The sequence below is a fragment of the Somniosus microcephalus genome, chromosome 5, assembly GCF_052327205.1.
Source record: "Somniosus microcephalus isolate GS21.2 chromosome 5, FLI_Smic_1.0, whole genome shotgun sequence".
In the NCBI taxonomy this organism is placed as follows: Eukaryota; Metazoa; Chordata; class Chondrichthyes; order Squaliformes; family Somniosidae; genus Somniosus; species Somniosus microcephalus.
Genome location: NC_140991.1, coordinates 5,509,783 through 5,581,871, shown reverse-complemented (window position 1 = coordinate 5,581,871; position 72,089 = coordinate 5,509,783). Strand labels below are relative to the sequence as shown.

Sequence of the window (72,089 nt, the reverse complement as noted above, 5' to 3'; positions counted from 1 at the left end):
CTGGTGTGATTAAATGGCTAAGTGTTGCTATTAATACAAATTGGCAAAGAGAGAGATAGGGAGAGAGATAGAGATACAGGAGGTAGACATAGAAAGATACACAGATAGACAGACAGACAGACAGACAGACAGATACATATAAAAGCAAAATGCTGCAGATATGTAGATTCGCCTGTTTCCGACTTGCCTCAGCTCATCCGCTGCTGAAACCCTCATCCATGTCTTTGTTACCTCCAGACTTGACTATTCCAACGCACTCCTGGCTGACCCCCCACATTCTACCCTGCGTAAACTTGAGGTCATCCAAAACTCGGCTGCCCGTGTCCTAACCCATTCGCCCATCACCCCTGTGCTCGCTGGCCTACATTGGCTCCCAGTTAAGCAACGCCTCGATTTCAAAATTCTCATCCTTGTTTTCAAATCCCTCCATGACCTCGCCCCTCCCTATCTCTGTAATCTCCTCCAGCCCTACAACCCCACCCCCCGAGATATCTGCGCTCCTCTAATTCTGCCCTCTTGAGCCATTCAGCCATTCAGCCTGCCATCCATTCATCCATTCAGGTCCACAGCGGACCTGATTGGAGCGAGGCAGCGGCAGTAAATTTAAATGGCAGTGAGGCTCGAGAGGCCCCACAGCGGACCTGATTGGAGCGAGGCAGCGGCGGTAAATTTAAACGGCAGCGAGGCTCAAGAGGCATACCAGTCCCCGAGCTCAGAGGGAGGGAAGTAAAAAGTAATCAAAGTGTGACGTCACCAGGAAGCAGGTAAGTGATTGGTTGGTGAGTATTTCTCTCTTTTTCCAAACTTTAACTCTGTGGTTTATAGTTTTTAAGTTCTCTGTGGTGTAGCGGGGACTGTTGGTAGACCAGGGCCCATAAGTACATCATTTAACTGTAGTGTAATTGATGGGATTGATTTGATTTAATTTAATTTGAATTAATTAAAGGGTAAGACATGGCAGGAGAGCTCTATTATGTCAGTGTATAATTGAGACACGGACTGCAGGAGTTGATGATAACAAGTCTTTACTGAATGGAGACAACCTGGAAACTGAAACTACAGAAGCCTGCTAGGGCCTTTTATACAGGGGTGGTCACTGCCGGTACTGCAGTCTGAGACCAGTTATTCCCTTAAAGGTACATACACAACAATTCCTCCCCTTTTAGATAAACAGTACATAACATTCATTTAACAACTAAATAATAACTAATTACGATTAGAATTACGGTTGCTAGATACATTGGTTGAAGTTAAGCAATTATAAGTTCAGTCTTTGAGGAGGCTTCCTGATTCTGTCTGGATAACGCCTCTTTGGGATATCAGGTTCTTCTGGCAAGGTTGCGTCGGGATCAATGTCGTTGTTTGGTTCGTCTGCTTCCAATATCACCGATTCTGCGGTAGATGCAATTGGTACTTCGGTTTCATCACCAGGTGTATCAGATCATGGTGTGGAGTTGATGTTTTCCACTGACTCTAGAATCTGGTCAGCATGGCGTCTTACAATGCTCTCTCCAATGTCCACGGTATACATTAGAGGTCCTTGCCGTGTACAGATCGTTCCTGGCTGCCATTTCTCTGTGCGGTAGTCCCGGGCCAAAACTGGTTGACCGATCTTAAAACTCCTGGTCGGCCTTTCATTCATATTCTGAAACTGCCTGTTCTCCACATCTCTTCCGACGTTTGGCTTAACCAAATCCAAGCGACATCGTAGTCTTCGATTGAAGAACATCATGGCTGGAGTTTGGTTGGTAACCGCATGTGTCGCATTCCGGTAGGCAAACAAGAAGTTATCACCTTGTGTTGTAGGGGTAACCTCTTGGCCAATCCATTAGTGGATGGATGATATGGGGCAGATGTGTAATGCTTAACACCATTGTTCTTTAAGAACCTCCGGAACTCTTCAGACACAAACTGTGGTCCATTGTCAGAGCAAATCTGTTCAGGCAGCCCATTCCTGGCGAATATGGTTTGTAAGACTGTGATAGTTTTTTCTGTGGTGGTTGAGGACATTTTTATTACCACTGGCCACTTTGAATGTGCATCCACCGCAATTAAAATCATCGAGTCCATAAAGGGACCAGCAAAATCAATGTGCACCCTTTGCCATGGAGATGAGGGCCACTCCCATGGATGTAGAGGGGCTTGTGGTAGGGCGTTTTGGACCTTCTGGCATCCTGTACAGCTCTTGGTCATCTCTTCGATTTCTCTTTCGATTCCCGGCCACCACACAAACACTCTGGCTAAGTTCTTCAGTTTTACCCCTCCCAGATGACCCTCATGAAGCTCATTGAGCACTCTATCCTTCAATTTGGGTGGAATTACTACTCTGGATCCACACATCAAGGTTCCTCTGCACACTGACAGCTGTTCTCTTCTTGGCGAGAATGCTGGCAGCAGTGGTTCGCCATGTGCTGGCCATCCCTTCACCGTTAAATCATAGACCCAGGAGAGTGTCGGGTCATTTCGTGTTTCCTTTTCTATGTTTGCATTCGTCACAGGGAGACATTCGACTATAGTCGAGTGGAATAACTCCACTGGATCCACTGCCAGTTCTTCTTCCACATTCGGCAACGGTAGGCGCGACAATCCATCAGCATTCCCATGCTGTTTAGTTCCTTTGTACTCGATATCATACTGGTGTGCCCCTAGGAAAGGGGACCACCTCTGTAGCCGTTGTGCCGTCATTATCGGTACGCCCTTCTGAGGGTTGAAAATGGAGACGAGAGGTTGATGATCAGTTAGTAGAGTAAATTTCTGACCGTGCAGGTAGTGATTGAACTTCTTCACCCCCCACACCAGGCTGAGGGCCTCTCTGTCAATCTGGGCGTAGTTACGCTCGGCTGAAGTTAACGAGCGTGACGCAAAAGCTATCGGCCTCTCTGAACCATCAAGGAATTTATGTGACAGTGCCGCCCCAACACTGTAGGGAGACGCATCACACGCCAGTCTTATCGGTAGTGATGGGTTGTAGTGAGCCAATACTTCTCTTGAAGTGATTAGGTTCTTACTCTTCTGAAAGGCCCGCTTACTTTCATCGCTCCATTTCCATGCTACTCCCGTTCGTAGTAGGGCGTTCAGTGGGTGCAGAATTGTGGACAAATTCGGCAAAAACTTATGGTAGTAATTCACCAATCCGAGGAATGACCTCAGCTGCGACACATTTTCAGGTGCTGGAGCCTTAACTACCGCTTCAATTTTGTCAGGGGACTTATGCAACCCCTCTTCATCAATCACGTGGCCACAATACGATATCTGTTTCTTAAAAAACTTGCACTTAGGGCGATTGGCTCGTAGCCCATGTTCACGTAGTCTAGTGAGCACCTGCTCTAGGTTGGCAAGGTGTTCACTGTCATCTTCACCTGTCACTAGGATGTCATCCAAGTAACACTGAGTCCCCGGAATCCCTTGCAGGACTTGTTCCATCGCTCTTTGCCATATCGCCGGAGCTGATGCTACTCCGAATACCAGTCGATTATACTGGTGAAGACCTTTGTGAGTGTTTATCGTGAGATACTTCTTAGAGGATTCTTCAACCTCCATCTGCAAATATGCTTGCGCTAGGTCAATTTTTGTAAAACGCTTCCCTCTAGATAGTGAGGCGAAAATATCTTCTACCCTTGGAAGAGGATATTGTACTGTGTGAAGGACTGGGTTCACCGTCACCTTGAAGTCCCCACAGATTTGTCGGGAAGAGGAGAGAGAGAGAGGGTGGAGCAAACAGGGCGCGGCCGGTGCTACGAAGCCGGGCAGCGTACAGACCCGAGAAGAGGGAGGAAAGTGTCCCATAGGGTCTGCTCTGACGACGGGAACAGTAATTAAAATAAAAGAAAAAGAAATTAGAAGCGCAGAGCCGCGAGGAGCTGCAGTTTGCCACAGGGACCGCGGAGAGTGGCGTTGGCAGCAGCGCGGGGGGAAGCGCGCGAAGACCATAGGACGTCGCCATCAAGGCATAAAAACGTCAGCAACAGCTTTGGCAGCAGCGGAAAAGACAGAAAGCGCGGGAGGCGCCATCTTAATCCAGCGGGGAAGAAGGAAAAACGTGGGAGACGCCATTTTGATCAATCGGGGAAGAAGGCAAAGCACGGGAGGCTCCATTTTGTTCAATCGGGGAAGAAGGCAAAGCGCGGGAGGCGCCATCTTAGATCTCCAAGATGCCGAAGACTGGCAATATCACTGCCTTCGATAATGAAATAGAAGACTGGACCACGTATGTGGAAAGAGTCGAAGTATATTGCAAGGCAAATGAAGTAGCCGATGAGAAAAAGGCATCGGTACTACTAAACTTAATGGGCGCAAGAACGTACGGCCTATTGCGGAACCTGATCACGCCAGTCAAACCGATGGAGAAGAGTTTTAACGAAATTGTTGATATCCTACAGGAACATCTAAATCCTACACCGCTGCTGATAGCAGAAAGATTTAAATTCCACAAGAGAAATCAGCATAAAGATGAGAGCAATGCTGATTACCTTATGGAACTACGCAAGCTATCAAAGCACTGCCAGTTCGGAGCAGGACTGGCAGATACCCTACGGGACAAATTTGTCTGTGGACTCCTGAGTGAAGGAACCCAGAAGATGTTACTCTCAGAGAAAGAGCTGACGCTAGATAAGGCTTTCAGCGTGGCAGTATCGTACGAAGCAGCAGCAAGGGGAGCTGCGGAAATACAGCAAAAGCCACAGGAATACGGCACCCATGAAATGACACAGGGATTTGAAAAATGTTATTGCTGCGGCAGAACAACCCATGACCAGAAGGACTACTGGTTCAAGGACAAAACATGCAGGCAATGCGGAAAGATGGGACACATTGCACGAGTCTGCAGGTCCGGGAAGAAGACTAACGACAACAAAAAGACTATTAAGGAAAAGTACAGGAAAGTACAAAAGATGACGGACAGTAGTTCCGAAGACCAGAAGAGCGATAGTGAATCCGGGAACAAGGGACTAAGCTGTCTCAAACTACACAACGTAATCGCAAAAGAGGATCACCGAACCATTTGGGTCACCCTTACGATAGCAGGGTCCCAAGTCAAAATGGAATTGGATACAGGATCAGCCCTGACCGTCATGAATCGACGAGACTACGAGCGGCTATTCTCACACATACCCTTGAAAGACACATCCATTGTCTTGAAGACATATACGGGGCAGAAAGTATACCCCAGAGGCAAAATAAGGGTGCCTGTCGAATACAATGGCAAGGAAATACAGAAATTGTATCTGTACATACTGCAAGATGGTGGACCACCGTTATTGGGATGTGAATGGATCAGAAAGATAAGTTTAGACTGGCACTCCATTCAGGCACTGACTGTGGCTGGTAAAAAGGATGACGACGTCACACCTGGACGATTGTCAAAAATCTTACCAACGCTAAAGAGGTATTTCATCAAGGACTGGGAACTCTTAAAGGCGTAACCGCCTCGATAAAAATAGAAGAGAATGCAATTCCCAAGTTTTTCAAAGCAAGACCAGTACCGTATGCAATTCGCCCAGCCGTCGAGGCAGAGCTGGAGGATCTGGAGAATGCAGGCGTGTTATCTAAGGTACACTGGAGCGAGTGGGCGACACCCATCATTCCTGTCATGAAGAAAACGTTAAACAATAAGTCTGAGGAGCCAAGGAAGGTTCGCATCAGTGGGGACTTCAAGGTGACTGTGAACACAGTCCTTCACACAGTACAGTATCCTCTTCCGAGAATAGAAGATATTTTCGCCTCACTATCTGGAGGGAAACGTTTTACAAAAGTTGACCTAACGCAAGCATATTTGCAGATGGAGGTTGAAGAATCCTCTAGGAAATATCTCACGATAAACACTCACAAAGGTCTTTACCAGTATAATCGACTGGTATTCGGAGTAGCATCAGCTCTGGCTATATGGCAAAGAGCGATGGAACAAGTCCTGCAAGGGATTCCGGGGACTCAGTGTTACTTGGACGACATCCTAGTGACAGGTGAAAATGACAGTGAACACCTTGCCAACCGAGAGCAGGTGCTCACTAGACTAAGAGAACATGGGCTACGAGCCAATCGCCCCAAGTGCGAGTTTTTTAAGAAACAAATATCGTATTGTGGCCACGTGATTGATGAAGAGGGGTTACATAAGTCCCCTGACAAAATTGAAGCGGTAGTTAAGGCTCCAGCGCCTGAAAATGTGTCGCAACTGAGGTAATTCCTCGGATTGGTGAATTACTACCATAAGTTTTTGCCGAATTTGTCCACAATTCTGCACCCACTGAACGCCCTGCTACAAACTGGAGTAGCATGGAAATGGAGCGATGAATGTAAGCCGGCCTTTCTGAAGTGTAAAGGCCTGATCACTTCAAGAGAAGTATTGGCTCACTACAACCCATCACTACCGATAAGACTGACATGTGATGCGTCTCCCTACGGCGTTGGAGTGGTACTGTCACATAAATTCCTTGATGGTTCAGAGAGGCCGATAGCTTTTGCGTCATGCTCGTTAACTTCAACCGAGCGTAACTACGCCCAGATTGACAGAGAGGCCCTCAGCCTGGTGTGGGGGGTGAAGAAGTTCAATCACTACCTGCACAGACAGAAATTTACTCTACTAACTGATCATCAACCTCTTGTCTCCATTTTCAACCCTCAGAAGGGCGTACCGATAATGACAGCACAACGGCTACAGAGGTGGTCCCTTTTCCTAGGGGCACACCAATATGACATCGAGTACAAAGGAACTAAACAGCATGGGAATGCTGATGGATTGTCGCGCCTACCGTTGCCGATGGTGGAAGAAGCACCTGCAGTGGATCCTGTGGAGATATTCCACTCGACCATAGTCCCTGTGACGAATGCAAACATAGAAAAGGAAACACAAAATGACCCGACACTCTCCAGGGTCTATGATTTAACGGTGAAGGGATGGCCAGCACATGGTGAACCACTGTTGCCAGCATTCTCACCGAGAAGAGAACAGCTGTCAGTGTGCCGAGGAACATTGATGTGTGGATCCAGAGTAGTAATTCCACCCAAATTGAAGGATAGAGTGCTCAATGAGCTTCATGAGGGTCATCTGGGAGGGGTAAAAATGAAGAACTTAGCCAGAGCGTTTGTGTGGTGGCCGGGAATCGATAGAGAAATCGAAGAGACGACCAAGAGCTGTACAGGATGCCAGAAGGTCCAAAACGCCCCACCACAAGCCCCTCTACATCCATGGGAGTGGCCCTCATCTCCATGGCAAAGGGTGTACATTGATTTTGCTGGTCCCTTTATGGACTCAATGTTTTTAATTGCGGTGGATGCACATTCAAAGTGGCCAGAGGTAATAAAAATGTCCTCAACCACCACAGAAAAAACTATCACAGTCTTACGAACCATACTCGCAAGTAATGGGCTGCCTGAACATATTTGCTCCGACAATGGACCACAGTTTGTGTCTGAAGAGTTCCGGAGGTTCTTAAAGAACAATGGTGTTAAGCATTACACATCCGCCCCATATCATCCAGCCACCAATGGATTGGTCGAGAGGTTCGTTCAAACATTCAAGAAGGCTATCAAGGCTATGTGTAATGAAGACATACCCCTACAACACAAGGTGGATAACTTTTTGTTTGCGACACATGCGGTTACCAACCAAACTCTAGCCATGATGTTCTTCAATCGAAGACTAAGATACCGCTTGGATTTGGTTAAGCCAAACATCAGAAGAGATGTGGAGAACAGGCAGTTTCAGAATATGAATGAAAGGCCAACCAGGAGTTTCAAGATAGGTCAACCAGTTTTGGCCCGGGACTACCGCACAGAGAAATCGCAGCCAGGAACGATCTGCACACGGCAAGGACCTCTAATGTATACCGTGGACGTTGGAGAGAGCATTGTAAGATGCCATGCTGACCAGATTCTAGAGTCACTGGAAAACGTCAAATCTACACCACGATCCTATACACCTGGTGATGAAACCGAAGTACCAATTGCAGCTACCTCAGAATCGGTGATATTGGAAGCAGACGAACCAAACAACGACGTTGATCCCGAATCAACTTTGCCAGAAGAACCTGATACCCCAAAGAGGCGTTATCTGGACAGAATCAGGAAGCCTCCTCAAAGACTGAATTTATAATTGATTAACTTTAGATAATGTATATAGCAACTGTAATTGTAAATATGTTATTTAATTATTCATCGAATGTTATGTACTGTTTAGCTAAAAGGGGAGGAATTGTAGTGTATGTACCTTGAAGAAGGAACTATATTCTGCAGCCCCTGTATACTGCAGTACCAGTAGTGACCACCCCTGTATATAAGCCTGTGAAGCAACTTTGTATAGTAGTTCCAGTTTTGTCTCCATTCAGTAAACACCTGTTATAACCAACTTCTGCAGTCCGTGTCTCAATTACACACGGCCATTACACATCCAAGTACTTTTTAAATGTGATGAGGGTCTCTGCCTCTACCACCCTTTCAGGCAGTGAGTTCCAGACCCCCGCCACCCTCTGGGTGAAAAAAATTCTCCTCAACTCCCCTCTAAACCTTCCACCAATTACTTTAAATCTTTGCCCCCGGGTTATTGACCCTTCTTCTAAGGGAAATAGCTCCTTCCTCTCCACTCTATCTCGGCCCCTCATAATTTTATACACCTCAATTAAATCTCCCCTCAGCCTCCTCTGTTCCAGAAAACAACCCCAGCCGATCCAATCTTTCCTCATAGCTAAAATTCCCCAGCCCAGGTAACATCCTCATAAATCTCTGCACGCTCTCTCTTCCTCTGTCATAGAAACATAGAAGATAGGAGCAGGAGTCGGCCATTCGGCCCCTCGAGCCTGCTCCACCATTTAATGAGATCATGGCTGATCATCCAAATTCAGTACCCTGTCCCTGCCTTCTCCCCATATCCCTTGATCCCTTTAGCCTCAAGAAATATATCCAACTCCTTCTTGAATATATTTAATGAATTGGCCTCAACTGCCCTGTGTGTCAGAGAATTCCACAGGTTCACCACTCTCTGGGTGAAGAAATTCCTCCTCATCTCTGTCCTAAATGGCTTACCCCTTATCCTTAGACTGTGACCCCTGGTTCTGGACTCCCCCACCATCGGGAACATTCTTCCTGCATCTAGTCTGTCCAGTCCTGTTAGAATTTTATAAGTTTCAATGAGATCCCCTCTCATTCTTCTAAACTCTAGCGAATATAAGCCTAATCGACCCAATCTCTCCTCATACGTCATTCCTGCCATCCCAGGTATCAGTCTGGTAAATCTTCGCTGCACTCTCTCCATGGCAAGAACATCCTTCCTCCGATAAGGTGACCAAAACTGCACACAATACTCAAGGTGTGGTCTCACCAAGGCCCTGTACAACTGCAGCAAGACATCCTTGCTCCTGTACTCAAACCCTCTCGCTACGAAGGCCAACATACCATTTGCCTTCTTAACCACCTGCTGCACCTGCATGCTTACCTTCAGCGACTGGTGCACAAGGACACCCAGGTCTCGTTGCACTTCCCCTTCTCCCAATCTATTGCCTTTGAGATAATAATCTGCCTTCCTGTTTTTGCCACCGAAGTGGATAACCTCACATTTATCCACATTATACTGCATTTGCCATGTTTCTGCCCAATCACCCAACCTGTCCAAATCATACTGGAGTTTCTCTGCATCCTCCTCACAGCACACACACCCACCCAGCTTTGTGTCATCTGCAAGCTTGGAGATATTACATCTAGTTCCCTCGTCAAGATCATTAATATATATTGTGACTAGCTGGGGTCCTAGCATCGATCCCTGCGGTACCCCACGAGTCACCGCCTGCCACTCGGAAAAGGACCCATTTATTCCGACTCTGCTTTCTGTCTGCCAACCGATTCTCTATCCAAGACAGTACCTTACCCCCAATCCCATATGCTTTAACTTTACACGCTAATCTCTTATGCGGGACCTTATCGAAAGCCTTCTGAAAGTCCAAATACACCACATCCACTGGTTCTCCCTTATCTATTCTACCAGTTACATCCTCAAAAAATTCCAGTAGATTAGTCAAGCATGATTTACCTTTTGTAAATCCATGTTGACTTTTTCCGATCCTGTCACTGTTTTCCAAGTGCTCTGCTATTACATCTTTTATAATGGACTCTAGCATTTTCTCCACTACCGATGTCAGGCTTACCGGTCTATAATTCTCCATTTTTTCTCTACCACCCATCTTAAATAGTGGGTTACATTAGCTACCCTCCAATCATGGGAACTGTTCCAGAGTCTATAGAATTTTGGAAGATGACCAGCAATGCATCTACTATTTCTAGGGCCACTTCCTTAAGTACCCTGGGATGTAGGTTATCAGGCCCTGGGGATTTATCGGCCTTCAATCCCATCAATTTCCCTATCACCATTTCCCTACAAATACTGATTTCATTCAATTCCTCCCTCTCATTAGACCCTATGTTCCCCGACATCTCTGGGAGGTTATTTGTGTCCTCCTTTGTGAAGACAGAACCATTATAAATTCCCCTGATTCTGACTGCAAGGGACCTACGCTTGGCTTCACCAATCTTTTTCTCTTCACATATCTATAGAAGCTTTTACAGTCAGTTTTTATGTTCTCTGCAAGCTTACTCTCATAATCTATTTTCCCCCTCTTAATTAATCCTTTTGTCCTCCTTTGCTGAATCCTAAACTGCTCCCAATCCTCAGGTTTGCTGCTTTTTCTGGCCAAATTATATGTACTCTCCTTGGATCTGATGCTATCCCTAATTTCCCTTGTTAGCTACGGTTGAGTCACCTTTTTTGTTTTATTTTTATGCCAAACAGGGATGAACAAGTTCTGTAGTTCATCCATGTGATCTTTAAATGTTTGCCATTGCCTATCCACCGTCAACCCTTTAAGCAACATTCCCCAATCCATCCTAGCCAACTCGCGCCTCATACCATTGTAGTTTCCTTTATTTAAATTCAGGACCCTAGTCTCTGAGTCAACTACTTCACTCTCCATTTTTAATGAAGAATTCTATCATATTATGATCGCTCCTCCCCAAGGGGCCTCGCACAACACGGTTGCTAATTAATCCTTTCTCATTACATAATACCCAGTCTAAGTCAGATATATAGGATCCACTGATTTAAGCCCTTGAAGAAGAAACTCATATAAAGTTACAGCAAGTCAGAGACTAGCCTGCCGAAAGTGGAGATTCACCGTTTAGTTGTTGCCACCTGTTTGGGCAGCTCTCTCTCTCTCTCTCTCTCTCTGTGACGGTGTTTCTCGCACTCTTCTCCCTTTGTCTCAGTAACAGGTCATTAGCCTGTGAGCTGAGACTTTACTCTCTGGGCCTGTGATTCCGCGATTGATTGGTACCCAGGAAAGTGCAATGCCGCACTGCCCACATCACACCAATTCTGTGAAGAGATTGTGTTTCACAAGTGAAGCATTTAATCCACTTGGAACTGTGTGGAGGAATTAAAAGCCAACACTGTTGGTGGACAGCATAACCTTCAGTGTTTGTTTTCTGAATTCACTCCCCTCCTAAAGGTGCCGATTTGTGCTAAGTATGGTTCACGAGTTCCCAATACTTCATCCAATTGGCCAATCTTGCGGCGTGAACCCAGGCAGTGTGTCAGCAGGCTCTTCAACCGTGAACAGAATTACGGATGAACCCGAGCCCGCCATCACCTGATGTTCACAGAGGAGCGTTTCTATAAAACATCACTGCAAAATGATCGAGCTGGAAAACTTACTGACTTTCCCCCTCTCTCCAATGAAGCCAATTACAGCATCTCTTCCACTGATCAGCTAACTCCGCAACACCCTGACTTGAACCGGATCCCTTCCTGCTCCATCTGGCCATTACCAAACCAGGCAGGCCAGCCACCCGCTCAACAACGGGACGCATTTTACAATGTTGTATAGAATTGATATTCCAGTAATAACTCGATTCGTGCTGGTTGAATAGACTTATTACCGCAATGTTAGTGTTTGTTCACTGCTAACATCCCAGTAATAACTCAATCTTTGATGTTGTAGTAGATTTATTGCTGCAATGTCAGTGTCTGTTTAGCACTAATACGGAGATACGTCTGAATCCCGATACAGCGATGACATCAGCAATAATGACACCTGTTCCACCTCCTCCTTCAATCTGTATTTGTTGTCGACAAATGGAAACAAACACTTGGCCAACAGGAGCCGAGGAATATTAGCACGGGGCCAACTGTTCTCTGAAGTGTGTCCAAAGCTCCTGGATATAAACTCGGCTCAAACCGAGACTCTCAGCTCCAGAGAAGATCCTGTGGAAGGTAAGGAACATTTCCTGATCTCTGTTACTGATTGTTGTGGAGTATTTTAAACCAACACTCGACACAAGGTTTTAGACCGATGGTCAAGTTGTCTTTATTGCACCGGTGGGGAAACTGTCTACTCTGTCTTAGCCAGACCTTTCCAAATTGGTACAGCAACTACACTCTTATACATTACAATACACATGTCATAATTCATTCCTGCCACCTGATTGGACCTTGGCCCGCATGCATCTTCACTGATTGGTTGCCTATGCCGCGTTACATTAAAGTACCGCCTTTATTATCGGCTGTTATCCCCCAAGCTGTTGTTGCACCGATGACCTTTGTTTATGCCAAATGGGTCTCCTCAACATTGTACTTCTGGTTCATTGCCCCCCTTTCCTGCCTCTCAAGACCTCTTTTACTGCCAACTCATTGTTTTACTGTCCTGACAGAACAGAACTTACATCCTCTTAGGCCTCTTATGGTTTCCACATCCGACTATGTTATCAACTTAGAAAAAGTTTACTACTGAGATTATTGTCTTCCTTACACTATTCAGTGAAACTGCCAGCGATGTCAGTTTAACTCTTTCCCCACTGCAATCCCCCCTTTTGGTACTTGGCCCTTGCCCGAGTTAAACCACATGAATAAGCATCGCTGTGCCTCCTGCCCCATGCGGTGATCAGGCGCTAGTTTGGGAGGCCCTGCATACCCATCATGTTTGGAGCAAACTTGTGTTTTCCAGCTCTTTCCTACTCGCTTTAGCTCTTTGTTTGGTCCATTTCTTTTTACAAGCGGTGTATGCTGCTATTCCCCATCCTATAGCCATTACTAACTGTACTATCACTAATATATGAGAAATGATGATGCGGATCCATGGGTGTATGTTGACATTCATTCCCCAATCCCACAGCTTCTCATACCATGGGACTTCCTGTAGCTCTACCTCTGTGTCCCTTTCTAATTTCCCACGATTCCTTTGCAACATTATGTATTGTTTCACCATCTTACTTAAATCCTCATTCATTTCTTGCAGATCCTCTTGCAGGCGAGGTATTGGGGCCCCTACCGGATCTTCATAATTAACCAACTCATCCTTTAGACTATCTGGCACATTTAATTTTATCTCCTCTCTTGAATGTACACAATCTGGTGTGTCCAATTGTCACAGGGATCTTTGGCGTAAAGCAGAAGTTAGGCATTGTGATTGCACATACAAGGTTACTATATTGGTACTCAGTCTCTGTGGTGACTATACAATACTCCCCTTCACCTCTATATCCCGAGCGGGTGTGATGATGATCAACATGTGATAATTCCAACACACACCCCTCTATCTTATTATAGCCGCACTCATCCTTACGGCCTTCTCCTACCGGATGTGGGCATATCGTAAGCGTGCCTTTCCCGTGGCATCCGTTTAGGGAGACTCCTCTCATAGTACCATTCTTCCTGATGGCATAGGTATCAATTGGATAGCATTGGAGATATGTCTCACCCCTCACTATGCCTATGTTTGTTACCTGGTACTGTGGGTATGGAGTCGTGTCTAGTCCCACACTGGTATCAGGAGTACCATGCCTATCATTGCTGTCACTTCTGCTTTACATTTTTGTATCACTGGATATACTCTGGTTATCCCTTTGAGGGTTCAAGCACTCCGGGGGCCTGGATTATGGCTCAGGCCATGGAGCTGTGTGCTGTTAATCCAGTCTGGTACCTCGCCTCGCTGTATCTGTGACAGTAGGGGCTAGATTTTCAGTTGCTTGCGCCAGCAGTTAGCGCCTTAAGAGAAGTGATTTTCGGGCGCTATGCGTGTAGCGCCCGGGCGCAGCGCAGTTTGCGCCCCGCCCCAAATTAAGTTGCCCGTTAGCGCCGGCGCAAAGTTTAGCGGCCGCCCGGATGCGCGCGCATAAAATGACATCACATCCTCGTGCAACGCCCTTTGGCCGCCCCGAATCCAAACTTCAGTCGGACCGCCCCATTGTGCGGCTGGCGTCCAGAGCGTTTGTAAAATGGAACGCAACAGACCCTGGGGAGCGCAAATTAAAGGGCACTCCTCATGCACTATAAACGGCAGTCTGCATGTGTTGTGTGGAAGGATCCAGTGTGTTGTTGTGAACGGTGTATTTATGTTTCCGGGCACCACCACCACCACCACCACCACCACCACCACCTCCTCCTCCTCCTCCTCCTCCTCCTCCTCCTCCTCCTTTCCCCCGCAGACTCTGCTTTTGAAAAGAAGACATACACCCTTCCCCTTTAAGAGCTCACTGGCACCAGAGTGTCTGCCGTGCGCTGCGCCCGAGCTCGGGCGTTGCGCTCTGCACCGCCGGCTTAGCGCCTAAAGATAGTAGTGGAACGCCTCTTTTAGCACTCCACCAACCTCTTAGGGCGAAGCCACTGAATTTTTGGCAACGGGGCGCTACTTTGGGGCGGGCGCTAACTTCGGGCGGGCGCTAAGGTTAGCGCCCCAAAACTGTCTATACTGAAAATCTAGCCCATTATGTTTTAACTGTCCGGTGATCCATTGGCCATAGGCATGGCACAAGCCTCTCCCTACCCCGTCTTTTGTCTGTTCCTCATCCCTATAGTTTAGTTTGTTAATAATGCTAGCATGGTCTTCTATAACTTTGATTCCCTCGAGTAATTTCCTTATCGTATGTTCTCCTAACTCTGATCCTTGTCGAACCAAACCAGTTTCCTTCTCTAAAATCTGTTGTATTACCCTTTGTAGTCGTTCCACATGGCTCTGGACTCCTTGTATATCTAGGGCATTAATGAATGATGTCCCCGTGTTTATATCGGTTCCTAAGCTCCTCTTAATCCTTTGGCGGAATGCAGCATGTCCCCTAAAACTATGGCCCCTGTCGCATCAGCAGCTTGGTTAATGACATTCTTCATCATATATGCTTACAATTCTCTAGTTTTAGTAAACCTTTCACAATATCCTGGCCATTGTAACATGGTTAAGTTCATTAGTACCGGTACAATTTTGTGTCTCCCGTTACCATACAATTGTTCTCCCTCGGTAAATAATACTAGTCCATTCATGGGTCCAGGTTTCAGATCTGGACATTGTAGCATCCTCGGTTCGCTTGTCTCTTCTTTCTGTGTATTGGGAGCCGTGGATGAGACTCCGAATGTGATTGTTCCATTAAAACATGGTGCTTCTTCATCATGTACTTGTCGTGTAATGTGGGATGTCCCTTTGCTTATTTCGTGTCCCAGCAGTAATCCCACCTTCATGGTGAAGTTTCCCTGTAAATTAAGCAGAAGCCTGGTCGTCACCAGAGGTTAGTTTATCTCCGGTGTTTATTCCATTATTCCTGTGGGATTTAAGATCAGAGGGGTTATTGTTGTACCGTTTTGATTCAGTCCAATGTTTCCATCTACCCTTTCCCCTCATATCTATACATGCACACGTATTGCTGGTCATGATAACCTCAAATGGTCCGGTCCATCTAGGTGAGAATCCCGATCTCTCTGGCAATATTTTAACAAATACCTGCTCGCCCACCTTGGGTAGGAGCTCCGAGGCCCCCTGCTTTTGTGTATTTTATATCTCTGATGTCTTGTTGTTCTTTAACTTCTTGTTTGCGCTCTTTCAATTGATTATCCAATGTTTGTACGTACTTCCTAATTTTATCTTTTAAGGGTCCTAGTCCCTCGCTACCAGATGCTACTCCTTCCGGCAGACACATTGCTCGTCCAGTCATCAGTTCAGATGGTGTCAGTCCGGTCACCCTGTGATCCTTTTTCCATATTCCATCTCTACCTTTGGCTGCGCCTCTCTTTATCCACTGCTCCTGCTCCTCCATTTCAGTCTCCTCTTGGATTCTTTTAATGTTCACTTCCTCTGCTGTTACTCTACCTGCTGCTACTGGTGTAGGCATCTCTGTGTCCGCTGCTGCTCTTGCTGCCTGATCAGCTAACATATTTCCTTTTTGTTGCTCGCTCACTATCTTGCGGTGTGCCTTTATTTTAATCACTGCTACCTCTTCTGCTCCTTTTACCACTTCTACTAGGTCTCTCACTACCTCCTCATGCTGTATTTGTCCTCCTCCGGAGGTTACATATCCTCTCCTATTCCACGCTATCATATAATCATGTACTACCCCAAACGCATGCCTACTGTCTGTGTATATATTTACTCATTTTCCTTTTGCCAATTTCGATGTTTCTGTGAGAGCCACTAGTGCTGCTACCTGCGCTGAGGTTCCTCCTTCAAGCCCTCCCTTTGCGACTGTTCCTCCGTTCTCGGATACTACTGCCCGACCGTGTGTGGCTCCCCATTTATATATCGGCGCGATCCGTCTACATAAAAGGTGTTTTGGGGATTTTCAAGGGGCGATTCTGATACGGTTCCTCTGACCTCTTCTTCGATTACTAACTGACACTCGTGTGCCTCACCCTCTGATAGCATTCCCTCTGCGGGGTTGACTCTATGTTCCCTTATAATCTGGACTGATCTGTCCTTGGGTATCAATACTGCTTCCCAAGCCGCCCTCCTTCTGTCTGATATAGCCTTCATTTTGCCTGTGTTTAGCAGGTCCACCACTGTGTGTTACGTGTGTAATATCAGCTGTCCTGACATAGTGATGGGCTCGCATATCGTACCGCCCATGTGGCGCAGTCGAGGGCCGCCATGCATCTCGCCATTCCTTTAGCCACGGGGGTTTGTTGGGTGGAGTAATAGGCAATTGGCCTCATATCTCCACCATACCCTTAGGTGACTACAGTGTTATAGAAGTTCCCGTCTATACTATAATATATATGGAATGGTTTGACTATATTTGGCAATCCTAGTGCGGGTGCGGACGTCAGGGCTGCTTTTAATTTGCATAAGCCTCGTCCTGCTCCGATTCCCATTCTATCTTATCAGTGGCGGGTCTCCCCCTTTAACTAACCGTTAAATCGGCTCCATTTTCCCTGCAAAGTCTGATATAAAACTCCTGCAGTAGTTAAATAGTCCCAACACTTTCCTCACTCCCCGGACGGTCACTGGCCTTGGCATACCTTTTATGGCTGCCTTTGGTTCCTGCGGGAGTGCCTTATACCCCTGGCTAATCTCGTGCCCTAGATACTTTACTTTGGACAGTCCAACCTGTGCCTTTTTGGGGTTCAATTTAAAGCCAGCTTTCTTAAGTGTCTGGAGGGTGGCTAGTAATGCTCCCATGTGTCCTTTGGCATCCTCTGGTGCAATCATTATGTCATCAACATATTGGAGTAGGGCGCTCTGGTACTTTGATAGGTCTAACTCGTCTAAGGCTTGACTCAGTACACGGTGGAATATACTTGGACTATTGTGGAACCCCTGTGGGACCCTGGTCCATGTATACTGTCTATCCCCAACAGTAAAGGCGAATTTCCCTTGTGATTCCTCTGCCAATGGTATAGATCAGAACCCGTTCGCTATATCCAAGACTGTAAATATTTTAAAGTCTGGTTTCAGACCATTAAATACCTTATTCAATGCGGTCTACACAAATTTACACCAACCAGAATTTCACTGTGGCCACAATAAAAGTCTGGTTTTAATAGGTTAATTAACCTCATAACTCCAATCCAGATCAATTTTTTTTAAACTAACCAGTACCACTTGAAAAAGAAAGAAACCATAGCTTCATTTTCTTCCAGGCACACTGGCGACTGTGACCTCAAGGCTGAAGCTTATCTTTTGTAAAACAATTAACAAACTTAAAACAACACACGCTTGTCCATCCTTCAAGACAAGTCTTCGAAGGGTTAAACAGCTTTTAGCTCTCTGTACAAAAGAGTGGGTGGAGCTAAAACAAACACGACAGACATTTTCTTTTCAAAGACAGAATACTTCCACACTTTTAACACACACTTTCACACAAACTGAGACTCCAGCATTCCTTTTAAGATTCCTTTCACTCAGCAAATCCTGTGTTTTACTTGTTTGGACAGAAGCTGATAGCATCTGTGTCGATAAAACTTTAATTTTTTCCTTGTTCCCTTTCTTAAATTACTGGTACTCGGGTACAATCTTGACACCCGTTTTTGGTCCAAATTCGAGTCCGTTGACTCAACTTAGAATATGCGCGAGCCACTAAAATGATGGCCTTTTTTTCCTTTAATTTTGTTTCCTTAACCCACCATTCTCTCTGTTTTACTGATGGGTCATTCTGTTGCCCATCGTATTCATCCATCTTGTCAATTAATCTTTTATTTTTGTCCGCTAAATAGCGTGTCAGAGACCCCACTCGAGTTGTTCACTTCCCATGGTTAATTGTTGTCAGCGGTACGTCCCTTACTTTACTCTCGCAGAGTGAGATGATACTTGCAACCGCAGTTGTCAGAGGTACGTCCCTTACTCTCGCAAAGTGAGACGGTACTTGCAACCGCAGTTGTCAGAGGTACGTCCCTAACTTACTCTCGCAGAGTGAGATGATACTTGCAACTGCAGTTGTCAGAGGTACGTCCCTTACTTACTCTCGCGGAGTGAGACAGTACTTGCAACTGCAGTTGTCAGAGGTACGTCCCTTACTCTCGCAGAGTGAGACGATACTTGCAACTGCAGTTGTCAGAGGTACCTCCCTTACTTTACTCTCGCAGAGTGAGACGATACTTGCAACTGCAGTTGTCAGAGGTACGTCCCTTACTTACTCTCGCAGAGTGAGACGATACTTGCAACTGCAGTTGTCAGAGGTACGTCCCTTACTTACTCTCGCGGAGTGAGACGATACTTGCAACTGCAGTTGTCAGAGGTACCTCCCTAACTTACTCTTGCAGAGTGAGACAGTACTTGCAACTGCAGTTGTCAGAGGTACCTCCCTTACTTTACTCTCGCAGAGTGAGACGGGACTTGCAACTGCAGTTGTCAGAGGTACGTCCCTTACTTACTCTCGCAGAGTGAGACGATACTTGCAACTGCAGTTGTCAGAGGTACGTCCCTTACTTACTCTCGCGGAGTGAGACGATACTTGCAACTGCAGTTGTCAGAGGTGCCTCCCTAACTTACTCTTGCAGAGTGAGACAGTACTTGCAACTGCAGTTGTCAGAGGTACCTCCCTTACTTTACTCTCGCAGAGTGAGACGGGACTTGCAACTGCAGTTGTCAGAGGTACGTCCCTTACTTTACTCTCGCAGAGTGAGACGATACTTGCAACTGCAGTTGTCAGAGGCACCTCACTTACTTACTCTCGCAGAGTGAGACGATACTTGCAACTGCAGTTGTCAGAGGCACCTCCCTTACTTACTCTCGCAGAGTGAGACGGGACTTGCAACTGCAGTTAGAGTCAGAGGCCTAGAAATTCAGTTTGGGCCCGCCAGCTGGCTTGCGCCCAAAAGTTAGCACTGCGCGTGGAGCCAGTTGCGCCCGTGAGATATTCAGTTTTTGCGCCCCAAGTCGGAACCGGGCGCTGTTCCAGGGTGTGCCCGCCCCTGCTTGGGGCGCTGAAACTGAATTTCAGCGCTCTAGGTGCCGCTGCGCCACCCGATGCGGTGCGGCAGGCTGCGGTACTGCAGGCCTCCTCCTTCTCTTAAGGTGGAGGTGCCTGCAACGGGGAGATCGCCGCTGGATTGTGCCGGCAAATGAGCCCGGCACCACGGAGAAGTGCCGGGCTCGCGGAAAGCAGCCGGCAATGCCGCGGGGGGGGTGGTGGAGGAGGCCGGGGAAGGAGGTGCGGGCAGGCGGCCGCCGAAAAAGCGGCCGGCCGCACCTCCACCTTTATGCGCCCCACTAAGGCTGCAGTAAGGCCCTGGTCTCCGGATGTTAGTAGCGGCCGCCACGGAGGAGGCGGCGGCAACTGAATATGGGCGTCGGGCCGGCATCGGGGTGGAAACGGGGCACTGCGCACACCGATGACGTCATCGGTGCTGGCGCAGCGCTACCGGCTACCGCCGCCATTACCACCGAGCTCAATATCAGCGCAACCTCCTATACTGGCGCAGAGGCCCTCTTTGGGCCTTAACTGGGTGCAAAGCCCACTGAATTTCTAGGCCATAGAGTCATAGAGTCATAGGGCTAGATTTTCAGTATAGGCAGTTTTGGGGCGCTAACCTTAGCGCCCGCCCGAAGTTAGCGCCCGCCCCAAAGTAGCGCCCCGTTGCCGGGAATTCAGTGGCTTCGCCCTAAGAGGTTGGTGGAGCGCTAAAAGAGGCGTTCCACTACTATCTTTAGGCGCTAAGCCGGCGGTCCAGAGGGATAGCGCCCAGGCGGGGCGCAGCGCGGGTGCGGTCATTTTTGGACTGACAGCAGACCCCGTGGCGCCGACCAGCTCTTAAAGGGGGAAGGGACGAATTGGTCTGCTGCCACGCCCTGCACACTGCAGCCTTGCAAAGAGGCCTCAACACTGCTGCTCAGCCCCAGGGAGTCATGGCAACGCCAGAGAAGGCCCGTCAGCGTGCCCTGTGCTTCTCAGAGGGTGATCTGGACATAATGGTCACAGCTCTGGAGGTGAGGCGCAAGATCTTGTTCCCAGAGAGTGGGAGGAATCCAACCCACCACGATTACACCAAAGCCTGGAAGCAGATCGCCCAGAGGGTGACGTTCACCGGCGATGCCCCCAGGACCCACAAACAATGTCGTAAAAAATACAACGACCTGACCAGGATTGTGAGGGTGAGTAGCCTTTCCAGTCTCCTCCTCATTCTTGCATGTACACCTGACATGATGGGCAAAGGGAGCTGAAAGTCCTATTGGCCAGCCCTCAGCCAGCAGCATTGGGACAGTCATGAGCATCAATTGGCCATTCAGCACTCTACACTCTGGCCAAGCTATTCCACCATGGGAGGCTGTGCACACTACATCAGGGCTTCACTCTGTCCAAGCTATTCCACCATGGGAGGCAGTGCACACTACATCAGGGCTTCACTCTGTCCAAGCTATTCCACCATGGGAGGCAGTGCACACTACATCAGGGCTTCACTCTGGCCAAGCTATTCCACCATGGGAGGCAGTGCACACTACATCAGGGCTACACTTTGGCCAAGCTATTCCACCATGGGAGGCAGTGCACACTACATCAGGGCTTCACTGCGCACTTACAGCCCGTCCTTTCTCTTGCAGGCTAAAGTAGCCTTTAATCGCCAGGCCCGTGCCAGGGGTGGCCGCGCCAAGCTGCAGAAGCTCACTCGGCTGGAGGAGCGCGTGTGTGTGCTCATGGGAGCCCGTGTGATCGTCCCCACAGCGTGCGGAGTATCCGACCCTCCACTGCCCGGCAATGGTAAGGACCTCGCCTTTTGGCCCTCTCGCGTCGCACTGGCCCATCCGAGCTACCTCCTTTGCCACTGTCCCACCAATGCGCTGAATGCCACCAGTCCTAACTCCCTCGCTGACGCCGTCTCCTCACTCTGAAGCTACTCTTGTGCATTCCTGCTTTCAGCTGGTGACGACCAGGACCCTGAAGCTGCCAGTGACAGCACCTCCGAGCAGGAGGAGGAGGAGGAGCAAGCCGGACCATTGGGGGAACAGTCACGTCCCGCAGGAGAGGAGGAAATGCTTGACACCTCCTCACTGGACGAGTGCCTGGAGGAACTGTCGCAGGGCAATGCAGCTTCTGGGACCAGTGGCGTCCAGCCACCCAGGAGCCATGCGCATGGCCCGCGGCCTTCCCCCCAAAGGGGGGAAGGATCAGAGGGGAGTGCTGCTGATCGGCACACTCGCCGCCACCAACGTGGCAAGGGTCCCCTAGTTCGGCCCCCTCCTCCCCAGCGGGAGAGTCGCGACTCCAGTCCGGACACCTTCACCTCGGAGGAGGTGCGGAAGCTGGATAAGATGGCCGAGGATTCGGACCGGCGCCACACGGAGCTCATGAGCGTGGTGGGGCGCATGCCTGAGGCCATCGAGTCGCTGGCGACCAGTGTGCTCGAGTTCGGGGCAGCAACTGCCGCGAGTGGCCGCATGCTGACTGATGCCGTCAAGACCCTGGCGGATGTGATGCGCGCGCACACCAGGACAACAGGGGCACTCACTGCTGCCACACACGCTGTCTCAGGCAGGCATCGCCAGGGCAGCCGCCGCGCTGGACCATCCCAGCAAGCCGCCCCTCGGCTGATTGTTGCGGATCCTGCAGTGCGGGCCCGGCCGAGTGCCACCGCGCCACAGCACCAGCCAGCGCATCCCAGACGCCAGCTGGCCCACATTGCGCCATCCGTCGCCGCCATTCCCCCACTGGGGCGTCAAGGGCAAGCGGCTGCAGCTGATGGTGGCCAGGCTCAGGTGCGCCACTCAGCAGACGGCCCCTCGAGGCCCAAACGCCATGTAGGCCGCCCCCCAGCGGCATCTGGCGGAAGGGCATCTGAGCCTCAGGCGCCTTCCCCCAGCCTCGCAGCAGCCACTGGGCAGAGCTTGCGAAGGAGCAGCAGGCCGGGCAGGGGAGGCAAAAGGCTGGGCAAGGTCTCGCCCTCGCGGGCCACTCAGTAGAGGGTGTGGCCAGCTTTCCTTTTATATGGCGGTGGCCATCTTTATTTTGCCCATGGTTGTGTTGTTGGAGGGCTTATTTTTTGCGTTAGGCCGACGTTGAGGCCCGGTTTGAAGAAAGGTGGAGTGACTCCTCCCCAGTTTGTGGGAGTGAGTCGTTTGTTGGGCTTTTTGTGGGGCCCGTTTATTGTTTTTGGGGATTCATGTGGGAAGGGCTTTTCATTTTTGTGTAATAAAAAATTATCTTTATTCATGCAGTCTCCATGGTTGTTCTTCTTAGTGTTTGTTGGCTTCGCCGGCTGAGGGCTTGCGGAGCGGCTGCATTCATCTTCCCTCATGGCCCCTGGCCATTCCCTGACAGGGGGCTTAGAAGTACCGTGTAATAAGGTGGCGTCGTGCGGCCCTTGGCCCTGGTCGCTCCCTCCTGGGAACGTACTCCTGCTCCTCCTCCTCCTCCTCCTCATGCTCCTCCTGCTCCTCCTCCTGAGGTGCTGGTCCAACGTCAGGTGGCAGTGCCTGAGTCCTGCGGATAGCCAGGTTGTGTAGCATGCAGCAAACCACCACAAATTGGGAGACCCGGTCCGGCGAATACTGGAGAGCTCCTCCGGAGCGATCAAGGCAGCGGAACCGCTGCTTGAGGACCCCAATAGTTTGCTCGATGATGTTGCGGGTGGTTTGATGGCTCTCGTTGTAGGCCTCTTCAGCAGCGGTCCTGGGCGCGCGGAGCGGGGTCATGAGCCAGGTGCACAAAGGATAGCCTTTGTCCCCGAGTAGCCATCCTCTTGGGGGAGGCTGTGCCTGGAACATGTCATGCACAGTACTCTGCCGCAGGATAAAAGCATCGTGGCTGCTGCCTGGGAAGCTGGCATTGACTGCCATGATGCGCTGCTTGTGGTCACACACCAGCTGCACATTCAGAGAATGGTAGCCCTTCCTGTTGCGATACTGCTCGCCATGCTCCAGGGGGGCCCGCAAAGCCACATGCGTACAGTCAATGGCGCCCTGCACCAAGGGGAATTCCCCGAGTCTGGAAAATCCCAATGCGCGCTGATGCTGGCTCTCCAGGGCCATGGGGAAGGAGATGAATTGGCTTCTCCTTCTGAACAGTGCTTCGGTCACCTGGCGGATGCAGCGATGCGCGCCGTACTGGGAGATGTTTGCTATGTCCCCAGCAGCGTATTGGAAGGAGCCGGTGGCATAGAAGTTCAATGCCACCGTCACCTTCACTTCCACCGACAGAGACGTCCTGCACCTGAGCTTTGGCCGCAGATCTCGGCGAAGCAGGTGGCAGATCTCTGCAATCACCTCCTTTCGGAATCGGAGCCTTTTAACACATCGCGCGGCACTCATGTTTAGGTAGGAGCGCTGCTGGCGGTATAGCCTGACTGGGTAAGGCCTACGTGGCCGACGCCTGTAGCCCCCTCTGCCTCTAGCCAGGGCTGCCCCTCTCACAATGCGTCTGCGAGCCCTACGGACATGGAGCTGCAGCTCCGCGTTGGCACCCCATGCAACCCCCATCAAATCCTGGCAAACACTCAAATTTCCAAAAGGCCACTTGCAGCGCTCTGGCCTGAGTCCAAAAATACCTGAGCTCTTGCTGCTTGAAACCAGTTAGCTATCCTCCTTGTTGTGTCTCCAGAAATGCGTTGCACAAGAGTGTTTTCTGAAAAAAGGCTGGCCTTTATACTGGAGAGCACGTCCCCTTTAATTTGCGCCCCCCGGGGCCCGCGCTGGTTGTGTTGCGTTCCTTTTTCCAAACGCTCCGGCCGCCAGCCGCACAATGGGGCGGTCCGACTGAAGTTTGGAATCGGGGCGGCCAAAGGGCGTTGCACGAGGATGTGACGTCATTTTCTGCGCGCGCATCCGGGCGGGCGCTAAACTTTGCGCCGGCGCTAACGGGCAACTTAATTTGGGGCGGGGCGCAAACTGCACTGCGCACGGGCACTACACGCATAGCGCCCGAAAATCACTTCTCTTAAGGCGCTAACTGCTGGCGCTAGCAACTGAAAATCTAGCCCATAGAGTTATACAGCACGGATAGAGGCCCTTCGGCCCATCGTGTCCGCGCCGGCCATCAAGCCCTGTCTAATCTAATCCCATATTCCAGCATTTGGTCCGTAGCCTTGTATGCTATGGCATTTCAAGTGCTCATCCAAATGCTTCTTGAATGTTGTGAGGGTTCCTGCCTCTACTACCCTTTCAGGCAGTGAGTTCCAGAATCCAACCACCATCTGGGTGAAAAAGTTCTTTCTCAAATCCCCTCTAAACCTCCCGCCCTTTACCTTGAATCTATGCCCCCTAGTTATTGACCCTTCTACTAAGGGAAAAAGCTCCTTAGTATCCATCCTATCTATGCCCCTCATAATTTTGTACACCTCAATCATGTCCCCCCTCAGCCTCCTCTGCTCCAAGGAAAACAAACCCAATCTGCCCAGTCTCTCTTCATAGCTGAAGCGCTCCAGCCCTGGTAACATCCTGGTGAATCTCCTCTGCACCCTCTCCAAAGCGATCACATCCTTCCTGTAGTGTGGTGACCAGAACGGCACACAGTATTCCAACTGTGGCCTAACCAGTGTTTTATACAGCTCCATCATAACCTCCTTGCTCTTATATTCTATGCCTCGGCTAATGAAGGCAAGTATCCCATATGCCTTTTTTACCACCTTATCCACCTGTTCCGCCGCCTTCAGGGATCTGTGTACTTGCACACCCAGATCCCTCTGACCCTCCGTCTTGCCTAGGGTCTTACCATTCATTGTGTATTCCCTTGCCTTGTTAGTCCCCCCAAAGTGCATCACCTCGCACTTTTCCGGGTTAAATTCCATTTGCCACTGTTCCGCCCATCTGACCAACCCATCTATATCGTCCTGCAGACTGAGACTACCCTCCTCGCTATTTACCACCCTACCAATTTTTGTATCATCCGCGAACTTACTGATCATACCTTTTACATTCATATCCAAGTCATTAATGTAGACCACGAACAGCAAGGGACCCAGCACCGATCCCTGTGGTACCCCACTGGCCACAGGCTTCCAGTCACAAAAACAACCTTTGACCATCACCCTCTGCCTTCTGTCACTAAGACAGTTTTGTATCCAATGTGCCAAGGCACCCTGGATTCCATGGGCTCTTACCTTCTTGACCAGTCTCCTGTGCGGGACTTTATCGAAGGCCTTACTGAAATCCATGTATACCACATCCACTGCATTACCCTCATCCACACACCTAGTCACCCCCTCAAAAAATTCAATCAAATTAGTCAGACATGATCTTCCCTTGACAAAGCCATGCTGACTATCCCTGATTAATCCTTGCCTCTCCAAGTGGAGACTAATTTTGTCCCTCAGAATTTTTTCCAATAATTTTCCTACCACTGATGTTAGGCTCACTGGCCTGTAGTTCCCCGGTTTTTCCCTACTCCCCTTCTTGAATAATGGTACTACATTAGCGGTTCTCCAGTCCTCTGGCACATCCCCTGTGGCCAGAGAGGTTCTGAATATATGTGTTAGAGCCCCCGCAATCTCTTCCTTTGCCTCACACAGCAGCCTGGGATACATTTCGTCCGGGCCTGGGGATTTATCCATTTTTAGGCCTGCTAAAACCACCAATACCTCCTCCCTCTCGATGTTAATATGTTCAAGCATATCACAGTCCCCCCGCCCTATTTCTATGTCTACATCGTCCCTCTCCATAGTGAAAACAGATGCAAAAAATTCATTTAGAACCCCTCCTACATCTTCCGGCTCCACACACAGATTACCACTTTTTCCCTAATGGGCCCTATTTTTTCCCTAGTTATCCTCTTACCCTTAATATACTTATAAAACATCTTAGGATTTTCCTTTATTTTGCTCGCCAGTGTTATTTCATGGCCCCTCCTTGATCTCCTAATTTCTTTTTTAAGTATCCCCCTGCACTTTTTGTACTCCTCTAGGGCTTCCTCCGTCTTTAGCCTTTTGTATCTGCCAAAAGCCCTCCTTTTTTTTCTAATCCATTCTCGTATATCCCCTGACATCCAAGGTTCCCTGTGGTTTTTGGAACCACCCTTGACCTTTACGGGAACATGTTGCCATTGTATGATCTCAATCTCCCTTCTGAAAGCCTCCCATTGCTCCGATGCGGATTTTCCTACAAGTAGCTGATCCCAGTCCATTTTGGCCAGATCCTGCCTTATCCTATTAAAATCGGCCTTCCCCCAATTTAGAACCTTTATTTCCGGCCCATCCCTGTCCTTTTCCATGACCACCTTAAATCTCACCATATTATGGTCACTGTCACCAAAGTGCTCACCTACTAGCACTTCTTCCACTTGGCCGGCCACATTCCCTAGAATTAGGTCCAGTACCGCCCCCTCTCTTGTTGGACCTTCTACATGCTGGCTCAAAAAGCTCTCCTGGATGCACTTTAAGAATTCTACACCCTCTGTGCCTTTCACACTCTGACTATCCCAGTTAATATTGGGGAAGTTGAAATCCCCCATTATTATTACCCTATTATTTGCACATTTCTCTGAGATTTGCCTACATATCTGTTCCTCTATCTCCCCCTGACTGTTTGGAGGCCTATAGTACACTCCCAGCAAAGTGCTTGCCCCCTTTTTGTTTTTAAGCTCCACCCATATGGCCTCATTAGAGGAACCTGCTAATATGTCATCCCTCCTTACTGCAGTAATTGACTCCATAATTAATATTGTGACACCCCCTCCTCTTATACCTCCCCCTCTGTCTCGCCTGAAGATTCTGTACCCCGGAATATTGTCAGAGGTACCTCCCTAACTTACTCTTGCAGAGTGAGACGGGACTTGCAACTGCAGTTGTCAGAGGTACCTCCCTTACTTACTCTCGCAGAGTGAGACAGTACTTGCAACTGCATTTGTCAGAGGTACCTCCCTTACTTTACTCTCGCAGAGTGAGACCGTACTTGTAACTGCAGTTGTCAGAGGTAACTGCCTTACTTTACTCTCGCAGAGTGAGACGGGACTTGCAACTGCAGTTGTCAGAGGTACCTCCCTTACTTTACTCTCGCAGAGTGAGACGGTACTTGCAACTGCAGTTGTCAGAGGTACGTCCCTTACTTACTCTCGCAGAGTGAGACGATACTTGCAACTGCAGTTGTCAGAGGTACCTCCCTAACTTACTCTCGCAGAGTGAGACAGTACTTGCAACCGCAGTTGTCAGAGGTACGTCCCTTACTTTACTCTCGCAGAGTGAGACGGGACTTGCAACTGCAGTTGTTAGAGGTACGTCCCTTACTTTACTCTCGCAGAGTGAGACGGTACTTGCAACTGCAGTTGTCAGAGGTACGTCCCTTACTTACTCTCGCAGAGTGAGACGATACTTGCAACCGCAGTTGTCAGAGGCACCTCCCTTACTTACTCTCGCAGAGTGAGACGATACTTGCAACTGCAGTTGTCAGAGTCACCTCCCTTACTTACTCTCGCAGAGTGAGATGGTACTTGCAACTGCAGTTGTCAGAGGTACGTCCCTTACTTGCTCTCGCAGAGTGAGACGGGACTTGCAACTGCAGTTGTCAGAGGTACCTCCCTTACGTACTCTCGCAGAGTGAGACGGTACTTGTAACCGCAGTTGTCAGAGGCACCTCCCTTACTTTACTCTCGCAGAGTGAGACCATACTTGCAACTGCAGTTGTCAGAGGTACATCCCTTACGTACTCTCGCAGAGTGAGACGGTACTTGTAACCGCAGTTGTCAGATGTACGTCCCTTACTTTACTCTCGCAGAGTGAGACGATACTTGCAACCGCAGTTGTCAGAGGCACCTCCCTTACTTTACTCTCGCAGAGTGAGACCATACTTGCAACTGCAGTTGTCAGAGGTACGTCCCTTACGTACTCTCGCAGAGTGAGACGGTACTTGCAACCGCAGTTGTCAGATGTACGTCCCTTACTTTACTCTCGCAGAGTGAGACGATACTTGCAACTGCAGTTGTCAGAGGCACCTCCCTTACTTTACTCTCGCAGAGTGAGACCATACTTGCAACTGCAGTTGTCAGAGGTACGTCCCTTACTTACTCTCGCAGAGTGAGACGATACTTGCAACTGCAGTTGTCAGAGGCACCTCCCTTACTTTACTCTCGCAGAGTGAGACCATACTTGCAACTGCAGTTGTCAGAGGTACGTCCCTTACTTACTCTCGCAGAGTGAGACGATACTTGCAACCGCAGTTGTCAGAGGTACCTCCCTTACTTACTCTCGCAGAGTGAGACGGTACTTGCAACTGCAGTTGTCAGAGGTACCTCCCTTACTTACTCTCGCAGAGTGAGACGGTACTTGTAACCGCAGTTGTCAGATGTACGTCCCTTACTTACTCTTGCAGAGTGAGACGGTACTTGCAACTGCAGTTGTCAGAGGTACCTCCCTTACTTACTCTCGCAGAGTGAGACGGTACTTGTAACCGCAGTTGTCAGATGTACGTCCCTTACTTTACTCTCGCAGAGTGAGACGGTACTTGTAACCGCAGTTGTCAGATGTACGTCCCTTACTTACTCTCGCAGAGTGAGACGGTACTTGTAACTGCAGTTGTCAGAGGTACCTCCCTTACTTACTCTCGCAGAGTGAGACGATACTTGTAACCGCAGTTGTCAGATGTACGTCCCTTACTTACTCTTGCAGAGTGAGACGGTACTTGTAACCGCAGTTGTCAGATGTACGTCCCTTACTTACTCTCGCAGAGTGAGACGGTACTTGCAACTGCAGTTGTCAGAGGTACGTCCCTTACGTACTCTCGCAGAGTGAGACGGTACTTGTAACCGCAGTTGTCAGATGTACCTCCCTAACTTACTCTCGCAGAGTGAGACGGTACTTGTAACTGCAGTTGTCAGAGGTACGTCCCTTACTTACTCTCGCAGAGTGAGACGGTACTTGTAACCGCAGTTGTCAGAGGTACGTCCCTTACTTACTCTCGCAGAGTGAGACGGTACTTGTAACCGCAGTTGTCAGATGTACGTCCCTTACTTACTCTCGCAGAGTGAGACGGTACTTGCAACTGCAGTTGTCAGATGTACGTCCCTTACTTACTCTCGCAGAGTGAGACGGTACTTGCAACTGCAGTTGTCAGAGGTACGTCCCTTACGTACTCTCGCAGAGTGAGACGGTACTTGCAACTGCAGTTGTCAGAGGTACGTCCCTTACTTACTCTCGCAGAGTGAGACGGTACTTGCAACTGCAGTTGTCAGAGGTACGTCCCTTACGTACTCTCGCAGAGTGAGACGGTACTTGCAACTGCAGTTGTCAGAGGTACGTCCCTTACGTACTCTCGCAGAGTGAGACGGTACTTGCAACTGCAGTTGTCAGAGGTACGTCCCTTACTTACTCTCGCAGAGTGAGACGGGACTTGCAACCGCAGTTGTCAGAGGCACCTCCCTTACTTACTCTCGCAGAGTGAGACCATACTTGCAACAATTTGTTGTCAGAGGTATGCTTAAACTTCCTGCACTACTTGCAACTCGAATTGTCAGGGGTATGCTTCAGACATTTTCTCCAAAGTTAACGCACTACTTGCAACTCACACCACGCCTATACTTCCGCACGTTTCATCCTAACCCCAAGACCGCTTGACTTATCGATTCAAACCTTTTAGTTCTTTGATTCCAAAGGGGGCAGTGGACATGAGACGGTGTTGCCTTGCCCTAACTGTACGTGGTATTTAAAAGTACTCACGTTTTTGGCTCAGCTTCACTCACCCGTGCCTCCCGTGCGCGTGGATCCTGTTCGTGATACCAATTGTTGTGGAGTATTTTAAACCAACACTCGACACAAGGTTTTAGATCGATAATCAAGTTGTCTTTATTACACCGGTGGGGAGACAGTCTGCTCTGTCTTAGACAGACTTTTCCAAATTGGTGCAGCAAACACTACAATTTATACATTACAATACACATGTCAAAATTCATTCCTGCCACCTGATTGGACCTTTGCCCACATGCATCTTCACTGATTGGTTGCCTATGCTGCGTTACATTAAAGTACCGCCTTTATTATCGGCCATTATCCCTCAAGCTGTTGTTGCACCTATGACCTCTGTTTATGCCAAATGGGTCTCATCAACATTGTACTTCTGACTCATTGCCCTCCTTTCCTGCCTCTCTTGGCCTCTTTTACTTCCAACTCATTGTTTTACTTTCCTGCCAGAACAGAACTTACATCCTCTTAGGCCTCTTATGGTTTCCACATCCGACTATGTTACCAACTTAGAAAAAGCTTACTACTGAGATTATTGTCTTTATTACACCATTTAGTGAAACTGCCAGCGATGTCAGTTTAACTCTTTCCCCACTGCACTGGTGTAGTCCAAGATTCAATGGACATCTGCCTCACTTTAATTGAGAAGCCAAAGTGCTGGGCTGAGACAGCAGTGTGGAGAAGAGTAGGAGAGAAGATAATGTTCATCAGGAGACAATGGGTAGGTGATGCTGACTTTTAGACTGTAGGTTAAGGAATCAATGCCTTCAAATCCCTCAAGCCTCTCCGTAATCTACCTCATTGACTTTCTCCTGCACCATCAGTTCCAACACCGGTAATCGCTCATCTGGATCATGTCCGCCCCTCTTAAACTCCGTCCCACAACACCGTCCATCTTGTCAGCTGCCCACCTATTTTCAAAAGCTTCCCAAAGACCTTCTCTGGAAACATGCATAGGCTGCCACCTGCTTCCTCCCTCTCTCGCTCCATTCAGTATCTCCACCACCCTATTGGTTCCTCTGGGATGTCCACCATGGAAAGAATGGGGTAGATTTGTGTCTTCATTTCAAAGGAACAGGAGGCGGCTATTCAGCCCCTGGAGCCTGTTCCACCATTCTATTAGTGCATGGCTGATCTGTATCTAAACTCCACTTACCCACGTTTATTCCATATATCTCCATCTCAACACAATCAGGATGCAGCAAGGAAGAAGAAAGTGTGGAACACAGTAATAAAAGGCTAGTAATAATCTGTCTTACAGATTATTGTGTATTTTTCGATGAACTGTTTGAGTAATCTTTATTCTGCTCATGAACATGAGGGCCATTAATCATAGCAATGCAATTGTCTGATTTCAGGCAAATAGTGTCAGCTTCGAGCCCCCGCTACACTGTCCCATCAAATACTCCCAGGGCAGGTACAGCACGGGTTAGATACAGAGTAAAGCTCCCTCTACACTGTCCCATCAAATACTCCCAGGGCAGGTACAGCACGGGTGAGATACAGAGTAAAGCTCCCTCTACACTGTCCCATCAAATACTCCCAGGGCAGGTACAGCATGGGTTAGATACAGAGTAAAGCTCCCTCTACACTGTCCCATCAAACACTCCCAGGGCAGGTACAGCACGGGTTAGATACAGAGTAAAGCTCCCTCTACACTGTCCCATCAAATACTCCCAGGGCAGGTGCAGCACGGGTTAGATACAGAGTAAAGCTCCCTCTACACTGTACCATCAAACACTCCCAGGGCAGGTACAGCACGGGTTAGATGCAGAGTAAAGCTCTCTCTACACTGTCCGATCAAACACTCCCAGGGCAGGTACAGCACGGGTTAGATACAGAGTAAAGCTCCCCCTACACTGTCCCATCAAACACTCCCAGGGCAGGTACAGCACGGGTTAGATACAGAGTAAAGCTCTCTCAACACTGTCCTGTCAAACACTCCCAGGGCAGGTACAGCACGGGTTAGATACAGAGTAAAGCTTCCTCTACACTGTCCCATCAAACACTCCCAGGGCAGGTGCAGCACGGGTTAGATACAGAGTAAAGCTCTCTCTAAACTGTCCCATCCAACACTCCCAGGGCAGGTACAGCACGGGATAGATACAGAGTAAAGCTCCCTCTACACTGTCCCATCAAACACTACCAGGGCAGGTACAGCACGGGTTAGATACAGAGTAAAGCTCCCTCTACACTGTCCCGTCAAACACGCCCAGGGCAGGTACAGCACGGGTAAGATACAGAGTAAAGCTCCCTCTACACTGTCCCGTCAAACACGCCCAGGGCAGGTACAGCACGGGTTAGATACAGAGTAAAGCTCCCTCTACACTGTCCCGTCAAACACTCCTAGGGCAGGTACAGCACGGGTTAGATACAAAGTAAAGCTCCCTCTACACTGTCCCATCAAATACTCCCAGGGCAGGTACAGCACGGGTTAGATACAGAGTAAAGCTCCCTCTACACTGTCCCATCAAATACTCCCAGGGCAGGTACAGCAGGGGATAGATACAGAGTAAAGCTCCCTCTACACTGTCCCATCAAACACTCCCAGGGCAGGTACAGCACGGGTTAGATACAGAGTAAAGCTCCCTCTACACTGTCCCATCAAATACTCCCAGGGCAGGTACAGCACGGGTTAGATACAGAGTAAAGCTCCCTCTACACTGTCCCATCAAACACGCCCAGGGCAGGTACAGCACGGGTTAGATGCAGAGTAAAGCTCTCTCTACACTGTCCGATCAAACACTCCCAGGGCAGGTACAGCACGGGTTAGATACAGAGTAAAACTCCCCCTACACTGTCCCATCAAACACTCCCAGGGCAGGCACAGCACGGGTTAGATACAGAGTAAAGCTCTCTCTACACTGTCCTGTCAAACACTCCCAGGGCAGGTACAGCACGGGTTAGATACAGAGTAAAGCTTCCTCTACACTGTCCCATCAAACACTCCCAGGGCAGGTGCAGCACGGGTTAGATACAGAGTAAAGCTCTCTCTACACTGTCCCATCCAACACTCCCAGGGTAGGTACAGCACGGGATAGATACAGAGTAAAGCTCCCTCTACACTGTCCCATCAAACACTACCAGGGCAGGTACAGCACGGGTTAGATACAGAGTAAAGCTCCCTCTACACTGTCCCGTCAAACACGCCCAGGGCAGGTACAGCACGGGTAAGATACAGAGTAAAGCTCCCTCTGCACTGTCCCGTCAAACACGCCCAGGGCAGGTACAGCACGGGTTAGATACAGAGTAAAGCTCCCTCTACACTGTCCCATCAAATACTCCCAGGGCAGGTACAGCATGGGTTAGATACAGAGTAAAGCTCCCTCTACACTGTCCCATCAAATATTCCCAGGGCAGGTACAGCACGGGTTAGATACAGAGTAAAGCTCCCTCTACACTGTCCCATCAAACACTCCCAGGGCAGGTACAGCACGGGTTAGCTGCAGAGTAAAGCTCCCTACACTGTCCCATCAAACACTCCCAGGGCAGGTACAGCACGGGTTAGATACAGAGCAAAGCTCCCCCTACACTGTCCCATCAAACACTCCCAGGGCAGGTACAGCACGGGTTAGATACAGAGTAAAGCTTCCTCTACACTGTCCCGTCAAACACGCCCAGGACAGGTACAGCACGGGTTAGATACAGAGTAAAGATCCCTCTACACTGTCCTGTCAAACACGCCCAGGGCAGGCACAGCACGGGTTAGATACAGAGTAAAGCTCCCTCTACACTGTCCCATCAAACACTCCCGGGGCAGGTACAAAATGGGTTAGGTACAGAGTAAAGCTCCCTCTACACTGTCCCATCAAACACTCCCAGGGCAGGTACAGCACGGGTTAGGTACAGATTAAAGCTCCCTCTACATTGTCCCATCAAACACTCCCAGGGCAGGTACAATACGGGTTAGATGCAGAGTAAAGCTCCCTCTGCACTGTCCCATCAAACACTCCCGGGGCAGGTACAGCATGGGTTAGGTACAGAGTAAAGCTCTCTCTACACTGTCCCATCAAACACTCCCAGGGCAGGTACAGCACGGGTTAGATGCAGAGTAAAGCTCCCTCTACACTGTCCCCATCAAACAGTCCCAGGGCAGGTACAGCACGGGTTAGGTACAGAGTAAAGTTCTCTCTACACTGTCCCGTCAAACACGCCCAGGGCAGGTACAGCACGGGTTAGATATAGAGTAAAGCTCCCTCTACAGCATCCCTTCAAACACTCCCAGGGTAGGTATAGCATGAGTTAGATACAGAGTAAAACTCCCTCTACACTGTCCCATCAAACACTCCCAGAACAGGTACAGCATGAGTTTGATACAGAGTAAAACTCCCTCTACACTGCCCCATCAAACACTCCCAGGACAGCTACAGCATGAGTTAGATACAGAGTAAAACTCCCTCTACACTGTCCCATTAAACACTCCCAGGACACGTACAGCACGGGTTAGATACAGAGTAAAGCTTCCTCTACACTGTCCTGTCAAACACGCCCAGGACAGGTACAGCACGGGTTAGATACAGTTTAAAGCTCCCTCTACACTGTCCTGTCAAACACGCCCAGGGCAGGTACAGCACGGGTTAGATACAGAGTAAAGCTCCCTCTACACTGTCCCATCAAACACTCCCGGGGCAGGTACAGCATGGGTTAGGTACAGAGTAAAGCTCTCTCTACACTGTCCCATCAAACACTCCCAGGGCAGGTACAGCACGGGTTAGGTACAGAGTAAAGCTCTCTCTACAGTGTCCCATCAAACACCCCCAGGGCAGATACAGTACGGGTTAGATACAGAGTAAAGCTTCCTCTACACTGTCCCATCAAACACTCCCAGGGCAGGTACAGCACGGGTTAGATACAGAGTAAAGCTTCCTCTACACTGTCCCATCAAACACTCCCAGGGCAGGTACAGCACGGGTTAGATACAGTGTAAAGCTCTCTCTACACTGTCCCATCCAACACTCCCAGGGCAGGTACAGCACGGGTTAGGTACAGAGTAAAGCTCTCTCTACAGTGTCCCATCAAACACCCCCAGGGCAGATACAGTACGGGTTAGATACAGAGTAAAGCTTCCTCTACACTGTCCCATCAAACACTCCCAGGGCAGGTACAGCACGGGTTAGATACAGAGTAAAGCTTCCTCTACACTGTCCCATCAAACACTCCCAGGGCAGGTACAGCACGGGTTAGATACAGTGTAAAGCTCTCTCTACACTGTCCCATCCAACACTCCCAGGGCAGGTACAGCACGGGATAGATACAGAGTAAAGCTCCCTCTACACTGTCCCATCAAACACTACCAGGGCAGGGACAGCATGAGTAAAGCTCCCTCTACACTGTCCCGTCAAACACTCCCAGGACAGGTACAGCATGAGTTAGATACAGAGTAAAACTCCCTCTACACTGTCCCATCAAACACTCCCAGGACACGTACAGCACGGGTTAGATACAGAGTAAAGCTCCCTCTACACTGTCCCATCAAACACTCCCAGGACACGTACAGCACGGGTTAGATACAGAGTAAAGCTCCCTCTACACTGTCCCATCAAACACTCCCAGGGCAGGTACAGCACGGGTTAGATACAGAGTAAAGCTCCCTCTACACTGTCCCATCAAACACTCCCAGGACAGGTACAGCACGGGTTAGATACAGAGTAAAGCTCCCTCTACACTGTCCCATCAAACACTCCCAGGACAGGTACAGCACAGGTTAGATACAGAGTAAAGCTCCCTCTACACTGTCCCATCAAACACTCCCAGGGCAGGTACAGCACAGGTTAGATACAGAGTAAAGCTCCCTCTCCACTGTCCCGTCAAACACTCCCAGGGCAGGTACAGCACGGGTTAGATACAGAGTAAAGCTCCCTCTACACTGTCCCATCAAACACTCCCAGGGCAGGTACAGCACGGGGTTAGATACAGAGTAAAGCTCCCTCTACACTGTCCCGTCAAACACGCCCAGGACACGTACAGCACGGGGTTAGATACAGAGTAAAGCTCCCTCTACACTGTCCCATCAAACACTCCCAGGGCAGGTACAGCATGGGTTAGATACAGAGTAAAGCTCCCTCTACACTGTCCCATCAAACACTCCCAGGGCAGGTACAGCACGGGTTAGGTATAGAGTAAAGCTCTCTCTACACTGTCCCATCAAACACTCCCCCACCTCACCTGTCGGTGCCTAAAATTTAAAGTATGTGGCCTCTGAGCAGGAACGTCACAGTGTGTTGAACAGATACTTAGCTGAAATTCAGAAGTAGAATGAGTCAGAAAATACACAGGAGGTACCTCTGCTAAATAAACTAAGTGGAATGACATGACCTGCTCCCGACTCTCCTGTTCCTTGTCCCTACAGGATGAAGTTCATCACCTTGCTTCTGTTGGCAGCGAGCATCGTGGGGTCCCTGTCATGCGGTAGGACAGCAATCTTCAGAATTCAATATCAGTCGTCAAACCCGTACCTGCACGGTGTGTGTAATCGCTGTATCATCGAATCATAGAATGGTTACAGCACGGAAGGAGGCCATTCGGCCCATCGAGCCCGTGCCGGCTCTCTGCAAGAGCACTTCAGCCAGTCCCACTCCCCCGCCCTTTCCCCGCAGCCCTGCAAATTTCTTTCCTTCAGATACTTATCCAACTCCCTTTTGAAAGCCATGATTGAGTCTGCCTCCACCACCCTCTCAGGCAGTGAGTTCCAGATCCTAACCACTCGCTGAGTAAAAATGTTTTTCCTCATGTCGCCTTTGGTTCTTCTGCCAATCGCCTTAAATCTGTGTCCTCTGGTTCTCGAACCCTCTGCCAATGGGAACAGTTTATCTCTATCTACTCTGTCCAGACCCCTCATGATTTTGAACACCTCTATCAAATCTCCTTTCAACCTTCTCTGCTCCAAGGAGAACAACCCCAGCTTCTCCAGTCTATCCATATAACTGAAGTTCCTCATTCCTGGAACCATTCTAATAAATCTTTTCTGCGCCCTCTCCAAAGCCTTTACATCCTTCCTAAAGTGTGGTGCCCAGAATTGGACACAATACTCCAGTTGAGGCCAAATCATTGTTTTATACAGGTTCATCATAATTTCCACACTTTTGTACTCTCTGGGCTGGAATTTCAATGAGGAGGCGGGTAGGAGGCGGGACTACAACTTTCGGGGTTGTAGTCCCACCTCCATCGAGTTCTAGCCAACCCACGCGATTTTGACTTGATTGACCTTGTTGAGCCCACCCAGCGGGCTCAGCAGGCCAATTAAGGGCCACCCGGCAACAGGTGACATCACAGATTGATATTTCATCTGTCAAGACCTTTTGATAGATGAAATATCAGCTTTTCACAGCTGTTTGAAGCTGTCAAACACTGACAATCTGTACTCCAGGTTAATTCCTTCCTCTCAGGATGATTTAGAGATCTCTCCGGAACAGAAAGCTAAATGCTGCAATTTTTGACAGCTCGCGGCCATTCTGCTTTCTGTGCCGGTGAGATGAGGGACTCCCGAGACCTGAAGGAAGGAAGGCTGTAAAGGTAAGTAAAACTTCTTTAAACACTTTACACACACCAAACACACTTACCTCTGCACTCATGCACCCATCACTCACCTGAACACCGGACATCTCGACCCCTCCAAGCCCTTCAGCCCGACGGCCCGCCTCGCTAACTTGGCGTGGTTTGGAGCCGTCGGGAATCCCACACTTCAGGAATAAAAATAGGGATTAGGCTAAAAACTGCCTGTTAACCACCTGTTAACAGACAGTTAATTGGCACTAATCCCCTTCCCGCCTCGGGGAGGTGGGTCCCAGTGCGAGGCGGGTACCCGCCTCCTTTGAAACTGACATGGAGGCGGGTTGGGGCGGGATGGGTTTGTGCCCCCTGATTTTGGGATTTTAAGCCCCCACACGCCTCCAATCCCGCCTCCACATCCCAAAAAAATCCTGCCCTATACCTCTGTCCATGAAGCCCAGGATCCCGTAAGCTTTGTTAACCGCTTTCTCAACCTGCCCTGCCACCTTCAATGATTTGTGTACATACACCCCCAGGTCTCTCTGTTCATGCACCCCCTTTAGAATTGTACCCTTTAGTTTATATTGCCTCTCCTCATTCTTCCTACCAAAATGTATCACTTCGCACCTTTCTGCGTTAAATTTCATCTGCCACGTGTCCGCCCATTCCACCAGCCTGTCTATGTCTTCCTGAAGTCTATCACTCTCCTCCTCACTGTTCACTGTACTTCCAAGTTTTGTGTCATCTGCAAATTTTGAAATTGTGCCCTGTACACCCAAGTCCAAGTCATTAATATATATCAAGAAAAGCAATGGTCGTAGTACCGACCCCTGGGGAATACCACTGTGTATACCTTCCTCCAGTCCGATAAACAACCGTTCACCACTACTCTCTGTTTCCTGTCACTTAGCCAATTTCGTATCAAAAAACCTGATCAAGTTATTTAAACATTATTTGCCTTTAACAAATCCGTGCTGGCTTTCCTCAATTAATCCACACTTGTCCAATTGACTTAATTTAGTTCAGGATTATTGTTTCTAACAGCTTCCCCACCACCGAGGTTAAACTGACTGGCCTGTAGTTGCTGGGTTTATCTTTACACACTTTTTTGAACAGTGGTGTAACATTTGCAATTCTCCAGTCCTCTGGCACCACCCCTGTTTCTAAGGAGGATTGGAAGATTATGGCCAGTACTGCCGCGATTTCTTCCTTCACTTCCCTCAGCATCCTAGGAGGCATCCCATCTGCTCCTGGTGAATTATCTACTTTAAGTACAGCCAGCCTTTCTAGTACCACCTCTTTATCAATTTTTATCCCATCCAGTATCTCCTCTACCTCCTCCTACACTATGTCTGTGGCAGCATCTTCTTCCTTGGTGAAGACAGATGCAAAGTACTCATTTAGTACCTCAGCCATACCCTCTGCCTCCATGAATAGGTCTCCTTTTTGGTCCCTAATCGGCCCCATCCCTCCTCTTACTATCCTTTTACTATTTATATGCCTATAGAAGACTTTTGGATTACCTTTTATGTTGGCTGCAAATCAATTCTCATACCCTCTCTTTGCCCCTCTTATTTTCTTTTTTACTTCTCCCCTGAACTTTCTATATTTTGCCTGTTTCTCAGATGTATTTTCGACCTGACATCTGTCTTACGCGCTCTTTTTCTGCTTCACCGTACTCTCTCTCTCTTTCGTCATCCAGGGAGCTCTGACTTTAGTTGCCCTACCTTTCCCTTCGTGGGAATGTACCCCGACTGTAGCCAAACTATTTCCTCTTTAAAGGAAGCCCATTGTTCGATTACAGTTTTACCTGCCAATCTTTGATTCCAGTTTACCCGGGCCAGATCCATTCTCAACCCACAGAAATTGGCCTTCCCCCCAATTAAACATTTTGGGGGAGAAATTGAGTATAGCCCCGTTTGGGGCGCCAGCCTCGCCAGGGCGTTAAAAGTAGCGCCCCGGAAACATTCTCCCCCCCGAGGATCAGGAGTGCAGACAAAAGAGGCCGGCACCGAGGAGAAGTGCCGGGCTCTTGGAACACAGCCGGCACTCCGCGGGGGGGGGTGGGTTCAGGAGGCCGGGGACAGGAGCGCAGGCAGGTGCTGGCAGGCGGCCAACAACAAAAATGGCCGCCCCGCACCTCGCCTTTAATTTGCGCCTCCCCGGCCGCAGGTAGGCCCCCCTGAACCCGTCGGACATGGCGTCCGGTGGTAAATCCGGGAGCGCTGCCAAACATCGTGGCCAGGGCGTCAGTGGGGTGCTGCGCACACCGATGACATCATCGGCAGCGGCGCAGCGCTAACGGTTAGCGCCACCACTAATGTCCCGCGGAATTTAGCGGGAGGCGTGGGCAGTGCCGCGCCCGGGCGCCAGTTGGCTTGCGACCCACTTAGCGCCCTCTTAAGGCGCTAACGGGTGGCGCAACCTACTGAATTTCTCCCCCTTTTACTCTAGATTGCTCCCTGTCCTTTTCCGTAGCTAATCTAAACCTTATGATACTATGATCACTGTTCCCTAAATGTTCTGCTACTGACACTTGCTCCACTTGTCCCACCTCATTCCCCAGAACCAGATCCAGTAATGCCTCCTTCCTTGTTGGGCTGGAAACATATTGATCAAGAAAGTTCTTCTGAAAACACTTCAGATTTTCCACCCCCTCTACACGATTACAATCCCAGTCGATATTAGGATAGTTGAAGTCCCCCATTATCACTACTCTACAGTTCTTGCACCTCTGCAATTTCTCTGCAAATCTGCTCCTCTATATCTTTCCAATTAGTTGGTTACCTATTGAATATACCTAGTAGTGTGATGGCACCCCTATTGTTTCTTAACTCTAGCCATATAGATTCTGTCCTTGACCCCTTCAGGACATCCTCCCTCTCCAGCACTATAATATTCTACTTAACCAATACTGCCACGACACCTCCTATCTTTCCTTCCCTGTCTTTCCTGGGCGTGTGTGCTGCGAGGAGGATGCAGAGAAACTCCAGTATGATTTGGACAGGTTGGGTGATTGGGCAAATGCAGTATAATGCAGTATAATGTGGATAAATGTGAGGTTATCCACTTCGGTGGCAAAAACAGGAAGGCAGATTATTATCTGGACGGCAATAGATTGGTAAAGGGGAAGTGCAACGAAGAGGACAAAGGGATTAATTAACAAGGGGAAAATAGAATATGAGAGTAAGCTTTCAGGGAACATAAAAACTGACTGTAAAAGCTTTTATAGATATGTGAAGAGAAAAAAATTGGTGGATTCAAGCATAGGTCCCTTGCAGTCAGAATCAGGGGAATTTATAATGGGGAACAAAGAAATGGCAGACCAATTAAATACATATTTTGGTTCTGTCTTCACAAAGGAGGACACAAATAACCGCCCAATGATGTCGGGGAACATAGGGTCTAATGAAAGGGAGGAACTGAAAGAAATCAGTATTTGTAGGGAAATGGTGTTAGGGAAATTGACGGGATTGAAGGCCGATAAATCCCCAGGGCCTGATAATCTACATCCTAGGGTACTTAAGGAAGTGGCCCTAGAAATAGTAGATGCATTGCTGGTCATCTTCCAGAATTCAATAGACTCTGGAACAGTACCCATGGATTGGAGGGTAGCTAATGTTACCCCACTATTCAAAAAAGGTGGTAGAGAGAAAACGGGGAATTACAGACCGGTAAGCCTGATATCGGTAGTGGGGAAAATGCTAGAGTCCATTATAAAAGATGTAATAGCAGAGCACTTGGAAAGCAGTGACAGGATCGGACAAAGTCAACATGGATTTACAAAAGGTAAATCGTGCTTGACTAATCTACTGGAATTTTTTGAGGATGTAACTGGTAAAATAGATAAGGGAGAACCAGTGGATGTGGTGTACTTGGACTTTCAGATGACTTTCGATAAGGTCCCGCATAAAAGATTAGCGTGTAAAGTTAAGGCACATGGGATTGGGGGCAAGGTATTGACTTGGATAGAAAACTGGTTGGCAGACAGAAAGCAAAGAGTTGGAATAAACGGGTCTTTTTCTGAGTGGCAGGCAGTGACTAGTGGGGTACCGCAGGGATCGGTCCTTGGACCCCAGCTATTCACAATATATATTAATGATCTAGGCGAGGGAACTAGATGTAATATCTCCAAATTTGCAGATGATACAAAGCTGGGTGGGCGTGTGTGCTGTGAGGAGGATGCCGAGAAACTCCAGTATGATTTGGACAGGTTGGGTGATTGGGCAGAAGCATGGCAGATGCAATATAATGTGGATAAATGCGAGGTTATCCACTTTGGTGTCAAAAACAGGAAGGCAGATTACTTTCTGAATGGCAATAGATTGGGAGAAGGGGAAGTGCAACGAGACCTGGGTGTCCTTCTGCACCAGTCGCTGAAGGTAAGCATGCAGGTGCAGCAGGCGGTTAAGAAGGCAAATGGTATGTTGGCCTTCGTAGCGAGAGGATTCGAGTACAGGAGCAAGGATGTCTTGCTGCAGTTGTACAGGGCCTTGGTGAGACCACACCTTGAGTATTGTGTGCAGTTTTGGTCACCTTACCTGAGGAAGGATGTTCTTGCCATGGGGGGAGTGCAGCGAAGATTCACCAGACTGATACCTGGGATGGCAGGAATGACGTATGAGGAGAGTTGGGTCGATTGGGCTTATACTCGCTGGAGTTTAGAAGAATGAGAGGGGATCTCATTGAAACTTATAAAATTCTAAAAGGACTAGACAGACTAGATGCAGCAAAGATGTTCCCGATGGCAGGGGAGTCCAGAACCAGGGGTCACAGTCTAAGGATAAGGGGTAAGCCATTTAGGACAGAGATGAGGAGGAATTTCTTCTCCCAGAGAGTGGTGAACCTGTGGAATTCTCTACCACAGAAGGCCGTAGAGGCCAATTCATTAAATATATTCAAGAAGGAGTTAGATATATTTCTTAAGGCTAAAGGGACCAAGGGATATGGGGAGAAGGCAGGGACAGGGTACTGAATTTGGATGTTCAGCCATGATCGCATTGAATGGCGGAGCAGGCTCGAGGGGCCGAATGGCCTACTCCTGCTCCTATCTTCTATGTTTCTATGAAGTCTGTCTGATCCCTGTATCATTCCCGTAATGTGTGTCTGATCCCTGAAAGAAAGAAAGACTTGCATTTATGTAGACCTTTCACAACCACTGGATGTCCCAAAGCACTTTACAGCCAATTAAGTGCTTTTGAACTGTTGTAATGTAGGAAATGCGACAATCAATTTGTACAGAGGAAGCTCCCACAAACTGCAATGTGATAATGAGCAGATAATCTGTTTTAATGATGTTGATTGAGGGATAAATATTGGCCCCAGGACACCGGGGAGAACTCCCCTGCTCTTTTTCAAAATAGTGCCATGGGATCTTTTACATCCACGTGAGAGAGCAGACGGGGCCTCGGTTTAACGCCTCATCCAAAAGACGGCAGCTCCGACAGTGCAGCACTCCCTCAGCACTGCACTGTTGGAGGTGCCATTGAATGATCCCTGTATCATTCTTGTACTTTGTACACCCTTCTGCCACTGGAAACAGTTTCTCCTTATTTACTCTATCAACTCCCCTCATTATTTTAAACACCTCTATCAAATCTCCTCTTAACCTTCTCTGCTCCAAGGACAACAACCCCAGCTTCTCCAGTCCATCCACGTAACTGAAATCCCTCATCCCTGGAACCATTGCAGTAAATCTCCTTCTAAGTCCTTGACATCCTTCCTAAAGTGGGGTGCCCAGAATTGGACACTGTAGTCCAGCTCGGGCTGAACCAGTGATTGATAAACGTTTAGCATAATTTCCTAGCTTTTGCACTCAATATATGATTGAGAGGAACTTGATCCTGGAGCTCAGCTCTGGTTTGAACAGGAGTCTGAAGCTATCAACAGTCTACTCCAACCTAAGAGAGTAGCCAGAGAGGGAGATGGCAAAGAAGCAAAGCTCATGGCGAGGGATGAGGAAGATGGTTTCAGTCCTCACAGGGTTAAGCTGGAGGACGTTATGAACCCACAAGTCTGGATATTGGACAAGGGATGTGCTGGAGAGGGAGAGCTAGGTGTCATCAGCATACATGTGGAAACTGACCCCATGTCTGCAGATGATGTCACTAGATGAGGAAGAGGAAGAGCCCAAAGATAGATCCTTGGAGGCCTTTGGAAGTGAATATGTGGGGTTGTTGCTGGAGATTCTCTGGTTGCGATCAGAGAGGTAAGGGTAGATCCAATGAGGCCAGCTCCACCGAGTTGGACAACAGAAGGAAATCTTTGGAGGAGACTGGTGTGATTGACTGTATGGAAACACTGGGTAAAGATAGTGCTAACTGCCGGCGTGACATCGGCCGTCTCCATTTCTCTGCTCCCCTCACTCACTCCAACCTACCTCCCCCTGAACTTGCAGCACTCCATTCTCTCAGATCCAATCCCAACATTGTCATTAAACCTGCTGACAAGGGTGGTGCTGTTGTTGTTTGGCGAACCGACCTCAACCATGAACGCCAACTCTCTGACACCTCCTCCTACCTCCACCTGGACCATGACCCCACTACCGAACATCAAGCCACCATTTCCAAGACTGTCACTGACCTCATCTCCTCTGGAGATCTACCCCCCACGGCCACCAACCTCATAGTTCCCCAATCCCACACAGCCCGCTTCTACCTCCTTCCCAAGATCTGCAAACAGGACTGCCCTGGTGAATCCATCACTTCAGCCTGTTCTTGCCCCATGGAACTGATTTCTTCCTATCTCAACTCTACCTTTTTTCCCCCTTGTCCAGTCTCGTCCCACCTACATTCGCGACTCTTCTGACGCCCTCCGGCACTTTAACAGTTTTCAGTTTCCTGGCCCCAACCCTCTCCTTTTCACTATGGACATCCAATACCTCTACACCTCCATCCCCCACCAGGATGGCCTGAGGGCGCTCCGCTTCTTCCTTGAACAGAGACCCAACCAGTCCCCATCCACCACCACCCTCCTCCGCCTGGCTGAACTTGTTCTCACATTGAACAACTTCTCCTTTGACTCCATTCATTTCCTCCAAGTGTTGCTATGGGAACCCGCATGGGCCCTAGCTATGCCTGCCTTTTTGTGGGATATGTGGAACACTCTTTGTTCCAGTCCTACTTGGGTCCCCTCCCTCACCTCTTTTTCCGGTACATTGATGACTGTATCGGTGCCGTTTCCTGCTCTCGCCCTGAACTAGATAATTTCATTCACTTTGCTTCCAATTTCCACCCTCCCCTCACCTGCATATGGTCGATCTCCGACTCTTCCCTTCCCTTCCTCGACTTCTCCTTCTCCATCTCTGGGGATAGGTTATTGACTAACATTCACTACAAGCCCACTGACTCCCACAGCTACCTGGACTATACTTCCTCCCACCCCGCCTCCTGTAAGGACTCTATTCCATTCTCCCAGTTTCTCTGTCTCCACCACATCTGCTCCGATGATGCCACCTTCCATACCAGTGCTTTCAACATGTCTTCCTTTTTCCTCAACCGAGGATTCCCCTCTACCATGGTTGACACGGCCCTTGACCGTGTCCGTTCTATCTCCCACACTTCTGCCCTCACCCGTGCCCCTCCCTCCCGGAACCACGATAGGGTTCCCCTTGTCCTCACCTTTCACCCCACCAGCCTCCACATTCAACGGATCATCCTCCGCCATTTCCTCCACCTCCAACGTGATCCCACCACCAAACACATCTTCCCCTCACCTCCCCTTTCGGAATTCTGTCGGGACCACTCCCTCCGCGACACCCTAGTGCACTCCTCTATCCCCTCCAACACCCCTTCCCCTTCGCCCGGCACCTTCCTGTGCAAGCGCAGGAGATGCAACACATGCCCTTTCACCTCCTCCCTTCCCAATCTCCAAGGCCCCAAACACCCCTTCCAGGTGAAACAGCGATTTACTTGTACTTCTTGCAATCTAGTATACTGTATTCGCTGCTCACGATGTGGTCTCCTCTACATTGGGGAGACCAAACGCAGATTGGGTGACCGCTTTGCGGAACACCTCCGTTCAGTCCGTAAGGGGGACATCGAGCTTCTGGTCGCCTGTCACTTTAATTCTCCGCTCCACTCCCACTCTGATCTTTCTGTCCTCGGCCTCTTACACTGTTCCAATGAAGCTCAACATAAGCTCGAGGAACAGCACCTCATCTTTCGATTAGGCACTTTACAGCCCTCTGGTCTCAACATTGAGTTCAACAATTTCAGACTATAACCCCTGCCCCCATCTTTTCAGGCGGCAGCTGTTGATGATTCTGCCATCTCCATTTGCAACATTTAATCTCTCCTGCCTTCCATTCTAGCACAGACCGTCCCTTTTGTTCCTTCCTCCCCTCCACCCATCCTTTCCCTGCCTCTGCACTTGCTTAAAACCTGTTACATCTCCAGCTTTTTCCAGTTCTGATGAAGGGTCCCAGACCTGAAACGTTAACTCTGTTTCTCTCTCCACGGATGCTGCCTGGCCTGCTGAGTATTTCCAGCATTTTCTGTTGTTATTTCAGATTTCCAGTATCCGCAGTATTTTGCTATTGTAAAGATAGTGCTGTCGGGGAGGGTTTCAACTAATTTGGCAGGGGGATGGGCACCAGGATGTAACATTAGAAAGGGGAAATAAAGTGCCCAAAGGATTCGGAGCAGCAGAGAGCACTGAAGTAAGAAATAGTACGGTATTAGGTGGGGTCAAACTAAGAGAAGTCAGGATGGTCTAAGATGGGTTTACAGTGTATGTATGTGAACGCAAGAACCCTAGTAAACAAGCTAAGTGAGCTGCAGGCACAAATTGCCACATGAGAATATGATGTTGTGGCAATAACTGAGACCTGACTCAAAAAAGGGTATTAAATATTTCAGGTTATAAGGTGTTCAGGAAAGATAGGGAAGGAAAGATAGGAGGTGGGGTGGCAGTATTGGTTAAGGAGAATGTTACAGTGCTGGAGAGAGAGGATGTCCTGGAGGGGTCAAGGACAGAATCTATATGGCTAGAGTTAAGAAATAATAGAGGTGCCATTACACCCCTTTATCCGGACTTCCGAAAACCGAAACCCTCTAAAAACCGAAGGTTTTTTCGTTCAGCGTAAGTCGTGCGTACGACTTACGCTGAACGAAAAAACCTTCGGTTTTTAGAGGGTTCCGGTTGCGGAAGTTCGGATAAAGGGTAAGTCGTGCACACGACCCCCCGCCAGCCCCGACAACCGCGGACCCCGCCAGCCCCGACAACCACCGACCCCCCCGCCAGCCCCGACAACCGCCGACCCCGCCAGCCCCGACAACCGCCGACCCCGCCAGCCCCGACAACCGCCGGCCCCCCCGCGGACCCCGCCGGCCCCGACAACCGCCGACCCCCCTGCGGACCCCGCCGGCCCCGACCCCCGCCGACCCCGACTGACTTATGCTGAGCGTCAGCGTAAGTCGTGCGCACGACCCCCCGCCGACCCCCCCGCGGACCCCCGCCGACCCACCTTCCGAAATCTGAAATTCTCCTTTATCCGAAACTCGGCTGGTCCCGAGGTTTTCGGATAAAGGATAGTCTACCTGTACTAGGTGTATTCTATAGACCACCAACTTTCTCTCTCTGTAACCTCCTCCAGCCCCACAACCCCCCGAGATATCTGCGCTCCTCTAATTCTGCCCTCTTGAGCATCCCTGATTATAATCGCTCAACCTTTGGTGGTCGTGCCTTCAGCTGCCTGGGCTCTAAGCTCTGGAATTCCCTGCCTAAACCTCTCCAGCTCACTACCTCTCTTTAAGACGCTCCTTAAAACCTACCTCTTTGACCAAGCTTTTGGTCACCTGCCCTAATTCATCCTTATGTGTATCGGTGTCAAATTATTTTTGTCTTAAAATACTCCAGTGCAGCGCCTTGGGACATTTTACTACATTAAAGGCGCTATATAAATACAGGTATTGTTGTTGTAGTGGGAAAGATATGGAGGAGCAAATATGCAGGGAAATTACAGAGAGGTGCAAGAACTATAGAGCAGTGATAATGGGGGACTTCAACTATCCTAATATAGACTGGGATAGTAATAGTGTAAAGGGCAGAGAGGGGGAAGAACTTCTTAAGTGTGTTCAGGAGAACGTTCTTGATCAGTATGTTTGTGGCCCAAAGAGGAAGGAGGCATTGCTGGATCTGGTTCTGGGGAATGAGGTGGGTCAAGTGGAGCAAGTGTCAGTCGGGCAACATTTAGGGAACAGTTATCATAGTATTATAAGGTACAGACCTCCTCTACTTAGCGGAAGCTGAACGCCAACTCTCCGACACCTCCTCCTACCTCCACCTGGACCATGACCCCACTACCGAACATCAAACCACCATTTCCAAGACTGTCACTGACCTCATCTTCTCTGGAGATCTTCCCCCCACTGCCACCAACCTCATAGTTCCCCAACCCCGCACAGCCCGCTTCTACCTCCTCCCCAAGATCCACAAACAGGGCTGCCCTGGTAGACCCATCGTTTCAGCCTGTTCTTGCCCCACGGAACTCATCTCTTCCTATCTCGACTCCATCTTTTCTCCCCTTGTCCAGTCTCTTCCCACCTACATCCGCGAATCTTCGGATGCCCTCCGCCACTTTAACAGTTTCCAGTTTCCTGGCCCAAACCGCTTCCTTTTCACCATGGTCGTACAATCCCTCTACACCTCCATCCCCCACCAGGATGGCCTGGGGCGCTCCGCTTCTTCCTTGAACAGAGGCCCGTGCAGTCCCCATCCACTGTAATGATATCAGCAAATAGAGATGGTATTTGCCTGTTCAATTATGATGCCTTAATAGCATGTTTGCATGTATTGATTGCTTGTGCCTGACCAGCAGAGGGCATGTGACCGAGAGAAGCAAGGCAGTTAGTTTTAGTTTCAGTTTTGTTCTAGATGCATCACTAGCATCGTGTCTCCTGTAAAAGCTGTATAAAAGAGTTGAACAAGCTTTAGATTAAAAGACATCTTCTTTCATAAATGTCTCGTCATTGAACCCACAAAGAAATCAATACATGGTGTCAGAAGTGATTGAAAGAGATGAAGAGAAAAAATCTGAAGTTAAATCAGCTCTCCACAAATTAGCAAGCCAAAAGAGAACATTGTTGCTTACCATTGGAGAATAGCTAACGAAGTGAAAAAATGGAAGGTATACACCCACCGGCGACGCTTCAGTTGACAGGTAATGTGGCTGAAAATTGGAGGAGGTTCAAACAACATTTGGGGTTGTATTTATCAGCAATCGGAGCTGACGAGAAAAGTAATAAAAGGAAATCGTCACTGTTCTTACATGTCGTGGGTGATGAAGCGCTGGAGGTGTATAATAACTTCACATTCGCTGCTAATGGAGACAAAATGAAGCTAGATAAAATAATGGAACAGTTTGAGGCCTACTGCATACCTAAACGCAATGTGACATTTGAGAGGCACAGATTTTTCACATGTGTTCAGAAAACGGGTGAGACTATTGCTCAGTATGTGACTGAACTGAGAAACAGAAGCAAATCATGTGAATTTGGGGGACTGACAGACTCGCTGATAAAAGACAGACTGGTGTGTGGTATTCCAGATAATGGTCTAAGGGAAAGACTGCTAAGAGAGCAAGATCTAGACCTGGGAAAAGCCATAGCACTGTGTAGGGCTACAGAGACTGTGAAGTTGCAGGCAAAGGAGCTGTTCAGTGACAATAGCTGCAATGTGGATGCAGTGAGAAAGAACGGATACAAACCGTTTAACAAAAAGAGCGCCAATGTGAAAAAAGAGGCGTGGCCAGCGAACGAAAATGAAAGGGACAATCGAAAGACATGTAGTCGATGCGGTACACAGCATCCACCAAAAAAGTGTCCAGCATATGGTAAAACATGCAATTGTTGCAACAAAAACAACCATTATGCCCGTTGCTGCAAGAACCAAGTGCAACAAAGCAAGGTCCATGCAGTAGATGAAAGCGACATAGAGGAGTTCTATGTAGATGATGTGTCTGAAAACAAAAAAGAAGAAAGAGACTGGATGTTGACACTAAAAGTGAATGACATACACATTCCATTTAAATTGGATACTGGAGCACAAGTTAATGTGATATCAGAGACTGATTTTAAGAAAATTAGACCCAGACCAAAGATACATGGAATCAAAGTGAAAGTGACAGGATACTCAGGTACTGATATACCAATGAAAGGAAGATGCATTGTCAAAGTGACACACAAGGACAGAGAGCACACGCTAGCATTAATCGTGGTGCCAAAGGAGGTGCAAGCCATACTACGTTTAAAAGCCTGTGAGAGAATGAACCTGGTAAAGAGAGTCCTCGTTGTGGAAAGCGAAGGAGAGACAGTCTATGATGAACTGAATGTTGTGTACACACCGGGTAAGCTGATGTATACAGCAGACACGTTGTCCAGAGCTGTTGACCCAGGAGAGCCCGCAAACACAGTGAAAAGACTGAAGTACAAGGCAAAAGACAGTGGAACTGACTTCTACCAAAGCATGCTTGTATACCGCACAACGCCGCTCGAGTGTGGTAAGTCACCAGCCCAACTCCTGATGGGACGTCGGCTAAGGTCAAACCTACCCATCCCGGAGAACCTCCTGAAAACAAAAGAGGGGGAGAAAGTGAGGAAGTTCAAAGAACAACAGAAAGAAAAGCAAAAGTACTACTATGACAGAGGAACACAAAACCTACCTGAACGCCACACTGGTGACCAAGTAAGGTTGAAAGACAAAACAAACACATGGACTCAGAAGGGAACTGTCCTGAGTGAAGTTCAACCAAGATCATACACCATTCAGACAGATGGGGGTGCTGTTCTGAGAAGAAATTGTCGAGATCTTCTCATGGGACCAGCCACAGCAGGTCAAGAGACTGATACTGTTGAACAACCTGATCACACAGCTGAGAACCAATCATCTGAAGCAACAACTCAGATTCAAGGACAATCAATCAGAAAATCCTCAAGACACGTGAAGCCTCCTGAGAGACTCATTGAGCAAATTTAAGGACTATTGTTATAGAAGGAAGTAATGTTATCTTATTCTTTCTTCAAGTTCCAGTGTATTGACATATTTCATGTGAACACACAAAGCAAGGTTAAAAAACCTTGATCATGATAATGATAATGTAAGTTCATTAAGTGTTACAGTTAAAATGTAGATTAATACAAAGAAAACATGTTGTTAGTTAAAAGTAAAATATTTTTGTTTTAAGAAAAGGAGATGTAATGATATCAGCAAATAGAGATGGTATTTGCCTGTTCGATTATGATGCCTTAATAGCATGTTTGCATGTATTGATTGCTTGTGCCTGACCAGCAGAGGGCATGTGACCGAGAGAAGCAAGGCAGTTAGTTTTAGTTTCAGTTTTGTTCTAGATGCATCACTAGCATCGTGTCTCCTGTAAAAGCTGTATAAAAGAGTTGAACAAGCTTTAGATTAAAAGTCACTCTCTTTCATAAATGTCTCATCATTGAACCCACAAAGAAATCAATACATCCACCACCACCCTCCTCCGCCTGGCTGAACTTGTTCTCACATTGAACAACTTCTCCTTTAACTCTGCTCATTTCCTCCAAATTAAAGGTGTTGCTATGGGTACCTGTATGGGTCCTAGCTATGCCTGCCTTTTCGTGGGCTATGTGGAACAATCTTTGTTCCAGTCCTACTCAGGTCCCCTCCCTCACCTCTTTTTCCGATACATTGATGACTGTATCGGTGCCGTTTCCTGCTCTCGCCCCGAACTGGACAATTTCATTCACTTTGCCTCCAATTTCCACCCTTCCCTCACCTTCACATGGTCCATCTCTGACTCCTCCCATCCCTTCCTCGACTTCTCCGTCTCCATCTCTGGGGATAGGTTATCGACCAATATTCACTACAAGCCCACTGACTTCCACAGCTACCTGGACTACACTTCCTCCCACCCCGCCTCCTGTAAGGACTCTATTCCATTCTCCCAGTTTCTCCACCTCCGCCGTATCTGCTCCGACGATGCCACGTGCTTCCGACATGTCTTCCTTTTTCCGCAACCGAGGATTCCCCTCTACCGTGGTCGACACGGCCCTCGACCGTGTCCGTTCCATCTCACGTACTTCTGCCTTCACCCCTGCCCCTCCCTCCCGGAACCACGATAGGGTTCCCCTTGTCCTCACCTTTCACCCCACCAGCCTCCACAGTCAACGGATCATCCTCCGCCATTTCCGCTACCTCCAAAGTGATCCCACCACCAAACGCATCTTCCCCTCCCCTCCCCTTTCAGCATTCCGTAGGGACCACTCCCTCCGAGACACCCTAGTCCACTCCTCTATCACCCCCAACAGCCCTTCCCCTTCGCCCGGCACCTTCCCGTGCAAGCGCAGGAGATGCAACACCTGCCCCTATACCTCCCCCCTTCCCATTGTCCAGGGCCCCAAACACCCCTTCCAGGTGAAACAGCGATTCACTTGTACTTCTTGCAATCTAGTATACTGTATTCGCTGCTCATGATGTGGTCTCCTCTACATTGGGGAGACCAAACGCAGATTGGGTGACCGCTTTGCGGAACACCCCCGTTCAGTCCGTAAGGGTGACCCCGAGCTTCCGGTCGCCTGTCACTTTAATTCACCACTCCATTCCCACTCGGACCTCACCGTCCTTGGCCTCTTGTATTGTTCCATGGAAGCTCAACGTAAACTCGAGGAACAGCACCTCATCTTCCGATTAGGCACTTTGCAGCCTTCCGGACTCAATATCGAGTTCAATAATTTCAGATCATAACCTCGGCCTCTCTTACTTTTTTCCTTTTATTTTTTCCACCCCTTTGTTTTAGGTCCTCCTTTTCCGCCCCCCCCCCCCCCGCCCTCCTTTCCTTTTGTTTCTCTCTCTCACCTGGCAGCTGTCCTTATCCTGCCAGTACACTTCACACCTAATCTCAGCTGCCTTTTGTCTCCACGGGCCCATTACCATCTCATCTGGCTTCGCATACCTTTTATTGTCTCCTTTTCTTCTTTTGTTCGATCGCAGCTTTGCCTTCGATCTTTTTATTTTCTTTCCAGTTTTGAAGAAGGGTTTCAACCCAAAACGTCAACTCAAATTTCTTTCCACAGATGTTGCCTGACCTGCTGAGTTTTTCCAGCATTCTCTGTTGTTATTATAAGGTTTAGATTAGCTATGGAAAAGGGCAGGGAGCAATCTAGAGTAAAAATATTTAACTGGGGGAAGGCCAATTTCAGTGGGATGAGAACGGATCTGGTCCGGGTAAACTGGAATCAAAGATTGGCAGGCAAAACTGTAATGAACAATGGGCTGCCTTTAAAGAGGAAATAGTTCAGGTGCAGTCGAGGTACATTCCCACGAGGGGAAAAGGCAGGGCAACTAAAGTCAGGGCTCGCTGGATGATGAAAGAGATAGAGAATATGATGAAGCAGAAAACGAGCGTGTATGACAGATGTCAAGTTGTAAATGCATCTGAGAATCAGGCTATATATAGAAAGGTCAGAGGAGAAGTGAAAAAGAAAAGAAGAGGGGCAAAAAGAGGGTATGAGAATAGATTGACAGCCAACATATAAGGTAATCCAAAAGTCTTCTATAAGCATATAAATAGTAAAAAGGTAGTAAGAGGAGGGGTGGGGCCGATTAGGGACCAAAAAGGAGACCTATTCATGGAGGCAGAGGGTATGGCTGATGTACTAAATGAGTACTTTGCATCTGTCTTCACCAAGGAAGAGGATGCTGCCATAGACATAGTAAAGGAGGAGGTAGAGGAGATATTGATAGGATCAAAATTGATAAAGAGGTATTAGAAAGGCTGGCTGTATTTAAAGTAGATAAATCACCAGGAGTGGATGGGATGCATCCTAGGATGCGGCAGGAATTTAGGGAGGAAATCACGGCGGTACTGGCCATAATCGTCCAATCCTCCTTAGATACGGGGGTGGTGCCAGAGGACTGGAGAACTGCAAATTTTATTCTCTTGTTCAAAAACGTGTGTAAAGATAAACCCAGCAACTACAGGCCATTCAGTTTGACCTTGGTAGTGGGGAAGCTTTTAGAAACAGTAATCAGGGACAAAATTAACAGTCGCTTGGACAAGTGTGGTTTAATTAAGGAAAGCCAGTACGGATTTGTTAAAGGCAAATCGTGTTTTACCAATTTGTTCGAGTTTTTTGATGAGGTAACAAAGGGTTGATGTAGTGTACATGGATTTCCAAAAGGTGTTCGGCAAAGTGCCACATAATAGGCTTGTCAGCAAAGTTGAAGCCCATGGAATAAAAGGGACAGTGGACATGGATACAGAATTGGCTGAGTGACACGAAACAGAGAGTAGTGGTGAACGGTTGTTTTTTGGACTGGAGGAAGGTATACAGTGGTGTTCCTAAGGGGTCGGTTCTAGGACCACTGCTTTTCTTGATACATATTAATGACATGGACATGGGTGTACAGGGCACAATTTCAAAATTTGCAGATGAGACAAAACTTGGAAGTATAGTGAACAGTGAGGAGGAGAGTGATAGAAGTCAGGAAGACATAGACAGGCAGGTGAAATGGGCGGACACGTGGCAGATGAAATTTAACGCAGAAAAGTGTGAAGTGATAGATTTTGGTAGAAAGAATGAGGGGAGGACATATAAACTGAAGCGTACAATCCTGAAGGGGGCACAGGAACACAGAGCCCTGGGGGTATGTGTGCACAAATCATTGAAGGTGGCAGAGCAGGTTGAGAAAGCAGTTAAAAAGGCTTACGTGGTCCTGGGCTTCATAAATAGAGGTACAGAGTACAAAAGTGTGGAAATTATGATGAAGCTTTATAAAACACTGGATCGGCCTCAACTGGAGTATTGTGTCCAATTCTGGGCACCGCACTTTAGGAAGGATGTGAAGGCCTTGGAGAGGGTGCAGAAAAGATTTACAAAAATTCTAGTGTATGTGCCTTTAAGAGCCCCAGGTGTGCTGTAATGCCAGTAATTGCCACTCGGGCTACATAAGCCTGTATATTGTGTATATCCATTAGAACCCAACCCAAACTTTGCTTAGTAAACACCTATGAACCAACTCCTGTCTTCAGTGTCTCTATCAACACACGGACACTACAGTGGCGACGAAGTGGAAACGGACTTACCTGCAATTCGGCAGCACCTCCAGGACATCGATTCGTCGGGCGTCCAGAAGACTCAAGAAAGTGAGAGAAGCTGTGGTTTCACCAGCTGGCCAAGCTGGTGGCAGGTACTGCGCTAATCCTTCCTGGGCATCAGGCTGGGGCTCCAGCGGCTGGCTCTACAGCTGAGACAGGCAGCAAAATCGGAGGCAAGCAATAACGGACTGGGAGGGAGCAGCCGGGAGACGGCCGGTGCGGCAAGCAGGTCAGTGTTCAGACCTGGAGAGAAACTCCGGCGGGAACGAGTCTCCAACTGTAAATAAATAATTTTTTTTTAAAAAGAACGGAAACCGCGGGAAACAGCGTTGTCATCGGCAGCAGCGGCGGGAAAGTGCGGGAAGCGCCATATCTTTGCTGCAGAAAAGAAAGAAAAGTGCGGGAAGCGCCATATCTTTTCTGAAATGCCTAAGTCTGACAATTTTGATGCTTTTGATAGTGAAATAGAGGATTGGACCACATACGTGGAAAGAGTAGAGGTATATTGCACTGCAAATGGAATAGAAGATGAAAAAAAAGCTTCAGTACTGCTGAACCTAATGGGCGCAAAGGCATACGGGCTGTTATGAAATTTAATCACTCCAGCCAAACCAAAGGACAAGAATTTTAAAGTAATTGTTGATACCCTGCAGGAGCACTTAAACCCAACACTGCTGCTGATAGCGGAACGATTCAAATTCTTCAAGAGAAATCAACACAAGAATGAAAGTAACGCTGATTACCTAACCGAATTAAGAAAGCTATCAAAGTACTGCCAATTCGGGGCAGGACTATCAGATTATCTTCGAGACAAATTCGTTTGCGGTCTCTTAAGTGAAGGAACACAAAAAAGGCTGCTTTCTGAAAAAGATTTAACATTGGACAAAGCTTTCAGTATGGCTGTATCATATGAAGCAGCAACAAGAGGAGCTGCAGAGATACAACAAAAGACACAGGACTTCGGCACCCATGAAATGACACAGGGTTTCGAAAGATGTTATCGCTGCGGCAGATCCACCCATAACCAGAGGGACTGCTGGTTCAAGGACAAAGCATGCAGGCAATGCGGAAAGATTGGACACATTGCACGGGTATGCCGATCTGGACAAAATAAATCCACAGACAGAAAAAAAAAAATCAATAAAGGAAAGTACAGGAACGTACAAATGATGACGGACAGTAGCTCCGAAGACCAGAAGAGCGATAGCGACTCCGCAAACAAGAGACTAAACTGTCTCAAATTACATAATGTACTTGCCAAAGATAATTACCAAACCATTTGGATTACCCTCATGATAGCAGGGTCCCCAGTTAAAATGGAGCTAGATACAGGATCAGCTCTAACCGTAATAAATCGACGGGATTACGAGAGGCTATTTTCGCATATACCTCTAAAAGACACATCCATTATCTTAAAAACATATACAGGGCAGAAAGTATACCCCAAAGGAAAAATAAGGGTGCCTGTTGTATACAACGGCAAAGAAATACAAAAGTTGTATTTATACATTCTACAAGATGGTGGTCCACCGTTGTTGGGACGTGAATGGATCAGGAAGATACGTTTAGACTGGCACTCCATTCAGGCACTGACGGTGACCAGTAAGGAAAAAAACAATGATGACATCATACCTGAACGATTAAAAGACATCTTGGCCAACGCCAAAGAAGTGTTTCAAGAGAAACTAGGAACCTTGAAAGGCATCACCGCCTCAATAAAAGTGGAAGATGCAGCAATTCCCAAATTTTTTAAGGCAAGACCGAGGCAAGACCGGTGCCATACGCAATTCGTCCAGCAGTCGAGGCAGAGCTGGAGAATTTGGAAAAGGCAGGCGTATTATCCAAAATAGATTGGAGCGAGTGGGCAACACCCATCGTTCCAGTCATGAAAAAAGCATTGAATAATGATAAACCTGAAGAACAGAGAAAAATTTGCATCTGTGGAGACTTCAAGGTGACTGTAAACCCGGTCCTTCACACAGTACAGTATCCTCTTCCGAGGATAGAAGATATTTTCGCCGCACTATCCGGAGGGAAACGTTTCACCAAAATTGACTTGGCACAGGCATATCTACAGATGGAGGTTGAGGAGGCCTCTAAAAAGTATCTCACGATAAACACACACAAAGGCCTGTACCAGTACAATTGACTGGTTTTTGGAGTAGCATCAGCTCCAGCTATCTGGCAAAGAGCTATGGAGCAAGTCCTGCAAGGGATTCCGGGGACTCAGTGCTACCTAGACGACATCCTTGTAACAGGAGAAAACGACAACGAGCACCTTGCCAATTTGGAGCAGGTGCTCACTAGGCTGAAAGAACGGGGCCTACGAGCAAATCGCCCCAAGTGCGAATTTTTCCAAAATCAGATATCATATTGTGGCCACATAATTAATAAGGAAGGGTTGCATAAGTCACCTGAAAAAATTGAAGCGGTCATAAAAGCTCCAGCACCTGAAAATGTTTCACAATTAAGGTCGTTCCTGGGATTAATAAATTACTATCATAAATTTTTACCGAACTTATCAACTCTTCTACACCCTCTTAATGAACTTCTACAAACAGGAGTGATTTGGAAATGGAACGAAGACTGTAAACGTGCCTTCCATAAATGCAAAGACTTAATCACATCCGAAGAAGTTTTGGCTCATTACAACCCATCACTGCCAATCAGACTGGCGTGCGATGCATCCCCTTACGGCATTATCCCATAAATTCCCTGATGGCTCAGAACGGCCGATAGCTTTTGCGTCACGCTCATTAAACTCAGCTGAGCGTAACTATGCCCAAATCGACAGGGAAGCACTCAGCCTGTTATGGGGAGTGAAGAAATTCAACCATTACCTACACGGACAAAAATTTACCTTGTTGACTGACCATCAACCCCTCATCTCCATATTCAACCCTAAAAAGGGTGTTCCCATTATGACAGCGCAAAGGCTACAGAGGTGGTCCCTTTTTCTAGGGTCACACCGATACAACATAGAATACAAAGGGTCAAAACAGCATGGGAATGCTGACGGTTTATCGCGCCTACCGTCGCCAACGATAGAAGAGGCACCTACAGTAGACCCAGTAGAGATGTTCCACTCTACCATAGTGGAATGTCTACCAGAAACAAATTCTGCCATTGAAAGGGAGACGAGAAATGACCCGACTCTCTCACGGGTCTACGATTTAACAGTGAAGGGATGGCCAGCACATGGCGAACCACTGTTGCCAGCATTCTCGCAAAGAAGAGAACAGCTGTCAGTGTGCCGAGGAACCTTGATGTGTGGATCCAGAGTGGTGATTCCACCCAAACTCCAGGATAAAGTGCTAAAGGAGCTTCACGAGGGGCATCTGGGTGGAGTGAAAATGAAGAACCTAGCTAGGGCGTTTGTATGGTGGCCAGGTATCGATGGAGACATCGAAGAAATGACCAAGAGCTGCCTAGGATGCCAGAAGGTCCAAAACTCTCCACCACAAACCCCTCTACATCCATGGGAGTGGCCCTCATCTCCCTGGCAAAGGGTGTACATCGACTTTGCTGGTCCATTTATGGACTCAATGTTCTTAATCGTGGTTGATGCACACTCCAAGTGGCCGGAGGTAATAAAGATGTCCTCCACCACCACGGAAAAAACCATCACAGTATTAAGGACCATATTTGCCAGGAATGGGCTGCCGGAACAGATATGTTCTGATAATGGACCGCAATTTGTGTCCGAAGAATTCAGAAAGTTCTTAAAAAACAATGGGGTTAAGCACTACACGTCCGCCCCATACCATCCCGCCACCAATGGATTGGCTGAAAGGTTTGTCCAGACCTTCAAGAAGGCCATAAAGGCCATGGGTAATGAAGACATAAAACTTCAGCACAAGGTGGATAACTTCTTATTCGCATACAGGAATGCAACACATATGGTTACCAACCAAACTCCTGCCATGATGTTCTTCAATAGAAACCTAAGATGCCGGCTGGATTTGGTCAAGCCCAACATCCGAAGGGACGTGGAGAACCGGCAGTTTCAAGGCATGAATGAAAGGCCAACTAGAACCTTCCAGATAGGTCAACAAGTTTTGGCCCGGGACTACCGTACTGAGAAATGGCAGCCTGGAACTATCTGCACACGACTAGGACCACTGATGTATACTGTGGACATCGGAGAAAGCATAATAAGGTACCATGCTGACCAAATCATAAAGTCATCCGAAAAGGGACAACCTACACCACAACTCTATACGTCTAACGATGAAGTAGAGATACCCATATCTACCTCCGATCCGGTGATACTGGAATCCGATGAACCCGACACTGGCATTCAAGCCGAATCAGCCTTGCCAAAAAAACCTATTACACCACCAGAAACTACTACACCCCCGAGGCGTTATCCGGACCGAGTCAGGAAGCCTCCTGAGAGACTGACTTATAATTAATTAACTACAGCAATGTGTATATTATTTTTCTTATAACATGTAATTAATAATTACTTAAAATATGATGTACTGGTTAGCTAAAAGGGGAGGAATTGTAGTGTATGTGCCTTTAAGAGCCCCAGGTGTGCTGTAACGCCAGTAATTGCCACTCGGGCTATATAAGCCTGTATATTGTGTATATCCATTAGAAACCCCCCCCCCCCAGACTTTGCTTAGTAAACACCTATGAACCAACTCCTGTCTTCAGTGTCTTTATCAACACACGGACACTACAAAAATAATTCCAGGGATGAGGGACTTCAGTTACGTGGATAGACTGGAGAAGTTGGGGTTGTTCTCTTTGGAGCAGAGAAGATTGAGAGGAGATTTGATAGAGGTGTTCAAAATCATGTGGCGTCTGGACAGAGTAGATAGAGAGAAACTGTTCCCATTGGCGGAAGGGTCGAGAACCAGAGGACACAGAGTTAAGGTGATTGGCAAAAGAACCAAAGGCGACGTAAGAACATTTTTTTACGGAGCGAGTGGTTAGGATCTGGAATGCACTGCCTGAAATGGTGGTGGAGGCAGACTCAATCTTATCTTTCAAAAGGGAGTTAAATAAGTAGCTGAAGGAAAAATTTTTGCAGAGCTACGGGGAAAGGGCAGGGGAGTGGGACTAGCTGAGAATATGCATGGGCTCGATGGGCCGAATGGCCTCCTTCTGTGCTGTAACCATTCTATGAACCTATAAGATCAAGAATGAATAAAGCACCGTGGACACATTCACAAAGGATGATGTTTGTGACTTTGTTAGGGGTGTTTCAATGCTATGAGAAGGGTGAAACATAGAAACATAGAAGATAGGAGCAGGAGTAGGCCACTCGGCCCCTCGAGCCTGCTCCGCCATTCAATGCGATCATGGCTGATCATCCAAATTCAGTACCCTGTCCCTGCCTTCTCCCCATATCCCTTGATCCCTTTAGCCTTAAGAAATATATCATAGAAACATAGAGATAGGAACAGGAGTAGGCCATTCGGCCCTTCGAGCCTGCTCCGCCATTCAATGAGATCATGGCTGATCTTCGTCTGAGATCATAGCTGATCTTACCAGTTCAGTACCCGGTCCCCGCCTTTTCTCTGTAACCCTTAATCCCCTTAGCCTTCAGAAATATATCCAATTCTCTCTTGAAAATATTTATTGAATTAGCCTTCACAGCCCTCTGTGGCAGGGAATTCCACAGGCTCACCACTCTTTGAGTGAAGACATTCTTCCTCATCTCTGTTTTAAATGATTTGCCCGCTATTTTTAGACTGTGGCCCCTGGTTCTGTGCTCCCCGGCCATTGGAAACATTCTCTCTGAATTCAGCCTGTCCAGGCCTGCCATAATTTTATATGTTTCGATGAGATCCCCTCTCAATCTTCTAAACTCCAGTGAGTACAAGCCCAAACTATTTAATCTCTCTTCGTAGGTCATTCCCGCCATTCCAGGTATCAGCCTGGTGAATCGCCGTTGCACTCTTTCCATGGCAAGAACATCCTTCCGCAGATGGGGCGACCAAAACTGTACACAATACTCCAGATGCGGTCTCACCAGCACCTTGTACAGCTGTAGTAAGGTATCCCTATTCCTATACTCGAACCCCCTTGATATGAAGGCCAACATACCATTTGCCTTCTTAATCGCCTGTTGCACCTGCATGCTCTCCTTCAGTGACTGGTGCACAAGAACACCCAGGTCCCTCTGCACTTCCCCATCTCCCAATCTATTGCCATTTAGATAATAATCTACCCTCCTGTTTTTACCCCCAAAGTGGATAACCTCGCATTTATCCACATTATAGTGCATCTGCCACGTATCCGCCCATTCCCCCAACCTGTCCAAATCGCACTGTAGCCTCCTGACATCCTCATCAGAGCCCACCCCTCCTTCGTGAATATATTTAATGAATTGGCCTCTACTACCTTCTGTGGTAGAGAATTCCACAGGTTCACCACTCTCTGGGTGAAGAAATTCCTCTTCATTTCTGTTCTAAATGGCCTACCCCTTATCCTTAGACTGTGGCCCCTGGTGGAAGCCAGACTGATAGGATTCAGGGATATGGGTATCAAGTACATATGGAACTAAGGTGGTTAAATAGAATTGAGGTATAGATCAGCTATGATCTGATTGAATGGCGGAATGGGCTTGAGAGGCTGAATATTCTACTCATGTTCTTGCATTCCGATGGGATATGGAGCTGGGAGCTGGGAAGTGATGATGCATTCAAGGACCTTTGCGAGGGATAGTTTACCACTGTCAAAGTCTCATAGGATGTCACGTGTGAGTTTGATAAGGGCCGTTTTAGTACGGTGGCAGGAAACCTGCTTGGCAAGGTCCATACATGAAATATGGGCACGGATTTGGGAGGTGACAAGACGTTCAAGGACTTTGGAGAGGAAAGGGAGGTTTGGAGAGGGGGCAGTAGTTTGCAAGGGCAACGGGCTCAAGGGTTGGGTGTTTTGAGCAGAGGGGTGATGATGATGGACGATTTGAAGGGAAGGGGGGACAGTACCTGAGGAAAGAGGAAAGAGAACTGTTAACAATATCAGCTAACAGGGGGACCAGGAAGGGAAGTTGGGTGGTCAGCAGTTTGGTGGAGCTGCTGAAAAACTTCTCACTGTTCTGCTTTCCAATTAAATCTTCTGTTAAAACCTATTTCTTTTATTTAATTCATGGGATGTCCAGCATTTATTGCCCATCCCTAATTGCCCCCGAGCCACCTTCTTGAATACAACTGAGTGGCCATTTCAGAGGGCAGTTAAGAGCCAACCACTTTACTGTGGGTCTGGAGTCACATATCGGCCAGACCGGGTAAGGACGGCAGATTTCCTTCCCTAAAGGACATTAGTGAACCAGATGGGTTTTTATGACACCATTACTGATACTAGCTTTTTATTCCAGATAATTAACTGAATTTAAATCCCCGTGGTGGGGTTTGAACTTATGTCTCCGGATAATTAGTCCAGGCCTCTGGATTACGAGTTCAGTAACATAGTCATAGCGTATAGGGGGAAAATTCAGTTGTTTGTGCATCACGTTCGTGCCTTAAGAGGGCGCTAATGGGGCGCAAAGCAACTAGCGCCCGGGCACGGCAATGTTTGCGCCGCTCGCGAAATTAACTAGACATTTTGCGGCGGCGCTAAACACTACCACCACGATCTCCTGCGCCGGCAGATTGTGACGTCAGTCGAGTGCGCAACGCCCCGTTAGCGCCCTGGACCAGATATTGAGTGGCGCCCCCTGCATTACCGCCTGCCGCTAGCAACGACAGGTTGAGGGGAGCGTTATGCTGTCAGAAAGGGACTGGGGGGGGCGCTATTTAAAGGCAACCGCTTCCTGCCTTTTTTTGTTGGTGACATTTTTGCACCACGCATTCTGAGAGAGGGAAAGAGAGACTTCTGGAGAGATTCAACGCTGTGTGAAGGAGTTTTGAGTACTGAGCAGCACTTTGCAGGTTTATTTTGATTTGCCCTTCCTTGCTTCGCCAGCGCTCTGCGGTAGCGCCTCGCTCCTCGGCCTTTGCGCCTTAAGACAGGTGTGAAGCGCCTGATTTAGTGCTCCAATCACCTCCAGGGGCGATAAAAGCCAAGTTTCCATTTGGAGGCAATAATTAACACCAGGCGCTAAACTTTGCGCACGGCCGATAACGGTGCCCCAAACGGGGTGATACTGAATTATTCCCCCATAGAGTTATACAGCACAGAAAGAGGCCCTTCGGCCCATCGTGTCCACGCTGGCCATCAAACCCTGTCTATAACATAACCATTATGCTATCGTACCCGTTCATATTCAAGCCCAGTTTTGTTATGGTAGTCCTCTCTATTACCATAAGGACTATTAAACTGGAAACGATGAGGAATGGGTGCTTCCACCCTTTAACTATCAGACCATTAATAAAACCTGTTTGTATTTGCAGGAAATGTGGCTCGCAGGGGAAACGCGACTCAGTCAAGCACCAACTGGGGCGGGGACGCCAACAAAGCAATAGACGGGAATCGAAACACGTTTTATCACAACCAGTCATGCACTCACACCAACACGGACCTCAACCCCTGGTGGAGTCTCGATCTATTCACCGATGAAGTAGTGTTGTCCATAAAGATTACAAACAGGGGGGACTGCTGTTGGGAACGCCTGGTGAATGCCGAGGTCCGCGTCGGCACTTCCTTCCATAACAACAGCAACGACAACCCAGTGTAAATATACCCAGTATTGTTACTGAGAAACCAGTTCAAGTATCGCAGGGCAGGACTGCACCAAAGTGAAAAGTATTGGGAGAGAAGTCAAGGGGGGAAATTCGGTACCTTAGCGCCTCCCATTAGCACCAGCAGATGGCTCTAAAGGGGCGCTAGAGCATTATTGCTGGGGCGAGGTGAATCCAGTGCCGCACGTCATATCCCGCCCCCACCCCCCCACCGCAGCGCCGCCGCTAACAGTAATCGCCGGGAGCCTCAACGCCAGGGGGATCGTGACGTCAGTGAGTGTGCAACCCTCACTGACTGCCCGATCTGCCAAATTGATTGTCGCCACCTACCTTAGTGCCCAGAGGAAACAGCGACAGGGAAAGCTGGCGTGAAGCACCAGGAAGCCGGCTCCAGGGACCTTATTTAAAGGGATCATCAGTAATAAGTCGCAGCTGTAGGTTAGTGGAGTTTCGGTGCTTTCTTGTCAGTTTCACATAGTGCAACAGTCTCCTTCCATAATTTCAAGGTTATTTAGTATCAGGAGTGTTGTGGCTACTAAAAAGTAGCTACATTTATTCTTAAAAAAATCAAACTGCTACACTTAGTTACATTAATGGGAACTGTACGGTCAGGCGACCTCGCCCTCCAGGGTCTACGGCAGAGGGAGTGGAGGCAGCAAGAAAGATTGGAACATGTGGCCAGAGGGAGAATGAGGGCCATCAGGGCTCTCAACAGGAGGCCGTACCCTCCGAGGGTATTCCAAGAGCACTTCTCCTACCTCCAATTATGCGAGGAGCAGTGTATTAGGAGGCTCCGCTTCACCAAGGAGGTGGTCACAGAACTCTGCCATCTCCTGCAACCGGACCTCCAGCCTCAGATCAGGACGACCACGGCTCTCCCAGTGGCAGTCAGGGTCACCGTCGCCCTCAGTTTCTTTGCCAGGGAATCCTTCCAGTCTGCAACAGGAGACATAGCTAACATCTCGCAGTTCGCCATCCATCGCTGCATCTGGGAGGTCACAGAGGCTCTGTACAGTAGGAGAAGGGATTACATTTCCTTCCCCATCACCAGAGAGAAGCAGGATGAGTGTGTATGTAGTTTTGCCAGGATAGCGGAATTCCCCATGGTGCAGGGCGCCATTGAGTGTACCCATGTGGCTTTGTGGGCATCTCATATCAATCCTGAGATCTTCCATAACCGCAAAGGCTACCACTCACTTAATGTGCAGTTGGTGTGCGACCACAGACAGCGAATCCTCACCGTCAATGCCCGCTATCCTGGCAGCAGCCACGATGCTTCATCCTGCGCCAGACCAGTGTGCCAACACTCTTCCAGCCACCATGTCGAGCTCACGGCTGGCTGGTCAGAGACGAGGCCTATCCGCTCTCCACCTGGCTCATCGCTCTCCTCCACAAGCCCAACGCACCTGCCCAGCACTCATATAATGAGAGCCATGCTGCCACCAGGAACATCATCGAGCAGACCATCAGGGCGCTCAAGCAACGGTTCCACTACCTCGACCACTCAGGAGGAGCCCTCCAGTACATGCAAGTGTTAAAAACTTTGGGTCTGTTCTAGATTTTCTGTGAGTTTCAGCAGCACCAGTAACTCTCGTAAGTGGCCCTCCTGCCCCTTATGATCAGGTGTTTACTTTTATTGCCCAATGTCTAGTGTGACCCAGGACAGTAACAATGAGACTACTCCATGCCTGAGTTGGACTGTAATCTCGCACATACCCTTTGTGCATTTTTTCTAACTTGCAGGAGGTGGCCTGATGCATCCTCTCGTAAAATGTGGCCAATTCGAAAACAACAGGCTGCTTTATTTAACATGTAATTTATGAACAAACCAAATACGGCTTTCAGTGAAATGCAATCTAATTGCCATCACCCCCTATAACATCAAAAGTAACAAATTCCGCAATCTCTGCTCCTGATACGGACCCAGCTTCACCCCCTGCCTCCCTGCCTCCATTCCAAATTCCCAGATTATCTTTCTGTCCTGACCTCTGACCCACACCCATCTCTCCGTGCCTGTGGATTGGCCTGTTGAGCTGCCAATCAAGCCTCCACCTTGAATCAGAAATCTCCTACATGCCACCTACATGGCTAATTCAGCTAAGACCCCTACTGTTCTGATATTACACCCAATTTCCCCTCGGGGATGTTTTAACAAACTCAATTGTCTCAAACTGATGTGGTACACGAGAAACACCATCCGGGGTAGACATTCCGACTGAATCTAACCTGCATTCTCAGCAGCAGGGTGTGTTGTGTGGATTCAATCCCTTGTAAATTGAATTTAACTTAATAGGAACATCTTGATATAAATCAGTCTGAAATCCTTGCTGGAGCAAATAGTCAAAATATCTGGAAACATAACAGCAAGTGCTAAAATAATGCCAGTTGCAAAAGTGAGCCCAGGGATTTGGGGCAAAGATACAGAAGTGGGAGACAGATCACCGACTGAACGACAAGATATCTCATGGAGCACAGCCAGTGGTGAGAGACAGATCACCGACTGAACGACAAGATATCTCATGGAGCACAGCCAGTGGTGAGAGACAGATCACCGACTGAACGACAAGGTATCTCATGGAGCACAGCCAGTGGTGAGAGACAGATCACCGACTGAACGACAAGGTATCTCATGGAGCAGAGCCAGTGGTGAGAGACAGATCACCGACTGAACGACAAGGTATCTCATGGAGCACAGCCAGTGGTGAGAGACAGATCACTGACTGAACGACAAGGTATCTCATGGAGCACAGCCAGTGGTGAGAGACAGATCACCGACTGAACGACAAGGTATCTCATGGAGCACAGCCAGTGGTGAGAGACAGATCACCGACTGAAGGACAAGGTACCTCATGGAGCACAGCCAGTGGTGGGAGACAGATTACCAATTGAACGACAAGGTATCTCATGGAGCACAGCCAGTGGTGAGAGACAGATCACCGACTGAAGGACAAGGTATCTCATGGAGCACAGCCAGTGGTGGGAGACAGATCACCGACTGAACGACAAGGTATCTCATGGAGCACAGCCAGTGGTGGGAGACAGATCACCGACTGAAAGACAAGATATCTCATGGAGCACAGCCAGTGGTGAGAGACAGATCACTGACTGAACGACAAGGTATCTCATGGAGCACAGCCAGTGGTGAGAGACAGATCACTGACTGAACGACAAGATATCTCATGGAGCACAGCCAGTGGTGAGAGACAGATCACCGACTGAAGGACAAGGTATCTCATGGAGCACAGCCAGTGGTGGGAGACAGATCACCGACTGAACGACAAGGTATCTCATGGAGCACAGCCAGTGGTGGGAGACAGATCACCGACTGAAAGACAAGATATCTCATGGAGCACAGCCAGTGGTGAGAGACAGATCACCGACTGAACGACAAGATATCTCGTGGAGCACAGCCAGTGGTGAGAGACAGATCACTGACTGAACGACAAGGTATCTCATGGAGCACAGCCAGTGGTGAGAGACAGATCACCGACTGAACGACAAGATATCTCGTGGAGCACAGCCAGTGGTGAGAGACAGATCACTGACTGAACGACAAGGTATCTCATGGAGCACAGCCAGTGGTGAGAGACAGATCACCGACTGAACGACAAGGTATCTCGTGGAGCACAGCCAGTGGTGAGAGACAGATCACCGACTGAACGACAAGGTATCTCGTGGAGCACAGCCAGTGGTGAGAGACAGATCACTGACTGAACGACAAGATATCTCGTGGAGCACAGCCAGTGGTGAGAGACAGATCACCGACTGAAGGACAAGGTATCTCGTGGAGCACAGCCAGTGGTGAGAGACAGATCACCGACTGAAGGACAAGGTACCTCATGGAGCACAGCCAGTGGTGGGAGACAGATTACCGACTGAAGGACAAGGTATCTCATGGAGCACAGCCAGTGGTGAGAGACAGATCACCGACTGAAGGACAAGGTATCTCATGGAGCACAGCCAGTGGTGAGAGACAGATCACCGACTGAAGGACAAGGTATCTCATGGAGCACAGCCAGTGGTGAGAGACAGATCACCGACTGAACGACAAGATATCTCATGGAGCACAGCCAGTGGTGAGAGACAGATCACCGACTGAAGGACAAGGTATCTCATGGAGCACAGCCAGTGGTGAGAGACAGATCACCGACTGAACGACAAGGTATCTCATGGAGCACAGCCAGTGGTGAGAGACAGATCACCGACTGAACGACAAGGTATCTCATGGAGCACAGCCAGTGGTGGGAGACAGATCACCGACTGAACGACAAGGTATCTCATGGAGCACAGCCAGTGGTGAGAGACAGATCACCGACTGAAGGACAAGGTATCTCATGGAGCACAGCCAGTGGTGGGAGACAGATCACTGACTGAACGACAAGGTATCTCATGGAGCACAGCCAGTGGTGAGAGACAGATCACCGACTGAAGGACAAGATATCTCATGGAGCACAGCCAGTGGTGAGAGACAGATCACCGACTGAACGACAAGATATCTCATGGAGCACAGCCAGTGGTGAGAGACAGATCACCGACTGAAGGACAAGATATCTCATGGAGCACAGCCAGTGGTGAGAGACAGATCACCGACTGAACGACAAGGTATCTCATGGAGCACAGCCAGTGGTGAGAGACAGATCACCGACTGAACGACAAGGTATCTCATGGAGCACAGCCAGTGGTGGGAGACAGATCACCGACTGAACGACAAGGTATCTCATGGAGCACAGCCAGTGGTGAGAGACAGATCACCGACTGAACGACAAGATATCTCATGGAGCACAGCCAGTGGTGAGAGACAGATCACCGACTGAACGACAAGGTATCTCATGGAGCACAGCCAGTGGTGAGAGACAGATCACCGACTGAAGGACAAGATATCTCGTGGAGCACAGCCAGTGGTGAGAGACAGATCACCGACTGAACGACAAGGTATCTCATGGAGCACAGCCAGTGGTGAGAGACAGATCACCGACTGAACGACAAGGTATCTCGTGGAGCACAGCCAGTGGTGAGAGACAGATCACCGACTGAACGACAAGGTATCTCATGGAGCACAGCCAGTGGTGAGAGACAGATCACCGACTGAAGGACAAGGTATCTCATGGAGCACAGCCAGTGGTGAAAGACGGGTTAGGAGAAACTCGGCAGATACAGGAGCAGGATTCCAGGCTCAGGCTGGGTAAGAGTGCAGCCATCAACAGTAAGAGGGAATAAAAACAGAAAATGCTGGAAATACTCAGCAGGTCAGGCAGCATCTGCGCAGAGAGAAACAGTTAACGTTTCAGGTCGATGACCCTTCGTCAGAACTGGAAAAAGTTAGAGATGTAACAGGTTTTAAGAAAGTGCAGGGGCAGGGAAAGGGGAGAGGAAAGAACAAAAGGGAAGGTCTGTGATTGGGTGGAAGGCAGGAGAGATTAAATGACAAGAGGGATGATGGTGCGAGGTGAAGGAGACGGTAATGGGACAAGTAAAAAAACAAAAGATGGGTCTGGAAGAGGTGAAAATGGGAATAGCAAAATCATCAATAGCTGCTATCTGGAAAAATAGGGGCAAAAATATAGAAAAATAGGAGCAGGAGTCGGCCATTCGGCCCTTCGAGCCTGCTCCACCATTCAATATGATCATGGCTGATCCCCTGTCTCAATACCATATTCCCGCTCTCTCCCCATACCCCTTGATGCCTTTTGTGTCTAGAAATCTATCTATCTCCTTCTTAAATATATTCAGTGACTGGGCCTCCACAGCCTTCTGTGGTAGAGAATTCCACAGGTTCACCACCCTCTGAGTGAAGAAATTTCTCCTCATCTCAGTCCTAAATGTCCTACCCCGTATCCTGAGACTGTGACCCCTCGTTCTTGACCCCCCCACCCACCCCCCAGGTTATGATCTGAAATTGTTGAACTCGATGTGGAGTCCAGGAGGCTGTAAAGTCCCTAATCAAAAGATGAGGTGCTGTTCCTCGAGCTTACGTTGAGCTTCATTGGAACAGTGTAAGAGGCCGCGGACAGAGAGATCAGAGTGGGAGTGGAGCGGAGAATTAAAGTGACAGGCGACCGGAAGCTCAGAGTCACGCTTACAGACTGAACGGAGGAGTAAGAGGGAGCTGCTGATTGGACAAGTGGGGGGGTGTGAAGGGCTTACAGGCTGGAACTGGTCGCTGGTGACATTAGCGGTTGAATGGTGAATGTCTTCCTTTAAACAGCAGAGAGGAGTGTCGGCCGAGTATTTCACGTATAAACGTTACCAGCACCAACTTCGAGGTTTTCGACTTGGCCTGAAGTGACAGGGAAAGATTTAGAGCTCGATTTTCCAAGCTCCGAGGAGGCGGGTTTGGAGGCAGGAGTGGTGGGAAAATTGCAGAATCGGGGGGCAGGAACCCATCCCGCCTCCGTGCCAATGTCCCAGGAGGCGGGTATCCGACCTGTGTTGGGAGCCGCCTCCCCGAGGTGGGAAGGGGATTAGTGCCAATTAACTGCCTGTTAACAGACAGTTTTTTGCCTAGTTCCTATTTTTAGCCCTGAAGTGTGGGCTGTCCGACGGCTCTGAACCATGCCAAGTTAGCGAGGCGGACCGTCGGTCTGCAGGGGTTGGAGGGGTCAAGATGTCTGTTGTGCAGGTGAGTGATGGGTGCATGTGTGCAGAGGTAAGTGTGTAAGGTAAGTGTAAAGTGTTTTAATAAGTTTTACTTACCTTTACTTTCTCCTGCAGGCTTCCTTCCTTCAGTTCTCAGGAGTCCCTCAGCTCACCGGCACAGAAAGCAGAATGGCCGCTGAACTGTCAAAAGCTGCAGCCTCTGCTTTCTGGTCTGGAGAGATCTCTAACTGAGTCTGAGTAGAAGGACTCAAGTTAGAAGACAGATTGTCAGTGTTTGACCGCTTCACAGAGCTGTCAAACGCTGATTTCTCATCTGTGAAAAGCTCTTGACAGATGAAATGTCAATCGCTGACGTCACCAGTAACCAGGCATCCCTTAATTGGCCTGCTGAGCCCGCTGGGCGGGTTTAACAAGGTCAATCAAGGGAAAATAGTGTGGGTTGGCCACAAGTCGATGGAGGCGGGACTACAACCCAAAAAGTGGGAGTCCTGCCTCCATCACATCCCCATTGACAAAATCCAGCCTTTAAACTCTACTGCACCTTGGTTTAGCTGGATTGTGGAGAGTGGGAGTTGCTCCGTTAATTACATCACAGTTTCTAATTATTACTTTCACAACCTGTCTTTCAGCTGTGGAATCATTCGGTCCCTGGCAGCGGGAGAAACCACAGTCTTGAACTGTCATGGAATGATCGGCCGATTCATCAACATCATTCTGATGGAGAGTGGAATCCTAACTATCTGCGAGTGTGAAGTTTATGTGAAAGCCTGAGATTCTGTAACCCTCAGGGCGGTTCAATAAACCTCTGTTTGCATCTTTGATCAAAATTCCTTTGTCTTGATTGATAGCACCGATAGTCAACAGCAGCACTGTGGGGCAGGAGACTGTCTCAATCATAGGAATCTGATCAGTGTCCTGTCGGGCAGGAGACTGTCTCAATCACAGGAATCTGATCAGTGCCCTGTGGGGCAGGAGACTGTCTCAATCACAGGAATCTGATCAGTGCCCTGTGGGGCAGGAGACTGTCTCAATCACAGGAATCTGATCAGTGTCCTGTCAGGCAGGAGACTGTCTCAATCACAGGAATCTGATCAGTGCCCTGTGGGGCAGGAGACTGTCTCAATCACAGGAATCTGATCAGTGCACTGTAGGGCAGGAGACTGTCTCAATCACAGGAATCTGATCAGTGCACTGTCGGGCAGGAGACTGTCTCAATCACAGGAATCTGACCAGTGCCCTGTGGGGCAGGAGACTCTCTCAATCACAGGAATCTGATCAGTGCACTGTTGGGCAGGAGACTGTCTCAATCACAGGAATCTGATCAGTGCACTGTCGGGCAGGAGACTGTCTCAATCACAGGAATCTGACCAGTGCCCTGTGGGGCAGGAGACTCTCTCAATCACAGGAATCTGATCAGTGCACTGTAGGGCAGGAGACTGTCTCAATCACAGGAATCTGATCAGTGCCCTGTAGGGCAGGAGACTGTCTCAATCACAGGAATCTGATCAGTGCCCTGTGGGGCAGGAGACTGTCTCAATCACAAGAATCTGATCAGTGCCCTGTGGGGCAGGAGACTGTCTCAATCACAGGAATCTGATCAGTGCACTGTAGGGCAGGAGACTGTCTCAATCACAGGAATCTGATCAGTGCACTGTAGGGCAGGAGACTGTCTCAATCACAGGAATCTGATCAGTGCCCTGTGGGGCAGGAGACTGTCTCAATCACAGGAATCTGATCAGTGCCCTGTGGGGCAGGAGACTGTCTCAATCACAGGAATCTGATCAGTGCCCTGTGGGGCAGGAGACTGTCTCAATCACAGGAATCTGATCAGTGCACTGTAGGGCAGGAGACTGTCTCAATCACAGGAATCTGATCAGTGCCCTCTGGGGCAGGAGACTGTCTCAATCACAGGAATCTGATCAGTGTCCTGTAGGGCAGGAGACTGTCTCAATCACAGGAATCT

At 48.6% G+C, this 72,089-nt stretch overlaps 1 protein-coding gene across 1 annotated transcript; it reads left to right on the top strand.

The window, feature by feature from the left end:
- Nucleotides 1-12,127: 12,127 nt before the first annotated feature.
- LOC147116836 (fucolectin-4-like) lies at nt 12,128-70,953 on the top strand. The gene is made up of 4 exons (XM_085987091.1): nt 12,128-12,247; nt 36,672-36,730; nt 63,242-63,521; nt 70,756-70,953. Exons 2-4 carry the CDS (start codon nt 36,673-36,675, stop codon nt 70,895-70,897), a joined length of 480 nt encoding a protein of 159 aa, XP_085843217.1. The 5' UTR covers nt 12,128-12,247; nt 36,672; the 3' UTR covers nt 70,898-70,953.
- The last annotated feature ends 1,136 nt before the right edge of the window (nt 70,954-72,089 follow it).

Bases quoted from the DNA above. Each gene is read 5' to 3' on its own strand.
- LOC147116836 (XM_085987091.1), top strand. From the start codon at position 36,673: ATGAAGTTCATCACCTTGCTTCTGTTGGCAGCGAGCATCGTGGGGTCC. The intron at 36,731-63,241 runs GTAGGACAGCAA...TTGTATTTGCAG, and splicing joins CGTGGGGTCCCTGTCATGCG to GAAATGTGGCTCGCAGGGGA. The intron at 63,522-70,755 runs GTAAATATACCC...CCTGTCTTTCAG, and splicing joins AACAGCAACGACAACCCAGT to CTGTGGAATCATTCGGTCCC.